This window comes from Mustelus asterias, unplaced genomic scaffold (genome assembly GCF_964213995.1).
Source record: "Mustelus asterias unplaced genomic scaffold, sMusAst1.hap1.1 HAP1_SCAFFOLD_548, whole genome shotgun sequence".
Taxonomy (NCBI): Eukaryota; Metazoa; Chordata; class Chondrichthyes; order Carcharhiniformes; family Triakidae; genus Mustelus; species Mustelus asterias.
The window spans coordinates 31,248-95,344 of NW_027590498.1; the positions used below are offsets into that span (position 1 = coordinate 31,248).

Here is a 64,097-nt window from a genome sequence, read left to right on the forward strand (position 1 = left end):
ATCTGTTCCAGGTGTGACAATTCTTACACATTGTCTGGTTGACATCAAACGGAAAACGCTGGAATTATTCATGAATGAAAGCAAATTGCTGCTTTTGTCAAAGGGGTCACCTGGACTCGAAACCTCAGCTCTTTTTGTCTCCTTACAGATGCTGCCAGACCTGCTGAGATTTTCCAGCGTTTTCTCTTTTGGCTGGAAATACTCAACAAGTCAGGCAGCCTCTGTGGAGCGAGAAACAGACTGAATGTGACCTGTCATCGGAACTGGGAAATATAATATTATTTCTCGCAACTGAAAGAGACACTTTACAGCCTTCAGAACAAAACTGAGCTCAACAATTTTACACCACAATCTCTGCCCCCATTGTGTTCTGTGTTTCGTTGCTGCTTTTTTCACCTCATTTCCCTCTTGTTTACTTTACATTCAGACTATCGCTCACCGGCTATTCACACCTCATCCAGAACATCTTTTGTGTCTTTACTTGTCCCATTACCACTCGCTTTGGTCTTGGGCCGTGAATCATTTTGTCAGTTTGCGGATCTTACATTTTGTTCTTCTCCACCTCCCTCTCTCAATTCTTCAGAGGTCAGTCTTTGACAAAGGGTCATCTGGACTCGAAACGTCAGCACTTTTCTCTCCTGACAGATGCTGCCAGACCTGCTGAGATTTTCCAGCATTTTCTCTTTTGGTTTCAGATTCCAGCATTCACTGTAATTTGCTTTTATCCTGATTTTCCCTGTGTGGCTCTGGGGAGCGCTTGAGACGTTAGGGACAGAGAGAACGAGATTTTTCTCTCTCTCTCAGGGGGTCTTTGGTCTGTGGAATTCTCTTCGCCAGAGAGCAGTGTAGACAGAGTCATTGAATATTTTTAAGACTGAATAAATGGATTCCTGATTGACAAGAGAGTCAGAGGATTTGGGGGTGGGGGGAGGGGAGAGGGGACGGGGGGGAGGGGGGGGGCGGAGACAGAAAAATGGAGTTCTGGCCACAATCAGATCAGTTGGGATCTTGTCAAATGCTGCAGCAGAGGGGCCCAATGGTCCACTGCTGCTCCTCATTCATATGGATGTTTGGCTGTATGTTTCACTCTGTTTCTGCCTTCATAGAAGCTGCTGGGCCTGTTGACTATTTGTGGCATTGACTGTTTTATTTCAGATTTTAAGACTCTGTAACGTATCACTGCGTAATCCAACAATTAATCCAGTTCTCCTGGATTTCTACTCTGTAACATATCACTGTGTAATCCAACAATTAATCCAGTTCTCCTGGATTTCTACTCTGTAACATATCACTGTGTAATCCAACAATTAATCCAGTTCCCCTGGATTTCTGCTCTGTGGCATAGTGGTTAGCACTGCTGCCTCACAGCGCCAGGGACCCGGGTTCGATTCAAGTTTTGGGTCACTGTCTGTGTTGAGTTTGCACATTCTCCCCGTGTCTGCATGTGTTTCCTCCGGGTGCTCCAGTTTCCTCCCACAGTCCAAAGATGGGCGGGTTATGTGGATTGGCCATACTAAATTGCCCCTTAGTTTCAGGGGGAATTAGCTAGGGTAAATGCATGGCATTAAGGGGGTGGGGCCTGGATAGGATTGTGGTCGGTGCAGACTCAATGGGCCGAATGGCCTCCTTCTGCACTGTTGGATTCTATGATTCTAGTTAGAAGTCTCACAACACCAGGTTAAAATCCAACAGGTTTATTTGGTATCACGGGCTTTCGGGACGCACGCGCATGCGCGCACGCACGCACCCGCACACACGGGTTGATGTCAGTCTCAGTCTAATCCAACTGCTGGGCACCAAAATAATAACAGAAGCCAATCTGAAACTCAGTGTGTGTGTTTTATTGTGAAATGAGATAATGTATAAATATATCCCCATCGCTCCGGGTGGGAGTGGAATTGATGATTTCTTGACTGTCTGTCTGCACTGCTGCCTCATAGTGCCAGGGACCTGATTTAATTCCCGGCTTGGGTCACTGTCTGTGCAGAGTCTGCATGTTCTCCCCGTGTCTGTGTGGGTTCCCTCCAGGTGCTCTGGTTTCCTCCCATGGTCTGAAAAATGCACTGTTTAGGTGCATTGACCCGAACAGTTGCCAGACTGTGGTGACAAGGGGAATTTCACAGTGTTAATTGCAGTGTTAATGTAAGCCTTACTTGTGACTAATAAATAAACTTTAACTTTTAACTTGAATTTTGTGATCTCATAGAAACGTAGAATCTTACAGTGCAGAAGAAGGACATTCAGCCCATCGAGTCTGCACCAACCACAATCCCACCCAGGCCCTATCCCCGTAACTCCACATATTTAACCTGCTAATCCTCCTGACACTAAGGTCAATTTTGCATGGCCAGTCAACCTAAGCAGCACATCTTTGGACTGTGGAAGGAAACCGGAGCACCCGGAGGAAACCCACACAGACACGGGGAGAATGTGCAGACTCTGCACAGACAGTGACCCAAGCCGGGAATTGAACTCAGGTCCCTGGCGCTGTGAGGCAGTAGTGCTAACCACTGTGCCACCATGCCGCCCTCATCTTCCAGAACAAATAGTAAATTGTTGAGATTATAAAGTTTGAATTGTAATATCTAATGGTGTAAAGTATCTGGGAGCAGAGTGGATGTGATAAAGGCTGGAATACAGACTGTGGGAATGAGGCTGAAACTGCTGTGCTCAGTGAATGGTTCTTATTGGAGGGAGGGATGGGAGGAGGGAGAGAGGGATGGATGGTGAGAGGGAGGGATGGAGAAAGGGAGGGAGTGTGAGGTGGATGGAGGGAGAGAGGGATGAATGGGGGAGAATGTGAAAAGCTGAAGTTTACATTTGAGGAGGTTCCCAGTCTCTCTGATCTCCAGTCTCCAGCTGAACTGGGGAAGCTTTTGCACAGACTGTGCTGCTGCTGTTTCGCCTCCTGTCCACCAGGGGTCGCTATATGCCTCCCAGCTGCTGCTCCTCCCAGTGTCACCACTTGCCCACTCCAGCCCCTCCAGTACACCTCACTGGAGCCCCAGGCCATTCTTGCCATCCTGCCAGGTCTCGGGTACTGAGGCCAATAGTAAAGTTTATTTATGTGTCACAACTAGGTTTACATTCACACTGTAATGAAGTCACTGTGAAAATCACTTTGTTGCCACACTCCGGCACCTGTTCGGGTACACTGAGGGAGAATTCAGCATGGCCAATGCACCTAACCAGCCTGTCTTTTGAACTGTGGGAGGAAACTGGAGCAAATCCACACAGACACGTGGAAAATGTGCAAACTCCACACAGTGACCCAGCCGGGAATCGAATCCAAACCCCTGGTGCTGTGAGGCAGCAGTGCTAACCACTGGGCCACTGTACCACCCAGTGCTCTAAGGTTAAGTTTCTTCTTCAAATCAAAGAAGATTCAGTGTCACATCAGGACGGGGAAAAAGGAGTCCATTGGCTTCAGATGGATAATGGTAAAAGTGAATATCCCAATTTATTCACTTTATTCCTTCAAGCTGAGGTTTACAAAGTGAAAATTCCGCTGTTTATAGCAGTGACTAAATAAGCAATGACCCACCACATAGCTAGTAATGCAGAATTTATCCCATAGGCAGCTCCTTGGCTCATTGTCTGCTGATGTGTCATCCAGAGCTGTTTTGCTGGCAGTTTGTGTCTGTAGCAGGCTGCCGTTACCATCCACTCTTGGGCAGGGTGAGGAGACAGCTCCGACACCGACCTCAGCTGGAATGGGGATTGAACCAGACATTAGTCCGCAGGCCAGCAACGCTGCAAGAATTGCAAAGGGGCTCCACAGAGGCCCAGAATTAGAAGAGGGGGTTGTGAAGATGGAGGAAGTGTCTGCAAGACATGGGGACATTTTGGATTATCTCAAAATTACAGAATATGGGAGACCAGTCAGAAATGTGTTGAAATTGTCAAGTCTGACGGTAATGTGTGGATGTGGGCTTCAGCAGCAGATGAAGGGCTGCACGGTGGAACAGTGGTTAACACTGCTGCCTAACAGCACTGGGTTTGAATCCAGCCTTGGGTTTCTGTGTGGAGTTTGCACCTTCTCCCTGTGTCTGAGTTTCCTCTGGGTACTTCAGTTTCCTCCTACAGTCCAAAGATGTGCAGGTTAGGTGGATTGGCCATGTTAAATTATCTGTTTGCGTCCAAAGATGTGTAGGTTAGGGGGGTTAGCAGGGTAAATGCACAAGGGTACAGGGCCCATCGAGTCTGCACAGACTCTCCAACAGAGCATCTTACCCAGGCCCTATCCCCGTAGCCCCACATATTTATCCCGCTATTCCACTGTGTTACTTATTCATTACAATAGGGACCAGAGTCTGAGGTTATAAATGGGTGAGTTTACTCCAATAGTAATTCTTTCGACATCTGACAAGTTTACAGCTATTAACATCGTGCCTATCAAATAGCTCCAGTCTACATATGAGAGGGCCAACATTCAGAGCTTTCAAATCCTTATCCTGAAGTTACAAAACAGACTTTAGTCATCGGCCTGCTGATACATCGGCACATTCACACAGGGGTGGATTGGACTGTCATCTGTTTATTATTCATCTTTAGTTCAATACAGTTTCTGAGTGATTTAAATTTAAAACAAGGTCTGCAGGCGTGAAGATTTATTGACACATGAATGAGAGATGCTGTGGGGTATTCTACAAGTCCAACAGGGCTGATTTACATCAGATAAACTCCAACTATCAGTATAAACATTATTTAGTTGGGATGTAATTAACAGCAGCAATAACAGCAGAATCACACCCCTGTGATCACTGGTGAACTCGCTGGTGTCTCACCAGGTTGTATGACTGGGTGAATCTCTTTCCACACATTGAACAAGGGAACGGCTTCTCCTCACTGTGAACTTGTTGGTGTCTCAGCAGAATAGATGACCGGGTGAATCCTTTCCCACACTCAGTGCAGGTGAACGGTTTGTCCTCAGAGTGATTTCGCTGGTGTGCGAGCAGAAGTTTTCTGCTTTTAAAGCTCTTCTCACAGTCAGAACATTTGAACGGTCTCTCATTTGTGTGAACAAGTTGGTGTGAAGTGAGAGAGGATAAACAAGTGAATCCCTTCCCACACACAGGGCAGGTGAACGGCCTCTCCCCAGTGTGAATTCGCTGGTGTACAGAGAGGTCGCCTGATCGCCTGAAGCCAGTCCCGCAGTGAGAACACGTGAATGGTCTCTCGTCAGAGTGAACACGTTGATGGTGACGTAGTTCCTCAGAACTTTTATAGCCCTTCCCGCAGTCTGGACATTTAAACGGTCTCTCTTCACTGTGAACTCGTTGGTGTTTCTGCAGGTTGGATGATCGGTTAAATCCCTTCCCACATTCAGAGCAGGTGAATGGCCTCTCTCCAGTGTGAATGCGCTCATGTGCCACAAGGTGGAATGATGTCCTGAACCCCTTCTGGCAGTGGGAGCAGCTGAACGGTGTGGAACCGGTGTGAATGTACTGGTGCTCCCGGAGTGTGCGTGGAGTTTTAAAACTCTTTCCACACTCAGTGCATTTAAACTCTCTCCTGTCGGTGTGAACCCGCTGGTGTCTCTGCAGGGCAGAGAAATCTGTGAATCCCTTCCCGCACTCAGAGCAGGTGAAAGGCCTCTCCCCTGTGTGAATGTGCCAATGTATCAGCAGGGCCGATGACTGAGTAAATCCTTTTCCACATTCGGAGCAGGTGAACTGCCTCTCCCTGCTGTGAATGCGCTGGTGAATCAACAGGCCAGCTGTCTGAGTGAATCCCTTCCCACACACAGAGCAGGTAAAAGGTCTCTCTCCAGTGTGAGTGCGTTGGTGATTTTGCAGGTCAACTGGATAATTGAATCCTTTCCCACAGTCTCCACATTTATACGGTCTCTCCCTGGTGTGACTGCGCTTGTGTCTCGACAGGCCAGATGATCGATTGAAGCCTTGTCCACATACAGAACACTTGTACAGTGTCTCCTCTCTGTGAATGGTGCTTTTTTCTTCCATGTTCAAAGGCCGATGATGTTTAGATCCTGATGAATCAAAGCTCCCTGTCTGATCGTGATGTGATCCTTGATTTACAATTTTCTGTAATTCCTCACCTTCTAATCCGCTGAAAAATGAATTGAAAACAGAAAGAGAGACAAGCCATAAATATACAAAGACAAAATGTGAAATTGAGTTGAACTAATCTGGTAAATTGTGGGATTCGGACGAGGACATAGTGGATATGAAAGCTGCTGGATTGTGACAAAGCCTCAAACTGTTCACCAATGCACTGAGGGAAAGGAGCCCTCCACCTCTTCAGAGCCAACAACAAGAATCCAGCCTTTATGCGTGAAGAGGGAGAGGTCGGGAGGAGGGTGACGGAGAGAGACTTTATACATCAGCAACTCAACCAGGATTTTGGCAGAATCTCCTCAACCCACAATCTTCCCCACCTGGAAGTACCAGAGCAGCTGGGACATGGGCAAACCAAACAACTTCCTGACTTGGACAAATATCACTGTCCCTTCAACGTGACTGGGTTAAAATTCTAATACTCTTGCATTGTGGGAGCACCTTTACTATATGGACTGCAGAGGTTCAAGAAGAAGAAGGCCAACTATCACCATCACAAAGGACAATTGGTGATTGGTAACGTATCGCTGTCTGTGATAGTAATTCAGGACAAATACCTGGGCCTTTTTTGTTCTTTTGCAAATCTGTATGAAACCTGCAATTTCATAAGATATAGGAGCAGAATTAGACCATTCGGCCCCTCGAGTCCGCTCCGCCATTCAATCATGGCTGATATGCTTCTCATCCCCATTTTCCTGCCTTCTCCCCATAACCTTTCAACCCATAACCAATTAAAAATCTGTCTAACTCCTCCTTAAATTACTCACTGCCCAGCATCCACCGCACTTTGGGGTAGCAAATTCCACAGATGAAAGGAAAACAAGGAAACAAAACCAATGACCGCTACAATCCAGGAGGACAAGGACAGTGGACAGGTGGGGAAAACCACTACCTGGAAGTCCCCCCCCAAGCCACTCAGCATCTTGACTTGGAAATATGTCACTGTTCCTTCAATGTCATTGGATCAAAATCCTGGAATTCCCTCCCTAACAACACTGTGGATGTACCTACACCACATAGACTGCAGCGATTCAAGAAGGCAGCTCACCACCACCTTTTCAAAGGCAATTAAGGATGGCCAATAAATGCTAGTCTAGCCAACGACTAGAATCAATTGAACAATTTAAAAAATGACTTGGAATATCCATCAGAAAACAATCCTGACAGTTACTCAAATAAATACTTCACTCAGTCACACCAGCTTCTGAGTTTATATTTGACTGAAATAGTTGGATTTTGCTGCTGTTTGTGGAAAACTTTGGGGCATTTTCCCAGTCCATTACGCAAACTAGCCTCCCATCCATTGACTCCATCTACACTTCCCGCTGCCTCGGAAAAGCAGCCAACATAATCGAGAATGTCACACACCCCGGACTTACTCTCTTCAACCTTCTTCTGACAAGAAAAAGGTACAAAAGTCTGAGATCATGTGCCAACCGATTCAAGAACACCTTCTTCCCTGCTACCATCAGACTTCTGAATAACCTAATTCTCATTAATTTGATCTTCCTCTACAGCCTAACTGTGACTGTAATACTACATTCTGCACTCTCTCCTTTCCTTCCCTATGTACAGTATGCTTTGTCTGTATAGTGCACAAGGAATAATGCTTTTCACTGTACACTAATACATGTGACAATAATAAATCAAATCAAAAAAGAACCCCACACACTCCGGACACACTCTCTTCCACCTTCTTCCATCGGGAAAAAGGATAAAAAAGTCTGAGATCAGGTACCAACTGACTCAAAAACAGCTTAATGCCTGCTGCCATCAGACTTTTGAATGGAGCTGACTTATATTAAGTTGATCTTTTGCTACACCCTGGATATGACTGTAACACTACATTCTGCACCCTTTTCTTTCCTTCTCTCCTATCTGCTCTATGAATGGAATGCTTTGTCTGTACAGTGCGCAAGAAATAATAATTTTCACTGTAAACCATAACGTGACAATAATAAATCAAAATTATCCACCAGTTCCCACTTCTGTTCTTTCTGATGAATGAAGGATCTGTGCACAGCTTTTTCGACCCTCCTCCCAATCTCCACATCACAGCAAAAAAATCACCAGTCAATAATAACGACTTTCAATGACGGAGGGTTTACCCAGCATTCGCCGCGGTGGTGAATGTCCCCTATTTACACCAGAGGAAGGTACTGCGCAGCCGCAGTATCGCTCAGTATTGGAGCATGCGCACTGTCAGTCATGGCGATGGGGTGAGTCTCTCTTTTTGTCTCTTTGCCACGGGGAAGGAAACGGAAACTCTGAGGGAGCGATGGAGCCGGCTCTGGAGAAGAAGAGTTTCTAAACACCTGGCGGGTGCCTCAAACCCCGATTGAGATTCGTGTTTGCAGCTCCGGATCTTTTTTCCCCCCGAAACCCAAGTCCAGTCCAACGGCCACCATCTTGGATCAGCGAGAGGCGCATGCGCCAGGGTCTTCATGACGCAACAGTGAGGGCGGGGCTTAGGTTTTACAGTTCCTCCCGGGTCCCAGTTTCCAGCACATCAGCGTGAATATTATTGATTAGTGTCAGAAGGAGGCTTACATTGACACTACAATGAAGTTACTGTGAAAATCCCCCAGTCGCCACACTCCGACACCTGTTCAGGTACACAGAGAGAATTTAGCACGGCCAGTGCACCTAACCAGCACATCTTTCGGACTGTGGGAGGAAACCTGAGCACCTGAAGGAAACCCACACAGACACAGGGATAATGTGCAAACTCTACACAGACAGTGACCCAATCCGGGAACTGAAGCCAGGTCTAACCACTGTGTCACCGTGCCTCCCAGCAAACTGGGCAACAGGTGTCTAAACAGTTTCACCCGCTCCCAGCCTGCAGCTGATGTTTGCAGAAGTCCATGAACCATGTACATATTCAGTGTGAGAGGTTGCAGTCCCTGAAGGAGCTGCTTCTCCACTTTTAGTTCCACTTCTATTCTGCCCCACGCTCCTAATCATTGGCTGCCCATGTGGAGGAGGCTTGGGAGGTCAGAGGATCTTTTCCTGGATCTGCTCTTGGGGCTGGTTAAAACAGTGATTTGTAGATCTGCATGGGGTAACTTGGCTGTCGGCCTCTCTCCCACGGTCTTGTCCATGCTCGTGTGGTCCTGGAGAAGAACCGTGCAGTGTCGACTGGAACACTCGATACCTCCCACAACTCAGGGTACAGAGTGTCTCATAGACACTGGAAACAAAGTTCTGGTTTAGTTGAGATGGAAGTTTGATTGGACCACAAGATTGGGGAAACAAAAGATAAAAGAATATTCCATGGAAACTAGAATTGTCTGTTCTGACTTTCTATCCTGTGCTGACAGCGATACTGACTCTGTCAATATCTTTTACAAGGTCCACGAGGGCGATGAATTGCTGATGGGAAACTGAAACCAAACATCACATCAAGAGCTGACAGAGTCCCTCAATTCATCAGAACCTGAATATCATCGACCTTTAAATGTGGAAGGAGAAATGTTTTTCTATTTTGGCGGTGAGGAAAGATTTCAAACATCAGTGTGACTGGAAAAGCACCAAGACATACACACACACCTGGGTGAGAGTGTTCCAGTAAACTGACTGAGGAAAGAGCTTTAACCAGTTACACAGCCTGATTTTTTTTAAAAACTCACTATTCACAGCAGAGAGCCAAAGGATGAGAAGATCTTGGAGCAGAATTAGGCCATTGGGCCCATTCAGTCTGCTCACTATTCACTGATCTGATATAATCCTGAATTCCACTTTCCTGCCTTATCCCCATGACCCTTGATTCCTTTACTGAGAAATAATACACACGTTCTTTGTGTGGACAAGGCTTGAACAGATTGTTTAACCTCGACGGACACAAGGACACCCAAGGAAACCACGGAAATGTGGGGACTGTGGGAAGGGATTCAGTTACCCTTCGCTGCTGGAAATACATCGCCGCAGTCACACTGGGGAGAAACCATTCACTTGCTCTGTGTGCAGGAAGGGATTCATTCAGTCATCCCACCTGCTGACCCACCAGCAAGTTCACATTGAAGATGGAAGACAATGTGGAGAAGTGTGAGGTTATGCACTTTGGAAGGAGGAATGGAGGCGTAGACTATTTTCTAAATGGGAAAATGCTTAGGAAATCAGAAACACAAAAGGACTTGGGAGTCCGTGTTCAAGATTCTCTTAAGGTTAACCTGCAGGTTCAGTTGGCAGTTAGGAAGGAAAATGCAATGTTAGCATTCATGTCGAGAGGGCTAGAATACAAGAGCAGGGATGTACTTCTGAAGCTGTCTAAGGCTCTGGTCAGGCTCCATTTGGACTATTATGAGCAGTTTTGGGCCTCGTATCTAAGGAAGGATGTGCTGGCCTTGGAAAGGGTCCAGAGGAGGTTCACAAGAATGATCCCTGGAATGAAGAGCTTGTCGTATGAGGAACGGTTGAGGACTCTGGGTCTGTACTGGTTGGAGTTTAGAAGGATGAGGGGGGATCTTATTGAAACTTACAGGATACTGCGAGGCCTGGATAGTGTGGATGTGGAGAGGATGTTTCCACTAGTAGGAAAAACTAGAACCAGAGGGAACACAACCTCAGGCTAAAGGGATGATCCTTTAAAACAGAGATGAGGAATTTCTTCAGCCAGAGAGTGGTGAATCTGTGGAAGTCTTTGCCGCAGGAGGCTGTTGAGGCCAGGTCATTGAGTGTCTTTAAGACAGAGGTCGATAGGTTCTTGATTAATAAGGGGATCAGCGGTTATTGGGAAAAGGTAGGAGAATGGGGATGAGAAAAATATCAGCCATGATTGAATGGTGGAGCAGACGCAATGGGCCAAGTGGCCTAATTCTGCTCCTATGTCTTATGGTCTTATTGGGAAGAGTGTGGGGTTGGGAGTTATTTAAGACAAAGATTGATATCGGATACAAAGGGAATTTAGCATTATGGGGAGGGTGAAGATCAGGCATGATCTTATTGAGTAGCAGAGCAGGCCTGAAGGGCTGAATGGCCTCTTCCTGCTTCTATTTCTTATGTTTAATCAGCAACTTCCTCATTAGTGTAGAGGTTAGTATCCCCGCCTGTCAGGGGACGCGGTGGTATAGTGGTATCGTCACTGGACTAGCAATCCAGAGACCCAGGGTGATCCTCTGGGAACCCAGGTTCAAATTCCAGCGCGGCAGATGGTGAAATTTGAATTCAATAAAAATATGGAATTAAATGTCTGATGATGACCATGAAACCATTGTCAATTGTTGTAAAAACCCATCTGGTTCACCATCTGATCCTTTAGGGAAGGAAATCTGCCATCCTTACCCGGTCTGGCCTACAATGTGACTCCAGATCCTCAGCAATGTGGTCGACTCTTAAATGCCCTCAGAGATGGGCAACAAATGCTGGCCCAGCCAGTGACCCTCACATCCCATGGACGAATAAAAAAAGATTAACCCTCAGTCTGGTTCCCCTCAAACTGCTGAGTGAGTGAAGTTAATCTTCTTTCACAAATTACCAAGACATCAGACTATACGTCAGGACATGAACATTATTTGTTGGTTACAAATTGCAGTTAAATTTGGCACACAGACCCTTTCTAGACATGTCTAAATGTAATCAGAGTTATCCTGCAGTTCAAAACTAATGGGGAGAACTAGTTCACAAAACAAGTAACCAAGGTCCTACAGGATAGTCAGTGATTCACTGTAAGTCAGCCCTAATGGATGCTGAGTATTCATTACAGCAGGGACCAGAGTCTGAGGATATAAACTGTTAAATTTACTTTCAGAATAATTCCTTCAATATCTGACAAGTTAATAACTTTGAACAACCTGTCAAACAGCTCAAAACAACATGTGATTACCAACATTCAGAGCTAACACAGTCTCATCCTAGAGCTGCAAGATTGGACTGTGATCTGTTTATTGTTCATCTTTATTTCAACACGGTTTCTAAATGATATAAATTTAAAATGAGGTTTGCAGACATGACGATCTATTGTTTGAGAGATGCGGTGGGGTACATGCTCAGTCTAACATGGGTAACTGACATTAGAGATCAGCTTCAACTGTCAGAATGAACATGTTTCAGTCCTGGATGGGATTAACAGCACCAATACCTGCAAAATATAACTTCTGTAATCACTGTGAACTCGCTGCTGTGTCACCAGATGGGGTAAGTGAGAGAATCCACTTCCACACTGGGAACAGGTGAATGGTCTCTCCCCAGTGTGAATTTATTGATGGGTCAGCAGGTTGGAGGATCGAGTGAATCTCTTCCCCCACTCGGAGCAGCTGAACGGTCTCTCCCGAGTGTGAACTCGCTGGTGTCCAGTGAGATGAGATGATCGCTTGAATCCAGTCTTACTGTGAGAGCACCTGAATGGTCTCTCCTCAGTGTGAACACGTTGATGTTACTGCAGTTCCCCAGAACTTTTAAAGCACTTCCCACACTCTGGACGTTTAAAAGGTCTCTCGTCAGTGTGAACACGCTGGTGTTTTTTAAAATTCATTTATTAGTCACAAGTAAGGCTTACATTAACACTGCAATGAAGTTACTGTGTAATTCCCCTAGTCGCAACAGTCCAGCGCCTGTTCGGGTCAATGCACCTAAACAGCGCATCTTTCAGAATGTGGGAGGAAACTGGAGCACCCAGAGGAAACTCACGCAGACACGGGGAGAACATGCAAACTCCACACAGACAATGACCCAAGCCGGGAATCGAACCTGGGTCCCTGGCGTTGTGAGGCAGCAGTGTTAACCTACTGTGCCACTGTGCCATCCCCGTGTCTGAAGGTGGGGTTATGTCCTGAAACTCTTCCCACACTGTGAGCAGCTGAACGGTGATCTGCTGCTTCCGGCTTCTTCCCACAATCTCCAACAAAGAAAGCAGCTCCCTCCGCCAGCCACCCACACAACCCGCCCAGATAGATAAAAGCAAAATACTGCGGATGCTGGAATTTCAAACAAAAACAGAAAATGCTGGAAAATCTCAGCAGGTCTGACAGCATCTGTGGCAAGCCAACGTTTTGAGTCTAGATGACCCTTCCTCAGAGCCGATTGACTGCAGGTTCAGAGATGTGGATTCAGGGTTAGGGAAACTGGGAACTTGATCCAGTGGTCTAGCGGAAGGGAGGGAAACAGCAGAGGAATCTGATCAGATTGTCTCAATCTTAGTAACGAAGAAGCTCCATGAGCTCCTCACACTTGTTGGAGGTGAGGATGGAGGAGACAGGGGAGAGGGAGAGCCCTTCAAAAAAAACTAACTTGTTTCAGAGATATTGAAGAGTTGGCATTGTATTTAATACATAGTTGATTTATTTGACATTTATTTTCAATTTCCTAAACCTAGTCTGAGAAGTCTCTCATTGGTCAGAATACGTTGCTTGTAGATCATTTCAAAGGTTTCTCCAGTGGGAACTCAGTGTCCTTTCTGCTGAAATGACACTAAGTGAATCCCATCTGTCATTCGGGGCAGCTGAATGGTCTCTCCCCAGTGAGAAGCTGCTGTTTTGTCGGGGTGGCACGATAGCACAGTGGTTAGCACTGCTGCCTCAAAACGCCAGGGACCTGGGTTCAATTCCTGGTTTGGGTCACTGTCTGTGTGGCGTTTGCACGTTCTCCCCGTGTCTGCGTGGGTTTCCTCCGGGTGCTCTGGTTTCCTCCCACATTCTGAAAGACGTGCTGGTTAGGTGCATTGACCCGAGCAGGCACCGGAGTGTGGCAACTAGGGGATTTTCACAATAACTTCATTGCAGTGTTAATGTAAGCTAACTTGTGATGAATAAACTTTACTTTTTTCTACTTTAGGAGGGTGGCTGTTGAGTGAATCCGTTCCCAAACATGGACAAAGTGAATGGTCTCTCCCCAGTGTGAGCTCGTTGGTGTCTCAACAGGTTGGATGACTGAGTGAATCTCTTCCCACACTTGGAGCAGGTGAACGGCCTTTCCCCAGTGTGACTGCGCTGGTGTGTAATGAGGTCAGATGATCGCCTGAACCCAGTCCCGCAGTGAGAGCATCTGAACGGTCTCTCGTCAGTGTGAGTACGGCGATGGGACCCCAGGTCCCAGGAACTTTTAAAGCACTGCCCACAGTCTGAGCATTTAAAAGGTCTCTCATCAGTGTGAACTTGCTGGTGTCTCTGTAGGTGGGAGGACCGAGTGAATCCCTTCCCGCACATGGAGCAGGTAAAAGGCCTCTCCCCAGTGTGAATTTGCTGGTGTGTTAGCAGGTCGGATGACCGAGTGAATCCCTTCCCACACACAGAGCAAGTGAAGAACCGCTCCCCAGTGTGAACTTGCCGATGTGTCAACAGATTGGTAGAATTAATGAATGCTTTTCCACACTCTGAGCAGGTGAACGGTCTCTCCCCAGTGTGAACTCGCTCGTGTGTCCGCAGCGTTGATGACTGAGTGAATCCCTTCCCACACTGAGGGCAGGTGAATGGCGTCTCCCGAGTGTGAATGCATCGATGAGTCTCCAGCTTAGATTGGTAATTGAATCCCTTCCCACAGTCCCCACATTTCCATGATTTTTCCTTGTTATGACTGCATTTATGTTCTAACAGGTCAGATGATTGGTTGAAGCCTCGTCCACACACAGAACATATGCAGATTCTCCCCACTGTGAATGGTGCTTTTTCCTTCCATTTTCAAAATCCAATGATATTCTGGTTAAAATGAGCGACTGTCAGATCTTGATGTAATGCTCACAGTGAGCTTCGTGACTGCAAATCCTCCTGTTCTAATCCCCTGTGAAATTGATTTAAAATAGAAAAAAGGGAATGAGAGAGAATCCACAAAAACACAAACACAGGTCATGAAATTGAGGCCAGCACTAGGAAAAAGTGACCATTAAAACTGGTGCGTTGTCATAACCCAACTGATTCACTCATGTCCTTCACGGAAGGAAACCCGCCACTTGGTCTAAAGTTTTAAAGTTTATTCATTTATGTCACAAGTAGGCTTACATTAACACTGCAATGAAGTTACTGTGAAAATCCTCTAGTTGCCACACCCGGCGCCTGTTCAGGTACACTGAAGGAAAATTTAGCATGGCCAATGCACCTAACCAGCACGTCTTTCGGACTGTGGGAGGAAACCAGAGAACCCAGAGGAAACCCACGCAGACACGGGGAGAATGTGCAGACTCCATGCAGAAAGTGACCAAAGCCAGGATTCAAACCCGGGTCCCTAGCGCTGTGAGGCAGCAGTGCTAACCACTGTGCCACCCGACCTAGAATGTAGCCTCAATGGGAGGAGGAGAGTTGGGGTGGGGGAGAGGGCCTAGGTAAGACACTCTGTCACAAAGCCGGTGCAGACTTGATGGGCTGAATAGCCTCCTTCTGCACTGTAGGGATTCTATGAATGGACTCAAGGCTGGGTGAAGCATATTTTTAACCCACACGGGAGCCAAGGGTTACCAGTGGTGTGGGTATGCAGGGCAGGGTCAGGAAAGTTGTGTGCACACAAGCCATGATCCTGCTGAATTGAAAGTATTATTGATGGACCGAATGGCCTCTTCCTGAACCTAATTCTGATGTTCCTCTGATGGAGGGACACGTGGCCATGAGCAGATGGTGACCCTGAGCCCGGGCCCGTCGCCACGTCCTGAGCCCGGGCCCGTCACCACACCCTGAACCCGGGCTCGTCACGTGCCCTGAACCCGGGCTCGTCGCCGTGCCCTGAGCCCGGGCCTGTCACCGTGCCCTGAACCCGGGCCCGTCACCGTGCCCTGAACCCGGGCCTGTCACCGCGCCCTGAACCCGGGCCCATCACCGTGCCCCGAACCCGGGCCCTGAACCCGGGCCTGTCGCCGCGCCCTGAACCTGGGCCTGTCACCGTGCCCTGAACCCGGGCCTGTCACCGCGCCCTGTGCTCAGACTGAGGAGACAATGATTTTCTCTCCTGGTAACTGGGACCCTGAAACCCCGCCCACTATCTATTGCGTCACGGGGATAGCCACGCATGCGCCCTGCTCCCTGCTGAACAAAGATGGCGGCAGCGGCACTGGGCCTGATCCCGGGAAAATCCCCACTGCGAAACACCCGGGACCCGCAGGCTCTTATTCCAGTCTTGCGGCCTACAGTGGGTGTTTGTGAAGCCTCCGCTCCCTCCCCACGCCGACTCCCGGCTCCATTCCTCCCTCCGCCCCACCGACTCTCACCACCTGAAAAAACGCGTCTCATGCACTCGGAGCAAAGTGACACCGCGCATGCGTCCCAAAAGAGCACCACGCCTGCGCACTGGACTCCTGTGGAGTGAATAGCGCACCTTCACATCCGCAACGAATGTTGGGTAATAGCAGCGCCATTGAATAATGAACCTGAGGATCAAAATAACGTCACCCAATTAAGAAAAATTACTTTAAAAAAAAATCTCACATTTTTGTGAATCGGTACTCTGTTATGTTCCATTCCTGAAAATTATTTAAACACCTGCTCTCCTCTGCGAATAAGCAGAAGTTTTTTGAACTGAAAGTTTTAAAGTTTATTTATCATACACAAGTAAGGCTTACGTTAACGTTGCAGTGAAGTTACTGTGAAACTTCCCTAGTCGCCACAGTCCGGCACCTGTTTGGTTCAATGAACCTAACCAGGACGTCTTTCAGAATATGGGAGGAAACCCTCGCAGACACGGGAGGAACATGCAAACTCCACAGTGACCCAAGCCAGAAATCGAACCTGGGGCCCTGACGCTGTGAGGCAGCAGTCCTCATCACTGTGCTACTACAGTGCTGTCCTGGCTTTCCAAACTGTTGTCCTATCTCTCCCCCCCCGCCCCCATCGTAGTGGGTCACATCTCAAACAATGACGAGACAGAGTACAGGAATGAGATAGAGAATCTGGTGAACTGGTGCAATGACAATAATCTCCCCCTCAATGTCAAGTAAACAAAGGAGATTGTCATCGACTTCAGGAAGCATAGTGGAGAACATGCCCCTGTCTACATCAACGGGGACGAAGTAGAAAGGGTCGAGATCCTCAAGTTTTTAGGTGTCCAGATCACCAACAACCTGTCCTGGTCCCCCCATGCAGACACTATAGTTAAGAAAGCCCATCAAGGCCTCTACTTTCTCAGAAGACTAAGGAGATTTGGCATGTCAGCTATGACTCTCACCAACTTTTACAGATGCACCATAGAAAGCATTCTTTCTGGTTGTATCACAGCTTGGTATGGCTCCTGCTCTGCCCAAGGATCTACAAAAGGTCGTGAATGTAGCCCAATCCATCATGCAAACTAGCCTCCCAACTATAGACTCTGTCTATACTTCCTGCTGCCTCGGCAAAGCAGCCAGCATAATTAAGGACCCAACGCACCCCGGAACAATCTCTCTTCCACTTTCTTCCGTCAGGAAAAGATACAAAAGTCTGAGGTCACGTACCATCCGACTCAAGAACAGCTTCTTCCCTGCTGCTGTCAGACTTTTGCATGGACCTACCTCGCATTAAGTTGATCTTTCTCTACACCCAAGCTATGACTGTAACACTACATTCTGCACTCTCTCCTTTCCTTCTCTATGAATGGTATGCTTTGTCTGTATAGCCGCACAAGAAACAATTCTTTTCACTGTATCCCAATAGAACATAGAACACTACAGCACAGAACAGGCCCTTCGGCCCATGATGTTGTGCCGAGCTTTATCTGAAACCAAGATCAAGCTATCCCACTCCCTATCATCCTGGTGTGCTCCATGTGCCTATCCAAAGCCGCTTAAATGTTCCTAAAGTGTCTGACTCCACTATCACTGCAGGCAGTCCATTCCACACCCCAACCACTCGCTGCGTAAAGAATCTACCTCTGATATCCTTCCTATATCTCCCACCATGAACCCTATAGTTATGCCCCCTTGTAATAGCTCCATCCACCAGAGGAAATAGTCTTTGAACGTTCACTCTATCTATCCCCTTCATCATTTCATAAACCTCTATTAAGTCTCCCCTCAGCCTCCTCCGCTCCAGAGAGAACAGCCCCAGCTCCCTGAACCTTTCCTCATAAGACCTACCCTCCAAACCAAGCAGCATCCTGGTAAATCTCCTCTGCACTCTTTCCAGCGCTTCCACATCCTTCTTATACATGAGACAAATCAAATCAAATCACCCACTGCTTCCTCACGGCAGAAAGGAAACCACTCGTTCACTAATTCAAACTCTAAGTGATTATAGATATTGCTGGTAAGAGCCCAGGATAAATTGTTATTTGTAAAGTGAAAACAGGAGTTAGTGAGGAGGGTGATGGTAATAACCAGGAAAGGTGTTTCAGAGGGGATTCCTTGGTATCCACCCAAAACACAGTCATTGTCACAGTTAAACCTTATTTAAACACTTGTCAGGACACGGACCCTGGTGTGACTGTGGTCAAAGAGACTGTACACCATAGGAAAGACTTTCCCTCATCGTTCACAGCAAATAAGGACTTACCCATCCTGCCCGATGAGAGTTTCTATCACAAAGATATCTCTAATTTTACTTGGGCCACACCTTAGAAAATAATTAATTTTGTTTATGCATCAAATTGAACAGATTTCTCTTTCCAGTCTTCAATATGTTAGATGATTACTGTTGTAGGTAAAGATACCTCTCAGTCTATTCGTAGGTCAAAATACATTGGTTTATTTTCACAATTGTGGGAGACCGTCCGGTGCCTAACACGGCCGCAGACCTCTCAGCAAATACAGGTTAAGAACATACATTTATACCCTTCCTTGCACGTCCGCAGTTTCCGAGGCCTCACAGGTTCCCAGGCTGTTGCTTGTGAACCTTGCTGCCTTGGGGTTTTCTTCACGGTTATCCCAAGGCCGTGAGTGTTGTTGTTCTCTGTGAGCACAGGTGGGGTATCTTACTAATGTACAAGGTTACAGTCTTCGCACAAACAAGTTAATTGGCATACAACAATTTATACGTAGGTACTTGTATAATGTATATCGGTACAGGCTATGAATATATATGAAGATATCATTATACGTCACAGAAGGCCGACATGTAGGTTTCCACTGTTACACAGCAAATACATAATTAAAGAATACAAAATGGTGGGTTAGCCAAATTCTTAAACAGAAAAACATACAACAGCTGTGCTCTTATCTGTTCTTGGATACATGAGCATGAAAACACCCAAACGTAAACATGAGTTCCACAGTATTTCTCACAATCCCCAAATATCACAGAATTCACTTTGACACTTTGAGTATTAGAGTTCATTAACCCATTCCCGACTTCACTCCCCCCTTTTGGTCGGGTGCCAGGTGGTCCACACATGGCCCCATGACCAATTCAGAACCACATGTTATCGGCGAATCGGCCTAGCTCCAGCTCCTTTGTCGGGGGGCCTGCCCCCTCTGCCTGTACACTTGCGCCTGCTGTTACTGTTTTGCAACAGGCGTTCAATAATGCCATACAAACACAGCAAGTAATTACAATTACAATTAATACAATCAATCCATGCACCCGGTACGCACCCACGACCCGAACCATTGCCCCAGCCATCCCAGAAGGTAATAATTGTGATATTGGTTCCCCTCATCCTGTATTGTTTTCGCCAGGTGTTTATTATGATCTGCTAAGCGAGTTATATTCTCCGAAGCATCGGGAATATACGTACAGCATTCCGAGCCAACTATGTTCCACCTTGGGAGGCTAGCACATAATCGAGTGCCAATCGGTTCTGTAATGCCACAGTCTGAATAGCTACGACCACTGCTGATGTTTCAGAGACGGCCGTGCTCACCTCCTCGAACCCGTCCTTAGTCTCATTCGCAATTCCCTTTAGGGTCGAGGCCATCCATATAAGTTCCTGTGCTGCCTTTGCTGTCCCATAAAGTGGGTAGGCTATCATGAAGAACCGTTCTGTCTCACAAATGGCTCGCTTAGCCCCAAGGGTGTTGGGGCCTCCAGCGGGTGTTTGTGAATCCCCCCCGCCCACCTCCCAGGGTTTCCTTCCTTCCCAGAGATCAGAGTCCTCATTGATTTGAGGCCAAAGTGTAACCTCTTATTTATTGTCCCCCTCCCCCATCCTCTGATGTGAACCATCCTCCAGTGGCTGAGCCAGGATGGGGCCGTTAACCTGGGCCTGTTCCCGGGAGGGAGGGAGAGAGAAGCCCCGCAGCTGCAAACCAGGGAGCTGACAATGATTCTGAAGGGTTTGCGGATCCACAAAGTGTTTCCAAATCCTCCCAGCCACCGCCTAACGCTGACTCCGCTTCTCCGGGACAAACAAGCGCCAAGGCCAGCAATGACACTGCGCATGCTCCACATCACAATGCCCGGGGACTGATTGACGGCAGCTCCGGACCAATAGGAAGAGGGGGCGGGGCTGGAGGACAGAGCGGGAGTGGCTGATCCTCCAACCAATCAGAGTGAATGAGGGGCGGGGCCAGAAGCATGCGCAGTGTGGGTAATGGCGCGGACGGTCGGTTTTAATTTGGAAGCGCGATCAATACGAGGTAGAGGGCGGCGTGCGGGGAATGATAAATGTGGCGGGTGGGTGGAGAGGCTTTGTAAACATGTTGTTCAATCCCAAACCCCGGAAATGAACTTCCCGGTCCCCCCCCTTTGTACCAAATGGAGCGGCAGCTTGTAGTGTTAGACCCGGGCTGACTGCCGCCATTGAGGCTGCATGTGGGAGGCCGGCAGGGATTGTGATCGGAGAGTGAAGCCCTGACGTCACAATGGAATGGGTGGGGGTGTGATGTCACAATGGAATGGGCGATGGTGTGATGTCACAATGGAATGGGCGATGGTGTGACGTCACAATGGAATGGGTGAGGGTGTGATGTCACAATGGAATGGGTGATGGTGTGACGTCACAATGGAATGGGTGAGGGTGGGACGTCACAATGGAATGGGTGAGGGTGGGACGTCACAATGGAATGGGTGAGGGTGGGACGTCACAATGGAATGGGTGAGGGTGGGACGTCACAATGGAATGGGTGAGGGTGGGACGTCACAATGGAAATGCGAGAGGGTGTGACATCACAATGGAATGGGTGATAGTGTGACGTCACAATGGAATGGGTGAGGGTTCCAGATGAGCTGAGACTGGGCTGGAGTCGGGCGATGGCACTGACATGTGGCCCGGTGGCACAGTGGTTAGTGCAGCTGCCTAACAGCGCCAGGGACCCGGGTTCAATTCCAGCCTCGGGTCGCTGTCTGTGCAGAGTTTCTACATTCTCCCCGTGTCTGTGTGGGTTTCCTCCGGGTGTTCCGGTTTCCTTCCACAGTCCAAAGATGTGCCGGTTAGACGGATTGGCCATGATAAATTGCCGCTTGGTATCAGGGGGATTAACAGGTAAATATGTGGATAGGGCCTGGATGGGATTTTTGTCGGTGCAGGCTCGATGGGCTGAATGGCCTCCTTCAACACTGTATTTTATTAATCATTATTGTTAATTAATTACTATCAATGCTTCTATGAATGAAGGTGGTCTTGATGATGATGTGGACATGTGGCTGGAAGCTCATCTTGGGATGAACTATTTCACCCTGGTTGTCAACAGTGTGGTTCAGCCTCAGACAGTTGCCAGGTGGAGAGATAAAGTTGTTGGCGAGGGAGTGGAGTTTGTAGTGGGGACTGAACACAATGGGTTCAGTCTTCCCAGTATTTGTATGAAATAAATTTCTGTTCTTTCAGTACTGGATGTCAGACAAGTCAGGATGGTGTGTGAGTTGGAGAGGAACTTGGAGCTGATCATGTTCACAGGGTTTGGAAATTCTGTCAAAGTTCCTGTTGAGTTGTAGATGTATAAAATCTCTCTCCTCACCTCCGGCCTCTCCTACTTCTCTCTGTTTCCACTCAGGGTGGAGATGCCAGCGTTGGACTGGGGTAAGCACAGTAAGAAGTCTCACAACACCATGTTAAAATCCAACAGGTTAATTTGGTAGAATAAGCCACAGGCTTTCGGAGCACTGCTCCTTCATCAGGTGAGTGAGAGTTCTGTTCACAAACAGGGCACAGAGACACGAACTCAATTTACAAGATAAGATAATGGTTGGAATGTGAGTCTTTACAGGTAATTAAGTCTTAAATGTACTGACAATGTGAGTGGAGAGAGGGTTAAGCACAGGTTAAAGAGATGTGTATTGTCTCCAGCCAGGACAGTTAGTGAGATTTTGCAAGCCCAGGCAAGTCGTGGGGGTTACAGTTAGTGTGAGATGAACTCAAGATCCTGGTTGAGGCCGTCCTCATGTGATTGACAGATCCATGCTCACTGCTTCCTGCCCTGGACGCAGAGAGCTGAAAATTTCCATGCAGGCTGCCAGACAGATAGATGTCCACATTACTGGAGTAAAAATGTGTGGAATATACAGACCAAATTCACTTCATTCCCTACAGTTGCTGCAAGTCCCCAATTTCCCCCAGAATGAGGAAAGAAATGGAAAGGGGGAAACATTGATTTCCTCCCAGATGTTGGACAGAGGAGTAAGTTTCAATCTGAAGCTCATTGGACAACGTCCACAATGCCTGAATCAGCCAATAGGAATCACTCTGCTCCGTGTTCATGTCTCCGGGTTCCAGTGCGCAGGCCCGGGCGCGCGGACCCGGGAGCCCCGCCCCCACCCATTGTTCCCCTCCCCCTGCACCACATCGAGCCAAGATTTCCAGGCAACCGGCTGGCAGCTCCGGCCAGAGCGAGAAGCTGATCAGTGATCTCCCCCTCCCCGGGACTGTAAATGTGCGAGGGAGAGGGGAAGCTGTGCATGTGCAGGGGAGAACCCACCCTCTGATCTTCATGCTGAGGTGTTGACCAATGGGAAGAGTTGGAGGACCGGAAGGACTCTGGTCCTCCAGCCAATCAGAGCGTGGGCTTTGTGTGAATGAAGATTGATCTTCAGACAGACTCAAACCTCCTCCTGTCTCAAACATTGGAGTTTGTTTCTGTAGTGAAGTGGCTTCACGTTCGCCTGAAACGCAGAAGTCCCCGGGTCAGAACCGGGCAGAAACTTGGACTTGTTTCTCTGATACATCTGTGAGTAACACACTTTCTTTTTCCACCACAGTTTGTTCACAGGTTTTTGGCTTCCTGCAGGGAGGAAGGGAAGGGGGAAGGGAAGGGGGAAGGAAGGTGGGAGGTGAACTGTTGCCTGCCTGCCTGCTGCCTGGCCTGCCTGCCTCTGGAGGGTGTGCTCTCCCCGGAGGGAGGGAGGAAGAGAGGACGAGGAGTGACTGGAGAGGAGGGGGGGGCGAAGCCATTTCAGACTGTCTATTTTTTCCATCTGCAGTGGGGGGGTGAAGATAACAGACTTTAACTGTTTGCGCCCGACAGGGCCCCAAGACCCAAGTCCCCCACCCACTGCTGCTGACCCCAACACCGGCACCCCCTCCCCTCCTGACTGGGGCACCGGCCCCCCCTCCGTGCCTTGTCCCTCGTCTCCCTCCTGCTCCTGACCTCCTCTCTCACTCCAGGGAGAGAGCACCTGGACCCCCATCCACCTACCCTCCCTTATTTTTCCCTCCTCTTATACGTCGTGCCGTGCATCTGGGCAGTCTCGGGGTGGGCGTAGCACTCCCTTGATTACTATGGCGGCATCGCCAGTGTCGCCGGTGGCAGAGCCTTCTCAGCCCACTTATGCGGGCGTGACGGCTACCAGAGCCCCCGCCGCTCCCAAGGCCCTGCCGCCATTCTCTCTGATCACCAGACAGCTCGGGGTGAAGTGCTACGCCCACCCCGACATGTCCATCGAGGCCTGTGTCAAGGCAATGGCTGGGGTTGTCGGCCCCTCAGCCATTGTCGCGGCCTCGAAGATGTACGGCCGGGCCGTATTTTTCCTGAAGGCCGAGCGGGCGGTCCACCTCGCCCTGGAGAGGGGGCTCACGGTGGGCGGGACGTTCCTGGCGGTGGACCCATTGGAGGCCACCGCCCATAAGATCATGTTATCGAACGTCCCGCCCTTCCTACTGAGTGAGCTCCTCCTCCCCCACCTCCATCTACTGGGGGAGGTCAGGTCCGGGGTGCAGCCGATCCCGCTCGGCCTCCGGGACCCCTCCCTCCGCCACATATACTCCTTCCGGCGCCAGGTTTTTGTCCGCCTGGCCCGGGAGGAGGAACTGGAGGAAGGGTTCAATGTCCCCCACGAGGGGACCACTTACCGGGTCTTTTGGTCCGCGGACGGTGTGCGGTGCCATGCCTGTAAGGAGGTGGGGCACGTGAGGAAAAACTGCCCCGTCTCCAAGGCCGCCGACCACCAACCCAAGGCGGCCGCAGCTGGCACCGCAGCCCCCTCTCCCCCCAAGCGAGTACCATCTGCCCCCCCGCGAGGGGAGGCCACGCCGGCAGCAGCTGCCACCTCAGCTGCCGGCGGGGGGAGAGTGGAGCCTCCGCGTGGCCAGAAGGCCCAGAAGGGCACGACAAAAAAGAAGGGGGTACCGGAACCCCGGCCCCCAAGAAAGACACCCCAACCACCCCGGCAGCCGGCTCGGGGACTACCTCAGTCTCCACCTGCACCCCCCCCCCCCCATCTGCCGGGCCCATGGGCTCTCCGGGGCCGCAGATGCCCAGGATCATGGGCCCGAGCATGGGGAGGGGGGTTAGCGACCCCGAGCCGTCAAAACTGGCGACGCCGCCACCTCGGGGGGACGTGACGGGGGAGCAGGGGGGGGTGCGGCAAGGCGAAGAGGGGCCTCACTTGCCCGAGAGCAGGTTAACAAAAAGAGGCAGGGCCCCTCGGGCACCGTAGAGTTCGAGGTCTGCGTGCCCCTCCCCCCTTGTGAATCATCTCCTGCCGTGCCCCCACCTGTCTTTGTGCCTTGTCCCCTGAAAAAAGGGGGCAAGGCACCCTATAAATCGAAACGTGTGCTGCCTCAGTCCCCCGACGAGGAGTCTCCGGGGCCGGGTGGCAGCGGGGCCCCCGCGGCTCTGTTCCACCCGGTCGATTACAACCTGGACTTCTTCTTTAGCATGTCAGGGGACTGGGGCAACACCCCAATGTTCGTGTCCCTATCATCAGGTGGTCCACGGGAGGAGGCCAAGTGGGTGACGGCCAGGAAGGGTAAAGCTCGGGTGATTGAGAGCACCCCGGTGGATGTGCCCCCACACAACAAGTACTCCTGCCTGAGTACTGTTGGGAGGGACAGCCCGCCTGGGGGAAGCAGCAGTGACCGTGTCTCCGGGGTGGAGTCCGGCCCTGTAACTCAGAGGGCTAAAGAAAAGAGGGGAAGGCAGTATTAATCGGGGACTCGGCAGTCAGGGGGACGGACAGGCGATTTTGCGGAGGCAGGCGGGAGTCTCGGATGGTGGTCTGCCTCCCTGGGGCCGGGATCCAGGATGTCGCTGGGCGAATCCCAGAAATCCTGAGGTGGGAGGGAGAGGAGCCGGAGGTAGCGGTACATATTGGTACCGCTGATGTGGGAAGGAAGGGGGAAGGGGTCATGAAAAGGGAGTATCGGGAATTAGGGAGACAGCTGAGAAGGAGGAAAGCAAAGGTAGTAATCTCAGGATTGCTGCCTGTGCCACGGGAAGGTGAGGGCAGGAATGGAGTGAGGTGGAGGATGAATGTGTGGCTGAGGGACTGGTGTAGGGGGCAGGGATTCAGGTTCCTGGACCATTGGGACCTCTTTAGGGGCAAGTGTGACCTGTACACAAAAAACGGGTGGCACTTGAATCCCAGGGGGACCAATATCCTGGCAGGAAGGTTGGCGAAGGCGACTGGGGAGAGTTTAAACTCGATAGGTTGGGGGGAGGGGATCAGAGTGAGGAAGGTCGCTCGCAAACAGAGAAGGGTTAAAGAGGGTGGATGGACAGGGAATTAAGGGGAGAGCTCAGACCATAGGATTGAGATGTGTTTACTTTAATGCCAGGAGTATAGTGAATAAAGGGGATGAGCTCAGAGCGTGGATCGATGCCTGGAAGTATGATGTGGTGGCCATTACGGAGACTTGGATGTCTCAGGGACAGGACTGGATACTCCAGGTGCCGGGATTCAGATGTTTCAGGAAGGACAGGGAGGGAGGCAAGAGAGGGGGTGGAGTGGCACTGCTGATCAGGGATAGTGTCACAGCTGTAGAGAAGGTGTATGCTGTGGAGGGATTGTCCACCGAGTCTCTGTGGGTGGAGGTACAGAGTGCAAAGGGGCCGGTCACTTTGCTGGGAGTTTTCTACAGGCCGCCTAATAGTAACAGGGAGGTGGAGGAGCAGATAGGGTAACAGATCCTGGAGAGATGCAGTAATAGCAGAGTTGTTGTGATGGGAGACTTTAATTTCCCAAACATAGATTGGAATATCCCGAGGGTAAGGGGATTGGATGGGAAAGAGTTCATTAGGTGTGTTCAGGAGGGTTTCCTGACACAGCATGTGGACAAGCCTACAAGAGGAGAGGCTGTACTTGATCTGATACTGACCAATGAACCTGGACAGGTGTCAGATCTCTCAGTGGGAGAGCATCTTGGGGATAGCGGTCATAACTATCTCCTTTAGGCTTGCATTAGAAAAAACGAGAGGATCAGGCAAGCCAGGAAAGTGTTTATATGGAGTAAGGGGAAATATGAAGACATTAGACAGCAAATTAGAGGAGTAAATTGGAAGGAGGTATTCTCAGGGAAATGTACTGAAGAGAGGTGGCAGTTTTTCAAGGAATGCCTGTCTAGAGTTCTACAGAACAATGTTCCGAGCAGACGGGGAGGTGTTGGTCAGTTAAAGGAACCGTGGTGCACGAAAGCTGTGCGGGACCTAGTCGAGAAGAAAAGGAAAGCGTACAAAAGACTCAGAGCTTGGCAAAGATAGGGATTTAGAAGAGTATACGACTTGTCGGAAGGGACTAAAGAAGGAAATTAGGAGAGCCAGAATGGGTCACGAGAAGGCCCTGGCAGGTAGGATTAAGGAGAACCCCAAGGCATTCTATAAATATGTGAAGAGTAAAAGGATGAGACGTGATGGAATAGGGCCTATAAAAGGTGAAGGCGGGAAAGTCTGTACGGAACCAGTAGAAATGGCAGAGGTGCTCAATTAGTATTTTGCCTCTGTTTTCACAGAGGAGAAGGACCTGGGTGGATGTACTGCGGGCTTGTGGTGGACTGAAAAGATTGAGTATGTGGACTTTAAGAAAGAGGTTGTGCTGGAATCTTTGAATGGCATCAAGATAGATAAGTCGCCGGGTCCGGATGGGATGTACCCCAGGTTACTCGGCCTGGGGAGGTTTGTTGCTGGCTTTAAAAAGGGATTGCCTTGGAGGTTTCAGCCTCACTGTTCCACAGAGAGAGCTGAGGGTAAGAGAGAGTGTTTTTTAGTGGAGATTTATTTTTTTTTTCAGTTAATTTTGTGCGTAAAATCGGAGGGTTTTTTTTTCAAAACCGGAAGTAGGCCTGGGGAGGTTTGTTGCTGGCTTTAAAAGGCAGGCAGCACTTACGAGCGGGCAGTGGAGCAAGTGAAGCAGAGTGGGAGCTGTCAGGGCTTTGGCTCAGAGGGCTTAGGCGGTAAGGGCGAGGCAGGGCAAGTTATTTTTATCCAAACCTATACAGGAAAAGGGTAACTATGAATGATAGGCCAGTTCTGTGCTTCCGCTGTGGGATGTGGGAGTTCCTGGAAACACCTAGCCTCCCGGAGGACCACATTTGTGCCAGGTGCGTGGAACTGCAGCTCCTGAGGGACCGTGTCACGGAACTGGAGCTGCAGATTGCTGACCTTGGTCTAGTCAGGGAGAATGAGAGAATAATTGACACGAGTTACAGGGAACTAGTTACACCGGGGCATCGGGAGGAAGACATGTGGGTCACAGTTAGGAGGAGTAAAGGTCAGAAGGGTAATGTACCAGAGAGTACTCCAGTGGCTGTCTCTCATAATAGGAAGGGCTCGGCGACAGGTGTGAGAGGGGAGGGGAGTGAGCAATTAGTGGAGGGGTCACCCGTGGTTGTCCCCCTCCAAAACAAGCATATTGTTTTGGATAGTGTGGAGGAGGATGACTCTCCAGGGGTAAGCCACAGTGACCAGGTCACTGGCAGAGTCAGGCTCTGTGGCCCAGAAAGGAAAGAGAGGGGTTAGGAGAGAAATAGTGGTGGGGGATGCGTCGGTTAGAGGCACGGACAGGCGATTCTGTGGGTGCAAACGGGACTCCAGGATGGTAGTCTGCCTACCTGGTGCTGGGGTACTGGATGTCTCCAAGCGGATAGGAGGCATCTTAAAAAGCGGAAGATAAAGAAACGGATGTCATTGTACACATTGGTGCAAATGACGTAGATAGGAAGAGCAGGGGGATCCTACGAGAGCAATTCAGGGAGTTGGGAAATAGACTAAAAAGTAGGGCCTCCAGGGTGGCCATCTCTGGGCTGCTCCCAATGCCTCATGCCAGTGAGGCTAAGAATAGGGAGTTAGTACAATTGAATGCTTGGCTAAAGGACTGGTCCAGGAGGGAGGGCTTCATTTTCCTAGTTCAATGGGAAGTTTTCAGGAGAGGATGGCACCTGTACAAGGAGGACGGGTCACAACTAAGTTGGAAGGGCACGAATATCCTGGCTGGGAGTTTTGCTAGTGCAGTTCGGGGGGGTTTAAACTAGTATGGCAGGGGGGTGGGGATCAAAATATTAGGTCTACAAGTGTAGAGGCTGGGGACGAGATTGGGGCTGGGACAAGGCTGGCAAAGAAGAAGTGCACTCTGGGGGAGGATGACCTCACTGGGCCTGGAGGTCTGGAGTGCTTATACTTCAATGCAAGGAGCGTAGCAGGTAAGACAGACGAACTGAGGGCCTTAATGCTCACGAGGAATTTGGATGTGGTTGCGGTGACAGAGACTTGGTTGAAAGAGGGACAGGACTGGCAGCTGAACATTCCGGGCTACAAGTGTTTTAGGTGAGACAGAGGAGGGGCCAAAAGAGGTGGGGGAGTAGCAGTATTAGTTGGAGAGCATATTACAGCGGTGCAGAGGGAGGACAATTCAGAGGGGTTGTGTAACAAGTCACTCTGGGTGGAGCTTAGAAACAGGAAGGGTGCAGTCACTATGTTGGGAGTATACTACAGGCCCCCCAACAGCCCAAGGGAAGTGGGAGTTCGGATATGTCAGGAGATACTGGATAGGTGCAGGAAAAATAGGGTTGTTGTAGTGACTTCAATTTCCCTGGTATAGACTGGAAATCGCTGAGAGCAGGGACTCTGAATGGGGAGGAATTTGTGAAATGCGTACAGGAGAGTTCTTTGGAACAATATGGCAGGGGGGTGGGGATCGACCTCTTTGTTTGACTGGGGGAGAGAGTCTTAGCAGGAGTGCTGAGAGTAAGCAAAGAAGTGATTTAATTATTCATTTAAGGGTATTCCTAGTATATTTCGCGGGCTTTTTTCAGGGTTTTGAATTGAGGAAGTGAGGTCAGCTGAAGGGGATTCTGGGAGGTTGAGTCTTAGTATAAAAGGCAGTTACCTGGGGGGTTCGCAGGGAGCATAAAAAGCCGGCTGCACTATACAGTGGGCAGCGTCGGGAGCGGGCAGTGGAGTGAGTGGGTAGCAGAGTGTGCACTATAAGGGCTTTGGCTCACAGGGCTTAGGCTGAAAGGGCGAGGCAAGGCTAGTTATTTTTTTACCCAACCCTATAAAGAATAAGGGCAGGTATGAGTGATCGGCCAGTTCAGTGCTTCCGATGTGGGATGTGGGAGTTCCTGCAAACACCTAGCTTCCCAGAGGTTCACATATGTGCCAGGTGCGTGGAACTGCAGCTCTTGAGGGACCGTGTCATGGAACTGGAGCTGCAGATCGCTGACCTTAGTCTAGTCAGGGAAAATGGGAGAAAAATTGACAGGAGTTATAGGCAACTAGTTACACCGGGGCATCGGGAGGAAGACACGTGGGTCACAGTTAGGAGGAGTAAAGGGCAGAAGGGTAAAGTACAAGGGAGGACTCCAGTGGTGGTCTCTCAAAATAGGAAGGGCTTGGTGACAGGTGTGAGAGGGGAGGGGAGTGAACAGTTAGAAGAGGTGTCACCTGTGGTTGTCCCACTCCAAAACAGGTACATTGTTTTATAGTGTGGAGGAGTGTGCCTCTCCAGGGGTAAGACACAGTGACCAGGTCACTGGCACACAGTCAGGCTCTGTGGCCCGGAAAGGGAAGAGAGGGGTTAGGAGAGCGATAGTGGTGGGGGATGCATCAGTTAGAGGCACAGACAGGCGATTCTGTGGGGGTGAACAGGACTCCAGGATGGTAGTCTGCCTACCTGGTGCTGGGGTCACGGATGTCTCCAAGCAGATAGGAGGCATATTAAAAGGGGAAGATAATGAAACGGATGTCATTATACACATTGGTGGAAATGACGTAGATAGGAAGAGTAGGGGGATCCTAAGAGAGCAATTCAGGGAGTTGGGAAATAGGTTAAAAAGTAGGGTCACTAGGGTGGCCATCTCTGGGCTGCTCCCAATGCCTCGTGCCAGTGAGGCTAAGAATAGGGAGTTGGTACAAATGAATGCCTGGCTAAAGGACTGGTCCAGGAGGGAGGGCTTCATTTTCATAGATCAATGGGAGGTTTTCAGGAGAGGATGGCACCTGTACAAGAGGGAGGGGTCACAACTAAGTTGGAAGGGCACAAATATCCTGGCTGGGAGCTTTGCTAGTGCAGTTCGGGGGGGTTTAAACTAGTATGGCAGGGGGGTGGGGATCAAACTATTAGGTCTATAAGTGTGGAGGCTGGGGACGAGCTTGGGGCTGGGACAAGGCTGGCAAAGAAGAAGAGCACTCTGGGGGAGGATGACCTCACTGGGCCTGGAGGTCTGGAGTGCTTATACTTCAATGCAAGGAGCGTAGCAGGTAAGACAGACGAACTTGGGGCCTTAATGCGCACGAGGAATTTGGATGTGGTTGCAGTGACAGAGACTTGGTTGAAAGAGGGACAGGACTGGCAGCTGAATATTCCAGGGTACAAGTGTTTTAGGCGAGACAGAGGAGGGGCCAAAAGAGGTGGGGAGTAGCGGTATTAGTTGGAGAGCATATTACAGCGGTGCAGAGGGAGGACAATTCAGAGGGGTCGTGTAACGAGTCACTCTGGGTGGAGCTTAGAAACAGGAAAGGCGCAGTCACTATGTTGGGGGTGTACTACAGGCCCCCCAACAGCCCAAGGGAAGTGGAAGAATGGATATGTCAGGAGATACTGGATAGGTGCAGGAAAAATAGGGTTGTTGTAGTGGGAGACTTCAATTTCCCTGGTATAGACTGGAAATCGCTGAGGACAGGTACTCTGGATGGGGAGGAATTTGTAAAATGTGTACTGGAGGGTTCGTTGGAACAATATGTAAACAGCCCGACTAGAGAGGGGGCTATACTGGACCTGGTACTGGGGAATGAGCCCGGTCAGGTCTTCAAAGTTTTGGTAGGGGAACATGTGGCAAATAGTGACCACAATTCTGTTAGCTTTAGGATAGTGATGGAAAAGGATGAGTGGTGTCCCAAGGGTAAGGTGTTGGATTGGGGGAAGGCTAACTTTAGTGGGATTATGCAGAAATTGGCAGCTGTTGATTGGGAGAGGCTGTTTGAGGATAAATCCACATCTGGCATGTGGGAGTCTTTTAAGGAACAGTTGTTAGGGCCACAGGACAGGCATGTGCCTGTAAAAAAGGATAGGATTCGAGAACTGTGGATAACCAGGGAAATTGAGGGACTGGTCAAAAAGAAAAGAGGCGCATGTTAGGTCCAGGCAGCTAAAAACGGAGGGAGCTCTGGAGGAGTACAAAGAAAGTAGGAAAGAACTCAAACGGGGAATTAGAAGAGCAAAAAGGGGTCACGAAATGTCCTTGGCAGACAGGATTAAGGAGAATCCAAAGGCATTTTATTCATACGTTAGGAACAAAAGGGTTGTCAGGGGAAAAAAAAAAATCAGACCTCAGGGACAAAAGTGGGGAATTATGCTTGGAGCCCAAAGAAGTAGGGGAGATCCTAAATGAATACTTTGCGTCGGTATTCACAATGGAGGGGGATGTGTTGACTGGGAGTGTCTCAGAGGGGAGTGTTGAACCGTTGGAGAAAATCTCCATTACAAGGGAGGAAGTGTTAGGTTTGTTAGAGAATATAAAGACTGACAAATCCCCAGGGCCTGATGGAATCTATCCAAGGCTGCTCAGGGAGACGAGAGATGAAATTGCTGGGCCTCTGACGCAAATCTTTGTCTCGTCACTGGGCACAGGCGAGGTCCCAGAGGATTGGAGGATAGCTAATGTGGTCCCGTTAGTTAACCCGGGTAATTATAGGCCGGTGAGCTTGACGTCCGTGGTGGGGAAGTTGTTGGAGAAGATTCTTAGAGATAGGATGTATGCGCATTTAGAAAGGAATAAACTCATTAACGATAGTCAGCATGGTTTTGAGAGAAGGAGGTCATGCCTCACTAACCTGGTGGAGTTTTTTGAAGAAGTGACCAGAATGGTTGACGAGGGAAGGGCCGTGGATGCCATCTATATGGACTTTAGTAAAGCATTTGACAAAGTCCCTCATGGTAGGTTGGTGAAAAAGGTTGGATCTCATGGGATAAAGGGGGAGGTGGTTGGATGGGTGGAGAACTGGCTTGGTCACAGAAGACAGAGGGTGGTAGTGGAAGGGTCTTTTTCCGGCTGGAGGCCTGTGACTAGTGGTGTTCCGCAGGGCTCTGTATTGGGACCTCTGCTGTTTGTGATTTATATAAACGATCTGGAAGAAGGTGTAACTAGGGTGATCAGTAAGTTTGTGGACGACACAAAATTGGCAGGACTTGCAGATAGTGAGGAGCATTGTCAGAGGCTACAGAAGGATATAGATAGGCTGGAAATTTGGGCAAAGAAATGGCAGATGGAGTTCAATCCTGATGAATGCGAAGTGATGCATTTTGGTAGAAATAATGTAAGGAGGAGCTATACGATAAATGGCAGAACCATAAAGGGTGTAGATATGCAGAGGGACCTGGGTGTGCAAGTCCACAGATAAGACCATAAGACCATAAGACATAGGAGCGGAAGTAAGGCCATTCGGCCCATCGAGTCCACTCCACCATTCAATCATGGTTGATTTCAACTCCATTTACCCGCTCCATTTACCAGTGACGTCACTGGTGGAGAAGGTGGTGAAGAAGGCATATGGCAAGTTGGGGTCTGATGTTGCAGATGTATAGAACGTTGGTTCGGCTGCATTTTGAATAATGTGTCCAGTTCTGGTCGCCACACTACCAGAAGGACATGGAGGCTTTGGAGAGAGTACAGAGGAGGTTTACCAGGATGTTGCTTGGTATGGAGGGGCTTAGTTATGAGGAGAGATTGGGTAAACTGGGGTTGTTCTCCCTGGAAAGATGGAGGATGAGGGGAGACTTAATAGAGGTGTATAACATTATGAAAAGGCATAGATAGGGTAAACGCTGGGAAGCTTTTCCCCAGGTCGGTGGTGACGTTCACGAGGGGTCATAGGTTCAAGGTGAAGGGGGGGGGCGGTTTAACACAGATATCAGAAGGACATATTTTACAGAGGGTGGTGGGGGCCTGGAATGCACTGCTAGGCAAGGTGGTGGAGGCAGACACACTGGTAACGTTTAAGACTTATCTAGATAGCCACATGAACGGAGTGGGAATGGAGGGATACAAAAGAATGGTCTAGTTTGGACCAGGGAGCGGCACGGGCTTGGGGGGCCGAAGGGCCTGTTCTTGTGCTGTATTGTTCTTTGTTCTGTGGGAGACGAGGGAAGAGATTGCAGAGCCTCTGGCGATGATCTTTGCGTCGTCGATGGAGACGGGAGAGGTGCCGGGAGAGGTGCCGGAGGATTGCAGATGTGGTTCCTATTTTCAAGGGGAATAGGGATAGCCCAGCTAATTACCGACCGGTGAGTCTAACCTGGCTGTTCACTGGAAAACTCATTCGGTTGTGTGTGTGTCTGTGCTTTTCCGCGGGGCTGGCCATCCGGCACACGGCCAAAGCCGTCCCAGACCTTAGGACGGTTGTGCTCGGCCCCGAAACTGCACGCAAACTCGAGGCGGCGCAGGCGTGCGGTGGGATCCCGCCCGAGCGTTGGCCAGCCTTGTTGCCGCCAGGTGGCGGAGGTCCCCGCTGGAGGTCCCTCTACGGAGGGATCTCCCCCAATTACGTCGGGGACCTGGGGTGGAGGGTGATGCATGCAGCAGTTCCGCACAACCGTAGGATTCACTGGTTCACGGGCTCCGAAGACTGCCCTTTCTGTGGCCTTGTGGACTCCGTGGACCATGTCTATGTTGTGTGTCTTAGGCTGCACTCCCTTTATGTTTTCCTGAAGAACCTTTTATTGATGTTCTGTTTGCACTTCAGTCCCACGCTCCTGATCTACAGACACCTGGTGCGGGGAGGGGAGGGTCGGGTAGGCGACCTCCTCGTGAACCTGCTCCTGGGCCTGGCGAAACGCGCCATTTACCGGTCCAGGCAGCGGGCGATCGAGGGGGCCGTCCATCCTGACTGTCTTCCCCTCTACCGCGGCTACGTTCGCAGCCAGGTGTCCCTGGAGAGGGAGCATGCGGTGTCCACGGGCGAGGTTGACACCTTCCGCGCCCGTTGGGCACCGCAGGGGTTGGGGTGCGTTATTGACCCTAATAATCACATTTTAATTTGATGTTTAAGTTTCCTTTGTATTTTGATTTCTGTTCGGGCTGTTCCCCCTCCTTCTGGGGAGCTGCCCCTTTTACTTTGTCCTGATTTAACCCGAGTTTGTTTATTTGGTTTGACCTAAAAAGAGGCCAACATCTGTGAGTAACACACTTTAGAGCTTGCTTGCTGGAGACGCCCGTTTTCTATCGTTTCTGCCGATTTGTTGGCTTCCTGCAAGAAGGAGGGAGGAAGGGGGAGGAAGGTGAGCTATCGCCTGCCTGCCATCTGCTGGAGGGTGCTCTCTCCCTGGAGGGAGAGGGGGAAAGAGGACACGGAGACACTTTCTTTCTTTACTTTTTTCCACCGACGGGAGGGAAGACTGCACAGCCTCCTCATATCAACATCAGGGGACTGAGTGGGGCTGATGCCCTCATCAGAAGGTCAGTGCCTGAAAGGGAGGTTTGCGGGGGGGAGAAAATTTAGACTGTTTTCCATCTGCAGTGGGTGGGTGGGGAGGGGGTGAAGACACCCTGGACTTAGTTTGCGCCCAAGAGAGTTGGAAGAGTAAAGTCCCCCCACCCACTGCTGCTGCCCCCAACACCGACACCCACCCCCCCTCCCCCCTCCTTCCTCCTGACTGGGGCACCGGCCTTCCTCAGTGCCCTGTCCCTCCTCAGTGCCCTGTCCCTCGGGTGCGATCTACACCTGCGTCCTTGCAGATTGCCACTTTACTGAAACCCGGGAATGGCGGTGATCCGCTTTGCTCCCAAAACAGGTGCAATGGCGATTTAAATTGAATTAATGAACTGCCCGCCCAACTTTCAGCATTTCCCCCTTTACCACCGCGTTTGCCAATCCGGAACCGCGCCGTAATGGACCTGCTCAATAAAAGTCTGAATCGGGGCTCCAGCTTCTGAAGAGTGCGTTCAGTGTTTCCAACGGCTCTCTGACTCAGATCAGTGGTGTGGGGGGGGGGGGGGGGGGGGGGCGGGGGAGAGGAGGGTCAGATCATTCTCTGGTTGGGGGGGGGGGGGGTGGAGGAGGAGGACGATCGGTCTGGGTAACGGGGTGGTGGGGGGGGGGGGGGGGGGAGGGTGTTTGATTCTTTACTCAGGAGAGTGGTTGGGGTGTGGAATGGACTACCTGCTGTGCTAGTGGAGTCGGACACTTTAGGAACTTTCAAGCGGTTATTGGATAGGCTCATGGAGCACACCAGGATGACAGAGTGAGATAGCTTGATTTTGGTTTTGGACAAAGCTCAGCACAACATCGAGGGCCGAAGGGCCTGTACTGTACTATGTTCTATATAATCCAAGGTTGTCCTCCTCGCTATTTACCACACCACCAATGACAATTTGTTCAATTATATCACACACCCGTCCCTGCTTTCTGTACCTACATTGTCCTTCCACACAGTGAACACAGATGCAAAATACTAATTTAGTACCTCAAATACATCTTCGATTTTTTCTTTAGTTCTAACCTTCTGTGGCAACGCACTGCCTCAATCAGACATTGGGACTCAGAGTTGATGCAGTTTGATGGACAAGTTGTCTTCATTCTGAACAATGGGGAACAAGCTCCTCCCATTCACTGACAATTTGCCCCTTACAAAGATGGTGATCGCCCATCCACACATCACCATCTTTATTGGGGGCAGTCATTAAGATCTCAGGGATCTTTGACCTGCTTGATGCAAATGAGGGAACTGGTGAATTTTCTTTCTGCACTGTGAAGAAGCTGTGATGTGAGTTCCTGACTGATGGGGAATGATCACAGACAGCAGTTCTTAAAGGGAAATGGCAACCCTGAAAACACAATCAGCTCTAGATCCAGAATATTAAACTCCAGCCCAGTTACAGGGGTTGTTAACATCAGCAGAAACAAACCTCAGATGTCAGAATGAATGTGGCTCACTCCTGGATGTGATTAACAGCAGCAGCTACAGCAGAATCCACTCCCTGCACTCACTCGTGAAGTCGCTGGTGTGTCACCAGGTGGGAGGAGGTAGTGAATCCCTTCCCACACTCTGAGCAGGTGAATGGTCTCTCCCCAGTGTGAGGTCGCTGATGTGCTTTGAGGCTGGATCAATGTCTGAAGCTCTTTCCACAGTTAATGCAGCTGAACGGCCTCTCCTCAGTGTGAACTCTCTGGTGTGTCACTCGGTTGGATGAATTAATGAATCGCTTCCCACACACTGAGCAGGTGAATGGCCACTCCCCGGTATGAACTCTCCGGTGTAGTTGTAGGTTACACATCTGGACGAATCCCTTCCCACACACAGCAGGTGTACGGTCTCTCAGTGTGAACTCGCTGGTGTAATGTTCGGCAGGATGATGGAGTACATTCCTTCCAACACAGGGCAGTTGAAGGGTCTCTCCCCAGTGTGGGTGCGTCGATGAGTTTCCAGTTTGGATGGGCAAGTGAATGCTTTCCCACAGTCCCCACATATCCACAGTTTCTCTATGGTGTCAGTATCATCATGTCTCTCCATATTGAGTGATTAGTTGAAGCCTCGTCCACACACACAACACATGCACAGATTCACATTGCTGTGAATGGTGTGATCTTTTTACAGGCTGTTGACTGGAAAACTAATTTGGTTGTGTGCGCGTCTCGGTGCTTTTCCAGTCACGCTGAGTCCAGTCATCTTTTCCCACACTCCACATTCAAAGGCTGATGGTGTTCAGGTGCTGCTGAATTGAGCGACTGTTAAATCTTGGTGTGAAACTTGATTCCATTTTGCTGACTGTAAATCTTCCCCTTCAAATATCCTGCAAAAGGAGTTTACAAGTCCCAGAGGATTGGAAAATCGCTGTTGTAACCCCACTGTTCAAGAAGGGAACAAGAAAAAAGATGGAAAATTATAGGCCAATTAGCCTAACCTCAGTTGTTGGCAAAATTCTAGAATCCATCGTTAAGGATGAGATTTCTAAATTCTTGGAAGTGCAGGGTCGGATTAAGACAAGTCAGCATGGATTTAGTAAGGGGAGGTCGTGCCTGACAAACCTGTTAGAGTTCTTTGAAGAGATAACAAATAGGTTAGACCAAGGAGAGCCAATGGATGTTATCTATCTTGACTTCCAAAAGGCCTTTGACAAGGTGCCTCACGGGAGACTGCTGAGTAAAATAAGGGCCCATGGTATTCGAGGCAAGGTACTAACATGGATTGACGATTGGCTGTCAGACAGAAGGCAGAGAGTTGGGATAAAAGGTTCTTTCTCAGAATGGCAACCGGTGACAAGTGGTGTCCCGCAGGGTTCAGTGTTGGGGCCACAGCTGTTCTCTTTATATATTAACGATCTAGATGACGGGACTGGGAGCATTCTGGCCAAGTTTGCCGATGATACAAAGATAGGTGGAGGGGCAGGTAGTATTGAGGAGGTGGGGAGGCTGCAGAAAGATTTAGACAGTTTAGGAGAGTGGTCCAAGAAGTGGCTGATGAAATTCAACGTGGGCAAGTGCGAGGTCGTACACTTTGGAAAAAAGAATAGAGGCATGGACTATTTTCTAAACGGTGACAAAATTCATAATGCTAAAGTGCAAAGGGACTTGGGAGTCCTAGTCCAGGATTCTCTAAAGGTAAACTTGCAGGTTGAGTCCGTAATTAAGAAAGCAAATGTAATGTTGTCATTTATCTCAAGAGGCTTGGAATACAAAAGCAGGGATGTACTTCTGAGGCTTTATAAAGCACTGGTTAGGCCCCATTTGGAGTACTGTGAGCAATTTTGGGCCCCACACCTCAGGAAGGACATACTGGCACTGGAGCGGGTCCAGCGGAGATTCACACGGATGATCCCAGGAATGGTAGGCCTGACATACGATGAACGTCTGAGGATCGTGGGATTATATTCATTGGAGTTTAGGAGGTTGAGGGGAGATCTGATAGAAACTTACAAGATAATGAACGGCTTAGATAGGATGGACGTAGGGAAGTTGTTTCCATTAACAGGGGAGACTAGGACGCGGGGGCACAGCCTTAGAATAAAAGGGAGTCACTTTAGAACAGAGATGAGGAGAAATTTCTTCAGCCAGAGAGTGGTGGGTCTGTGGAATTCATTGCCACAGAGGGCTGTGGAGGCCGAGACGTTGAGCGTCTTCAAGACAGAAATTGATAAATTCTTGATTTCTCGAGGAATTAAGGGCTATGGGGAGAGAGCGGGTAAATGGAGTTGAAATCAACCATGATTGAATGGTGGAGTGGACTCGATGGGCCGAATGGCCTTACTTCCGCTCCTATGTCTTATGGTCTTACTGTCAGTCCAGGATTGAAATTCTGATCAGACAAGTCTAATTTCAAAAAGGAACAACTTTTCTGTTCCTGTTGCCCAAAACAGTAAATCTATGTCCCACTCACTCTCCCTCCTCCGAGTTGAGGGCAGCACGGTGGCAGTGGTTAGCACTGCTGCCTCACAGCACCACAGACCCAAGTTTGATTCCCAGCTTGGGTCACTGTCTGTTTGCACAGTCTCCCCGTGTCTGCATGGGTTTTCTCCAAGTGCTCTGGTTTCCTCCCACTGTCCAAACAGGTGCAGGTTAGGTGGATTGGCTATGCTAAATTACCCTTGGTGTCAGGGGGACTAGCTAGGGTAAATGCATGGGGTAATGGGGATAGGGCGTGGACGGGATTGTGGTCAGTGCAGACTCGATGGGCTGAATGGCCCCCTTCTGCACTGTCAGATTCTATGAGATCTAAATGAAATGTTGCATATTTTTCATGCATCCCAACTACTAATTTTTCCAAATCACTCCAAGGCCTGTTCTTCCCCATCTCTGGAATCGCCTCTAGCATTGCTCCAATTCTGGCTTCCTGCACATTCCCTATTTTAATCACTCCACCATTAGTGACTAGACCTTCAGTGCACAGGGATGACTTCTCAAAGAATTCCTACAGTGCAGAAGGAAAGCATTTGGCCCATCAAGTCTGCACCAACTCTGAATATTTTACCCCTGATCTACACTTGTAACCCACATTTTTAACCCCACTAATCCACCTTACCTGTACATCTTTGTACACGAAGGGGCAAAATAGCATGGCCAATCCCCCCAAGCATCACATCTTTGGACAGTGGGAGGCAACTGGAGCATCCAGAGGAAACCCACAGTCACAGGGATAACGTGCAAACTCCACACAGACAGTGACCCAGGGCTGGAATCGAACCTGGGACCCTGGAGCTGTGAGGCAGCAGTGTTAACCACCCTGATATTAATGGTGTTTTATCAATAGAAGTTGTTGTTGGCTGTAACCCTAAATTCCAGTTTTACACACAGTTTGTTATTAAATCAATCTGATTTTTTTTGTCCCCTGTGGGTTATTCATTTGGTTTCACCCCCAAGAAATACAGTGGCTGTGCATGCGTTGTTCCAAATTACCCTCAATAAAGATGGCGGATGCGCATGCGCTTTGCAGTACGTGGATTCCTATAAAGATGGCGGATATTAACAAGGTCCTGAAGCCTTCGGAAGGCCCAAGGAATTTGCTTTGCTAATTGAGGCCAACACCGGGTGTTTATAAAGCCTCACCACCCACCCACCAACTCCATTTATGTTTCCAGTTTTATTTCGGGCTCTGCATCCGCACTCAGTCTTTGTAAACACATTCCTCTTAGAGTGAAGGGCAAGGCTGGCAGAAGTCAGGAACCCTGGATGACTCGGGTTATTGAGGCCCTGGTCAAGAAGAAGAAAGAGGCACATGACATGCATAGGGAGCTGGGATCAAGTGAATCCCTTGGCGTATAGGGGATGTAGGAGTAGAGTTAAGCGATAAATCAGGAGGGCAAAAAGGGGACACAAGATTGTTTTGGCAGATAAGGCAAAGGAGAATCCAAAGAGCTTCTACAAATACATAAAGGGCAAAAGAGTAACAAGGGAGAGAGTAGGGCCTCTTCAGGATCAACAAGGTCACCTATGTGAGGATCCACAAGAGATGGGTGAGATCCTATATGAATATTTCTCATCAGTATTTACTGTTGAGAAAAGCATGGAACTTGGGGAAATAGTGATGTCTTGAGGAGTGTACATATTACAGAGAAGGAGGTGTTCGAAGTCTTAAAGTGCATCAAGGTAGATAAATCCCCAGGACCTGAAGAAGAGTATCCCAGAACATTGTGCAAGGCTAGGGAGGAAATTGCAGTTCCCCTTGCTGAGATATTTGAATCATCGATAGTCACGGGTGAGGTGCCTGAAGATTGGAGTGTGGCAAATGTTGTGCCTTTGTTTAAAAAGGGCTGCAGGGAAAAGCCTGGGAACTACAGGCCAGTGAGCCTCACATCTGTGGTGGGTAAATTGTTGGAAGGTATTTTGATCCACAGGCATTTAGAGACGCAAGGACTGATTAGGGACAGTTCCGCATAGCTTTGAGTGGAAAATCATGTCTCACAAACTTGACTGAGTTTTTTTGAAGGGGTAACCAAGAAGGTAGATGAGGGGAGTGCAGTTGATGTTATCGACAAAGACTTTAAGCAAGGCCTTTGACAAGGTACCACATGGTAGGTTGTTACACAAGGTTAAATCTCACGGGATCCAGGGTGAGGTGTCTAAATGGATACAAAATTGGCTTCTTGACAGAATAAGAAGTCTCACAACACCAGGTTAAAGTCCAACAGGTTTATTTGGTAGCCAATACCATAAGCTTTCGGAGCACTGCTCCTTCGTGGAGCAGTGCTCCGAAAGCTTATGGTATTTGCTACCAAATAAACCTGTTGGACTTTAACCTGGTGTTGTGAGACTTCTTATTGTGTTCACCCCAGTCCAACGCCAGCATCTCCACATCATGACTTCTTGACAGAAGCCAGAGGATGGGTTGTAGTGAATTGTTTTTCAAACGGGAGGACTGTGACCAGCGGTGTGCCTCAGGGATCAGTGCTGGGTCCACTGTTATTTGTCATTTATATTCATGATTTGGATGAGAATATGGGCGGCGTGGTTAGTAAGTTTGCAGATGACACTAAGATTAGTGGCATAATGGACAGTGAAGAGAGTTATCTTGATCAATTGGACCAGTGGGCTGACGAATGGCAGATGGAGTTTAATTTGGATAAATGCGAGGTGATGCATCTTGGTAGATCGAACCAGGGCAGGACTTACTCAGTTCAGGAGAGTTATAGAACAAAGATCATGGGGTACAGGTTCATAGCTCCTCGAAAGTGGAGTCACAGATGGACAGAGTGGTGAAGAAGGCATTTGGCATGCTTGGTTTCATCGGTCAGAACATTGAATGCAGAAGTTGGCACAATTTGTTGAAGTTGTACAAGACATTGGTAAGACCACATTTGGAATACTGTGTACAGTTCTGGTCACCCTATTATAGGAAGGATAATATTAAACTAGAAAGTGTGCAGAGAAGTTTTACGAGGATGCTACCAGGACTTGGTGTGAATGACAAGGAGGCACTGGATAGAGGGAGGGGAGGGTAGGGAAGGCAGGCCCCAGCTCCCCCACTCTCAGGGCACTGAGCTGCGCCTGCCTCCCCACAGGCAGCACTAACTCCAGGCCCAAGTGGGCAGGAGGTGGTGAAGCGGATCCTTACCTGGGAGGCACTGACACATTTCCCCCAGGGCTGTGCAGGGCAGGATATCTCAGTGCAGGGGGCCCCACTCTCTCTGAGCCACAGCCCAAGGCACTGACCAGTCCTTCCACACCAACCTAACCTGCTGGCACCAGAGGACCTGCAATTTTCTCCCGAGCCTCCCACTCCATCAAGTCCTGGGGATTTATCTACCTTGATGTACTTTAAGACTTCCAGCACCTCCTTCTCTGCAGCACTATTTTAACCTCAATGAATATAAAATAACATTGTTAGCTATTGAGATAAATTAATTTTTAAAAAAAACACAAATTGCAAATTGATGATCTGCTATGTTAAATTCTCCTGTGGGACTAGAGATTTAGAAACTTTTACTTTATCTCCTCTCTCTCTCCCCTTGACTCTGGCTGGATTCAATCACAGTCACTGGTTCCTCTCGTTCTGTCTCTTCCTGATTCTGAATATTCATTGTTTTACAGAATGATACAGCACAGATGGGAACCATTCAGCTCAGCATGCCTGGAAGATCTATCCAATAAATTCAATAGCCCTGTTGGCAAAGTCAGAACAATAAGGCCACACTTGGAATACTGTGTGCAGTTCTGGTCACCCTATTATAGAAAGGGTATTATTAAACTAGAAAGAGTGCAGAAGAGATTGACTGGGATGCTACCGGACTTGATGGTTTGCGTTATAAGGAGAGGCTGGGACTTTTTTCCTCTGGAGTGCAGGAGGCTGAGGGGTGACCTTATAGAGGTCTATAAAATAATGAGGGGCACAGATCAGCGAGATAGTCAATATCTTTTCCCAAAGGTAGGGGAGTCTAAAACTAGAGGGCAGAGGTTTAAGGTGAGAGGGGAGAGATACAGAAGTGTCCAGAGGGGCAGTTTGTTCACACAGAGGGTGGAGAGTGTCTGGAACAAGCTGCCAGAGGCAGTAGTCGAGGCGGGTACAATTTTGTCTTTTAAAAAGCATTGAGACAGTGACATGGGTACAATGGGTATAGAGGGATATGGGCCAAACACGGGCAAATGGGACTAGCTTAGGGGTTTTAAAAAGTGCAGCATGGACAAGTTGGGCCGAAGGGCCTGTTTCCAGGCTGTAAACCTCTGACTCTATAAAAATCCCCATTTAAAACCCGCTCGCTCGAGCTCCTTACCGTCTGCCGCAGGCACTGCGCATGCTCCAGCTCCCAAACCAGGGTGGGGCCGTTAACCTGGGCCTGTTCCCGGGAGGGAGGGAGGGAGAAGCCCCGCAGCTGCAAACCAGGGAGCTGACAATGATTCTGAAGGGTTTGCGGATCCTCCCCAATCTCCAACCGCCGGCTCCGCTGCTGCGATGTTGACTCCGCCCCAACCAGGTTTTATCTGAGTGTTGGTCCTCCAGCCCCGCCCCTCATTCACTCTGATTGGTTGGAGGACCAGCCGCTCCCGAACGGTCCTCCAGCCCCGCCCCCTCTTCCTATTGGTCCGGAGCTGCCGTCAATCATTCCCCGGGCATTGTGATGTGGAGCATGCGCACTGTCATTGCTGTCCTTGGCGCTTGTTTGTCCCGGAGAAGCGGAGTCAGCGTTAGGCGGTGGCTGGGAGGATTTGGAAACACTTTGTGGATCCGCAAACCCTTCAGAATCATTGTCAGCTCCCTGGTTTGCAGCTGCGGGGCTTCTCCCTCCCGGAACAGGCCCAGGTTAACGGCCCCATCCTGGCTCAGCCACTGGAGGATGGTTCACATCAGAGGATGGGGGAGGGGGACAATAAATAAGAGGTTACACTTTGGCCTCAATTCAATGAGGACTCTGATCTCTGGGAAGGAAGGAAACCCTGGGAGGTGGGCGGGGAGGATTCACAAACACCCGCTGGAGGCCCCAACACCCCCAATAAGACCCATTGGTTTTATTGTCAGTCTGCAGACAGGAGCTGGAGAACTGAACCCAGACAGAGGAGAGGGAGGGAGAAAACTGGGAGTGGAGGAAAGACATGGTGAGATGGGTTTGGATTTCAGCCCAGGGAGGAGGGAAGAGTGTGTGGGACGGGGATTTACAGATTTGGGGGAACAAGAGAGGAAAAATTGTTCCAGAGAAACTAGAATTGTGTGTTTCGATTTTTTTTCCAATACTGACAGTGGTTTTGTAAACTTCTTTTGCAGAATATTTGAAGTGGAAGTTTTACAGACAGGAAACTCAAATCAAAATTCTTACTAATATTTCACAGTTGGTCAATTTATCAGCACACGAACACTGTCAACCTTAGAATGTGGATGGAGAAATGTTTCTCTGTTCTGTCTGTGGGAAAAGATTTCAAACATCAGTGTGACTGGAAAAGCACCGAGACACATGCACACACCGGAGTGAGAGCGTTCCATTGAACTGACTGTGGAAAGAGATTTAACCAGTTACACAGCTTGAAAAAATATCACACCACTCAAAGTGAGGTGAAACTGCAGATGAATCTTGAACTGATTGTCCAACCCGGAGAGATACAAGGATACTGGCACCATGGAGAAAATATGGAAATGTGGGGACTGTGGGAAGGGATTCCGTTGCCCGTCTGACCTGGAAACTCATCAACGGGTTCACACTGGGGAGAGACCATTCACCTGTTCCACGTGTGGGCAGGGATTTAGCAAGTCATCCACACTGCAGTCACACCTGCGTGTTCACACTGGAGAGAGGCCATTCATCTGCTCTGTGTGTGGGAAAGGATTCACTCAGTCAACCAACTTGCTGACACACCATCGAGTTCACACCAGGGAGAGACCATTTACTTGCTCTGAGTGTGGGAAGGGATTCACTCAGTCATCCAACCTGCTAATACACCAGCGAGTTCACACTGGAGAGAAGTCATTCACCTGCTTTGAGTGTGGGAAGAGATTCACACAGTCATCCAACCAGCGAATTCACACTGGAGAGAGACCGTTCACCTGCTCTGCATGCGGGAAGGGATTCAGCAGATTATCTATCCTGCAGGAGCACCAGCGCGTTCACACCAGGGAGAGGCCATTCACCTGCTCTGTTTGTGGGCAGAGATTTACTTGTTCCTCCCTCCTGCTGAGACACAGGCGAGTTCCCAAGTGATTGCATGAGTTGGATTCTGTTGTTATTGCTGCTGCTAACCGTATCCAGGACTGAAACATGTTTATTCATACAGGATGTTGATGGGAGGTGTGTCTGTCCCATTGTTTGGAGTGAATTGAAATTATGAGTTGAACCATCGAATCCCTACGGTGCAGAAGGAGGCCTTTCGGCCCATCAAATCTGCACTGACTCTTTGGTAAAGGAATCTGTTATTGTTCGTGTTGTTTCCAAGTTACCCATTAGTCATGTAGATTTTATCCTGGGAAATGACATAGTTCACAGTATAGTGTTTAGAAACATAGAAAATAGAAACAGGAGTAGGCCATTCGGCCCTTCAAGCCTGCTCCACTATTCATTTTGATCATAGCTGATCATCAATTTCAATATCCTGATCCCGCCTTCCCCCCCATATCCCTTGCTCCCTTTAGCCCCAAGAGCTATATCTAATTTCTTCTTGAAATCACGCAATGTTTTGGCCTCAACCACTTTCTATGGTAATGAATTCCACAGATTCACCACCCTCTGGGTGAAGATGTTTCTCTTCACCTTAGTCCAGTTCTGGACTCCCCCACCATCGGGAACATTCTTTCTGAGTCTACCCTGTCTAATCCTGTTAGAATTTTATACGTTTCTATGAGATCCGCTCTCACTTTTCTAAACCCCAATGAATATCATCCTAACCGACTTAATCTCTCCTCATATGACAGACCTGCCATCCCAGGAATCAGCCTGATAAACCACAACCAGGAACAGTGTACCATTGTTCAGAAGTTATCCATGAGTAAAAACTCCTCAACCATTTGTATTCCAGTTAAAGAATTGATTCAAATAAAAATGCTGATGTATCCACCCCAGTAATAGACAAAGGACTTAAGGCCTCATAGTGACTTTGAAGGGTTGTTAACACTAAACATTGAATTAAATGTGCTTGTCAGTGCTGAGATAATATAGGATATAACAGCAGGAGTTCAATCAAATCAACTGTTCACAGTTGATCATTTAAAACCTCAAAATGAAGTGGTTTGTAAATTGTGCAGAAGATTCAATGTATTCATAAAATAAAGATCCAAAATGAGGAAGTTGTTGATATCCCTCTAAAAGAGTTAATAAAATTCATTCTGAATGGCATGAGGAAAAACTGAAGGATTACAGAATGTTGGAATTGTGGGAAGGGATTCAAAGCCCCATCTCAACTGGAAATTCACCGACACATCCACACTGGGAAAAGACCTTTTACCTGCTTTGAGTGTGGGAAGAGATTCACTCAGTCATCACACCTGCAGACACACAAGCGAGTTCATAGTGGGGTGAGGCCATTCACCTGCGCTGAGTGTGAGGAGGGGTTCAAGGATTCATCTACCCTGTGGACACACCAGTGAGTTCACACCAGGGAGAGACCATTCACCTGCGCTGAATGTGAGAAAGGATTCATTCAGTTATCCAAGATTTCCACGGTTTCTCCATGGTGTTGCTGTCCTTGTGAATCTACAAGATTGATGATCAACTGAAGCCTCGTCCACACACACACAACACGTGTCCGGTTTCTCCTCACTGCGAATGGTGTGATGTTTTTTCAGGCTGTGTAACTGGTTAAAGCTCTTTCCGCAGTCAGGTCACTGGAACACTCTCAATCGGATATGTGTGTCTCGGTGCTTTTCCAGTCACACTGCTGTTTAGAACCTTCTGAAGCAGACAGAACACCATTTCTTCATACACACTTTCTTCATACACACTCATATAATGATTCAATCAACCTCCTCCATCTGTACATACTTCAGTTCAATTCTAGATTGAAAGACCGATGATATTCAGGTCCCTTTGAATAGAGTAAATGTGTCAGGTCTTGACGTGACATTAGGTTTTGAGATTTTTGTCTGCAAATCTTCTCCTTCTCAAAACCTGTAAAAGGAATTTACAAAAGTCATCCCTGTCAATACAGGAGTGAAATTCAGAATTCACAATTCCACTTTCAGTTAAATATTGTTTCCTCTGCACAACATCGTGGGCCGAAGGGCCTGTTCTGTGCTGTACTGTACTGTTCTTTGTTCTCTCTTGTTTACCAAAAGCTGCAAATCTCAATCACATACATTCCCCCGACTCTCACTCTGCCGTACCTGATATATACCCTCCCAATTCTCCTGAAGATGCTGATTCATGCTGACTGACAGACCCATGCTCACTGCTTCCTGATCTGGAGACCTGAAAACCTTGTTGCAGACTGCCAGACTAAATACAAACACAGAGGTACAGATTCTGGAGGAAAACATATGTTTAATAAACACTGCTGCATTACTTGATCAGAGATTGTCAGAGAGGACTTGATCAGAGAGGTCGGGAATGTAGTCCAATCCATCACGCAACCCAGTCTCCCATCCATTAACTCTGTCTACACTTCCCGCCACCTCAGCAAAGCAGTCAGCATAATTAAGGACCTCACTCATCCCGGACATTCTCTCTTCCACCTTCTTCCATCAGGAACAAGATACAAAAGTCTGAGGTCACGTACCAAATGATTCAAGAACAGCTTCTTCCCTGCTGTCATCAGACTTTTGAATGGACCAACCTTGCATTAAGTTGATCTTTCTCTAAACCCTAGCTATGACTGTAACACTACACTCTGCACTCTCTCCTTTCCTTCTCTATGAACGGTATGCTTTGTATAGCGCGCAAGAAGCAATACTTCTCACTGTATACTCAGACATGTGACAATAATAAATCAAATCAAATCAAAAAAGATTCATGACCATGTCAGTAAGAACTTCATTGAGGTGCTGAGTGTTCACAAACACAAACTCGCTGCTTATGAGAATGGTGGAATTAAAGATGATCCAAGATTTCAAACTGAACTGGCTGGACAATTGGAGGAAATAATCTTGTGAGATACAGGGTACAGAGGGAGAATGGGACTGACTGGATTGCTCTACAGAGAGTCAGCACAGACTCGAATGGACATATTCTGTGCTGTAATGGATCAATGACTGGAAAGGTATGTCACCACAGTGCTATATTACAAACTTGAAATAACAATAAATGAAATTTATCACAGAACCATAAATAATATATCTAATATGCATCCAATAGCAAAACTAGACATAACTCGGTCCTATATAAAATTACTGTCCCACAAAGAATCATGAATTTACACCAAATTACACCAAAAATACCCATACCTGCCATACCTTACTATATTGTCCACTTAAATGTCAACCATCTCCTGGGGAAACCAGCCTTTAATTGTGAACATTGGGAAACAGGTCACCGTTTTAGCCAGACAAATAAATGTGTCAACCTGAGGGAGTTAAAGAATGTCAATATCTTTAAGAGAGAGAGAGAGACCTGGGGCAACCTTGCCAGAGTCTGCAGCCTCCCTGGATTCCCTTCAGTTGCTGCAAGTCCCCAATTTCCCCCAGAATGAGAAAGGAATGGAAAGAGGGAGAAAAGAAAGTGTTTTACTCACAGATGTTGGCCTCTTTTAAGGTCAAACCGAATAAACAAACTCAAGTTAAATCAGGACAAAGTAAAAGGGGCAGCTCCCCAAAAGGAGGGGGAACAGCCCGAACAAAAATCAAACTACAAAAGAAACTTAAAAACATCAAATCATAATGTGATTATTAGGGTTGATAACGCATCCCAACCCCTGCGGTGCCCAACGGGCGCGGAAGGCGTCAACTGCGCCCGTGGACAGCACATGCTCCCTCTCCAGGGACACCTGGCCGCGAACATAGCTGCGATTGTGGCGACAGATGGAAGTTTCAGTCTGTCTGAAACTCAATCTTCATTGTCACAAAGCGCGCGCTCTGGTTGGCTGGATGACCAGCGGTCTGTCGGTCCTCCAAGCCCTTCCATTGGTCAACACCTCAGCAGGGTTCAGAAACATTTCTGCATGTGCGCAGATTGATCCCTTGGACATGCGCAGATTTGAGCCGCCCGGTCGATAGAGCGACTTCCCCAACGCGGGGCATTGTGGGCGATGCAGCCGCCATTACTGTACCAGACCACAGTCTCCAAACTCCTGAGATTGGGATAAAAGGTGGCGGTGGCAGTGACTGCACCCTGACACAAGGCACAAGTGGGTAGTCACGAGCTTATATATTGACGCCCACTTAGCAAAACAGTTCACCTTCAGGCAGATAGATTGACATTTTTGGGTAACAAACTAGGGAGGGCAAGAGGTAGGCTGAAATTTAAACTGAGAATTAGCACATAAGGTGGAGAAGAATTGATTTGATTTATTATTGTCACGTATTAGGATAGTGAAAAGTATTGTTTCTTGCGCGCTATACTGACAAAAAACACCATTCAGAGTACATAGGGGAGAAGGAAAGGAGAGGGTGCAGAATGTAATGTTACAGCCATTGCTGGGGTTTTGAGAAAGATCAATTTAATGTCTGGTAGGTCCATTCAAAAATCTGATGGCAGCAGGGAAGGGAATTGAAAAAAAAAGCAGGAGGAATAGAAAAGGATGAATTAGTGGAAGGATCAACAGAGAGGAAGGTGTGTGTGAGGGGACAGAGATTTATAGTTTGAGTGAGAGAAACATGCCTAATGATAACCAGAATTGTCAGTTCTGAATTTTTATCCTGTACTGACAGTGATGACTTGATAACTTCAACCCTGTTGCATCCATTCATAATCTCTATCAGGTCAGCACTCAGCCTTGGCTTTTCCAGAGAATAGGGCAGCATGGTGGCACAGTGGCTAGCATGACTGCCTCACAGCACCAGGAACCCAGGCCTTGGGTGACTGTCTGTGGGATATGCACGTTTGTCTCTTGTCTGTGTGGGTTTCCTCCAGGTCTCCAATTTTTTTCCACAGTCCAAAGATGTGTAGGTTAGTTGAATTGGCCATAGTGAATTGCCCCTTAGTGTCCAAAGATGTGTAGATTAGGGGATTAGCAGGGTGAATACATGGGGTTACGGGGATAGGGCATGAGGTAGATGCATCATCGGAGAGTCGGTGCAGACTCAATGGGACTCCTTCTGCACTGTTGGTATCGATGATTCTATGAAAACATCCCCAACCTGTTTAATCTCTCCATTAACTTGAAAACACTCTCAGTTCTGGTATAATTCTTGTGAACTTTCTTGCATCATCTCGAGATTCTCTGTCAAGTTTAAAGGGCAGAGAATTAAAACTTAGATTCAGTTTAACTTGGTTGCATGAGCCTAATTACTCAGTTCCAGATTGACTCTAAAACGCTTCAGTTCAAAAGGGAGTTTACCATCAGGCAAGACAGGACTCTGAACTGGCAAATAATAACATTGTTTATTTAAAAGAAAAAGATTTACCTGTGAAATACACGAGGAAGTTTCACCACCTCAATTGGGGGATCACCCCAGGTAAAAGTGTGAATGTTCCTGAGGTTCCTGAACTAACAGCAACTTCCCAAAATCCTGCCCCAGGGGAACTCAGTATCTCCACGAATAGAGCTCAACTTGTAAACACAAGATGGTTCTTGGATCAGACCTTTAACTCTTTAAGCAGCATTCCCTCATCTCCAATACATTCATAGAATCATAGAATGCAGAAGAGGCCCTTCCGCCCATCGAGTCTGCACCAATACACGAGAAACACCTGAACTGCCACCGAATCGCATCTATCAGCACTTGGCCCATAGCCAGCGATTCATATTAAAATCTCTGCTACTTAGAGCTGCTTTCACTATGAAGTCACCAATTAATCCCGTCTTGTTGTATAATACCTGCGTTGGTGTAGCCTGCTCTCTGGTTGGCTCCAAAACATGCTCTTCCTAGAAACTATCCCCAAAACATTCTATGAACTCCTCATCTACATGACCTTTGTCCATCTGACTTTCCCAGTTTATCAGTAGATTAAAATCCCTCTTGATTATTACTGTAGCTTTACCACAAGCTCCCATTACCTTTTCCTTTGTACTCTGTCCTACCGTGTCATTACAATTAGAAAGCTTGTCCATCACCCCCACAAGTGAATTTTGCCTTTACCATTTCCCCATCTCAAACCAAACCACTCCAAACATCCTGGTTTCCTGAACTTAGGTCATCCCTCTCTATTGTGCTAATACTGCCAATAATCAACAGAGACACCCTTCCACCTTTTCCCAGACTCCTGTCCCTCCTAAATGTCATGATGTGGAGATGCCGGCGTTGGACTGGGGTAAGCACAGTAAGAAGTCTCAATGGAACAGCCATGGGGACAAAATTCGCACCTCAATATGCCAACATCTTCATGCACAGGTTCGAACAAGACTTCTTCACCGCACAGGACCTTCAACCGATGCTATACACTAGATACATCGATGACATTTTCTTCCTTTGGAGTCATGGTGAACAATCACTGAAACAACTCTATGATGACATCAACAGGTTACATCCCACCATCAGACTCACCATGGACTACTCTCCGGAATCGGTTGCATTCTTGGACACACACACATCTCCATTAAGGACGGTCACCTCAGCACCTCACTGTACCGCAAGCCCACGGATAACCTCATGATGCTCCACTTCTCCAGCTTCCACCCTAAACACGTTAAAGAAGCCATCCCCTACGGACAAGCCCTCCGAATACACAAGATCTGCTCGGATGAGAGAGAACCCAGAGAGAATAGAACTCAGAAAAAAGCAACAATAAAAAAACCCACACAGGAGGCAGGAACCGAGTTCTGCATCCAACACGCAGCCTGATTCAAACCGACTCCTAACTGCTTCTAAACTCGAACCTCTAAAACAATAAAACAGAAACAAAACTCTGTAGAGACTGCATCTGAGACAAAGAAAATAAATACTGGAGATATTCATCAGGCCAGGCAGCCTCTGAGAGTCACAAACAGAATTGAGGGCTCAGGTTGCTGACCTGCCCTCAGTCTGCAATTGAACATTTAGAGTCAGTCATTGACTAATGGCGGTCACAATTCCCACAATGCTTTGCGCCTCAGAAACCCCTCTATTCAAAAGTTGTTCACCGTAATTCACTAATCATAGAATCCTCACAGTGCAGAAAGAGGCCATTCAACCCATCAAGTCTCTACTGACTCTCTGACAGGGTATCTTTCTCAGGCACACACTCTATCTCGGTGACCCCACGCATTTACCCTGCTAATCCCCCTACTGACCTTTCTCTTCACACACTGCAACTGCAACATTATGTTTTGCACCCTACTCTTTTCCTTTCCCTCTTTGCACTTTATCAAGTTATGTTTTTTTTCTGTATAGCACGGAAGAAATAATAAATTTCACTGTATCCCAGAATGTGCGACAATAATAAATCAAATCAGACCCTCCACACCTTGGGACACTCAGGGACAGGTTTAACATGGTCAATCCAGCTAACATCCTTGGGCTGTGCGAGTAAACCAGAGCATCCAGAGGGAGATTGTGCAAACTCCATACATGAGGTGGAGATGCCGGTGTTGGACTCGGGTTGGCACAGGAAGAAGTCTCACAACACCAGGTTAAAGTCCAACAGGTTTATTTGGAACCACGAGCTTTCTGAGTGCTGAAGGAGTAGCTTTGAAAAAGGGTCATCTGGACTCGAAACGTCAGCCCTTTTCTCTCCTTACAGATGTACCAGACCTGCTGAAAATTTCCAGCTTTTTCTCTTTTGATTTCAGATTCCAGCGTCCGCAGTAATTTGCTTTGATTCCAAATAAACTTATTGGACTTCAACCTGGTGTTGTGAGACTTCTTACTGTGCAAACTCCACACAGTCAACTATTCAGGGCTGGAATCGAACCCTGGCGCTATGAGGCAGCAGTGCTAATCACTGTGTCACAGTGAAGGTAGTCTGCTGCCACTTTCAGGCGATAACAATGGGCTGGATGTTGCTCAGGGTGCGGAGCACTGCAGCAAAGTACAGAGAGACAGAGACAGAGCCGTCAACTGGACTGAGAACTAGAGTCTGCAGACTGGAACTGGCAGCATGAGGAGAGGTTATTTAGTCAAACACTGACAGAAATCTACAACCCACCCCCATTACCGAGACAGAGAGACAGAAATTATAAACACTCACCAACACAGCTCCACTGAAACGTCCCAGGAAAAAGAGGGAATCTGTGGCGGTTCCTGTCCTGAAATAGCCCCAGGACTGTCACTCAAACCCCCAACCCGGCCCAGTTCACAGCTCAGCCTCTCAGCTTGCAGCTTCCTGCACCTTGAGCCAACCCTGCCCAGGTGTGGGAGGGTCTGTGAAACCACAGAGTGGGGGGAGGGGTGACCTCCTGCTGTGTCCCAAATAGTTTCTCCTTCCCCTCCCCCTTGGCGCTCTCAATGTGGATGTGTTGAGGTACATTGCAGAGCCTCACTGAGCTGTGGCTGTACCTTATCCTGGGTCACCCCCTCCTCCTGGGTTCAGTGTGTGTGAACTCGCTGCTTCTTTCCCTGCTGAACCTTCAGTTAAACACAAACAGAAAGTGCTGGAAAACCTCAGCGGGTCTGACAGCATCTGTGATCATCCAGACTGGAAGCATTAACTCCATTCTCTCTCCACAGATGCTGTGAGCCCTGTTGAGATTTCCAGCATTTTCTGTTTCTGTTTCAGATTCCAGCACCCGCAGTATTTTTGCTTTTATCTTCATTTAAAAGCATTCTTTGATGGCCTTTAACCCCATTGCTCCTTTCCAGAGCTTCCCACCTTCTGCTATTGTCCCTGACTCCCACATTAACTCTGTCATTCCTCCCCTTTACCCCGCTCACCCTGTCTAAAGTCAGGCTCAGAGTTTTCCCGCCATCTCCCCCTCCCCCAGCCTCCACATCCCAACACCCGGAATCTCTAACCCAGCGGTTCCAGTTTGTCTGGTTTGAGTTCAGATTTGCCGCAGCACCGACAGGATTTCACTTCAAACCAGCCGGAACTGACTGCTCACAAATCCCTAAATGTTTCTCCAGCATCCCGGGCTTGTTAATGTTGTTTAAAGTCAGCGCCCAAATGCAGTTACTCTCCTCAGTTTAAAAAACTTCTCCGTTTAATCTAAGGTATTATTCGCGCCAGACACAAATCTACAACAGTGAACTTTATCCCCCCACCCTGACCCGAGCTGGAGTGTCCCGAGGAAGAGACATCTGTTCCCGGTGTGACAATTCTTACACATTCTCTGTGACATAAAACAGAAAACGCTGGAAATACTCATGAATGAAAGCAAATTGTTGCTTTTGTCAAGAGAGTCACCTGGACTCGAAACGGCAGCTCTTTTCTCTATTTACCGATGCTGCCAGACCTGCTGAGATTTTCCAGCATTTTCTCTTTTGGCTGGAAACACTCAACAAGTCAGGCAACCTCTGTGGAGAGAGAAACAGACTGACTGTGACCTGTCATCGAACTGGGAAATATATTTCCCGCAACTGAAAGAGGTATCTTACAACCTTCGGAACAAAACTGAGTTCAACAATTTTACACCACAATCTCTGCCCCCTTCGCGTTCTGTGTTTCGTTGTTGCTTTCTTCACCTTTTGTTTTATTTACTTCGTATTCAGACTGCTGCTATTCACACCTCATCCAGAACATCTTTTGTGACTTTACTTGTCCCATTACCACTCGCTTTGGTATTGAGCCGTGAATCATTTTGTCAGTTTGCAGACCTTCCATTTTGTTCTTCCCCATCTCCCTCTCTCCCTCCTTCACAGGCCTGGCTTTCTCTGTGTGGCACTGGAGAGCGAGCTAGACTTGAGATGTTTGAGACAGAGAGATTGAAATGTTTTTTTCTCTCAGAGGGTCTTTGGTTTCTCTTCCCCAGAGAGCAGTGAAGACAGAGTCATTGAATGTTTTCAAGACTGATTAAATGGATAAAAGCAAATTACTGCGGATGCTGGAATCTGAAACCAAAAGAGAAAATGCGGAAAATCTCAGCAGGTCTGGCAGCATCTGTAACGAGAGAAAAGAGCGGACGTTTCGAGTCCAGACGACCCTTTGTCAAAGCTAAAAGGCATAGAAAGTGGGAGATATTTACACTGCAGGGTGAGGGAATGAAAAATGAGTCACAGCTACAGAAACTCGGGTAAAGAGCTGCTAATGGCTGTCCATCGAGAGAATAAAGGGTGTGAATGGCCAACGGCAGGGAAACTAAAATCAACTGTGACAGATGAAGATGTGGGGGGAGGGGGAGAGGGAATGGGTGGGAGAGAGGTAAAATGGGAAAAGGGGAAAGGGAAATAAAAGGGGGAGAAAAGCTATGGAAAGGATGGATGGATTCTTGGTTGACAAGAGAGTCTAAGGGCTTTTTTGGGGGGGCGGGTGTTGGGGGTAGACAGGAAAGTGGAGTTGTGGTCACAATCAGATCAGCCAGGATCTTATCAAATGCTGGAGCAGAGGGGCCACTGCTGCTCCGGATTCATGTGGGTGTTTGACTGTATGTTTCACTCTGTTTCTGCCTCCACAGAAGCTGCCGGGCCTGTTGACTATTTGGGGCTTTGACTATTTTTATTTCAGATTTGAAGCATCTGCAGGATATTCTGTCCATGCAAACCCAACACATCTTTCATTGTTTAATGTGGAGCAGTGCGTGTGCACGGTGCTCCCTGTCAACAGGAGAGAATGTTGTGAATTCCTATCCTGGATTGACAGGGATGGATTGTGTAAATTAATTTTATCTGGGTTAGAAGGGAAGGATTTACACACACAAAGTTCAAAACCCTGTTTCTTATTTCAATATTGGATACATGTGTCGCTGGTAAGGTTGCTGCATTTCAAACAGAGCTTCAGAGTGTTTTGAAGTGTTTTCTTTAAAAGTCCCCTTCACTCCTGTGCTGCTCAGGAGAAGATTTCACATTCACATTCTCCAGGATAGAGGGGCAAGAGAACGGGCGGCACAGTGGCACAGTGTTCAGCACCACTGCCTCACAGCATCAGGGAAATCATAGAAGCCCTACAGTACAGAAAGAGGCCATTTGGCCCATCGAGTCTGCGCCAACCACAATCCCACCCCACCCCTACCCCCTTATCCCTACATATTTACCCGCTAATCCCTCTAACCTACGCATCTCAGGACACTAAGGGGCAATTTTAGCATGGCCAATCAACCTAACCCGCACATTTTTGGACTGAGGGAGGAAACCGGAACACCCGGAGGAAACCCACACAGACACGAGGAGAATGTGCAAACTCCACACACACGGGTCCCAGGTTCAATTCTGGCCTCGGGTCACTGTCTGTGTGGAGTTTGCACATTCTCCCCGTGTCTGCGTGGGTTTCCTCCAGGTGCCCTGGTTTCCTCCCACAGTCCAAAGATGTGTGGGCTAGGCTGATTGGCTATGCTAAATTGCCCTTTAGTGTCAGGGGGATTAGCAGGGTAAATATGTGGGGTTATGGGAATAGGGCCTGGGTGGGATTGTGGTCGGTACACATCGATGGGTCAAATGGCCTCCTTCTGCACTGTAGGGATTCTATGATTCAGACCAATTGCAGGTGTAGCTTTCTTCCCACCTCACTCTCACAGACTCCAGTGAAGACAGTGTGGAAAGGCTTTGGGACAAGATCAGATCTGTGATGCAGTGAACACCCACTCAGCTCATCGGGTTTGAATTGCTCAGGCCGTCACACTGGCTCAACAAGAATGACAAAGAAGTGAGCAAAATCAGAAAGTGTCTCTGGATTGAATGGAGTAGTATTCCTCCTATTGAACCATTCACACTGATGTCTCACTGGCTGCACCTGTACCAGCTCTCTACCCTGACACATAGTCATATTAAATGGATAAGTGGGCACAGCCTTTAGGTGTTGGTCTGTTAACTACAAGGGAACCATTTTCTTTAATTGATTCATGGACATGGGCAGTGCTGGCTGGCCAGCAGTTATCGCCCATCCTCAGCTGCCCTTGAGAAGGTGGTGGTGAGCTGCCTTCTTGAAACCCTGCAGTCCACGTGCTGTGGGTTCACCCACAATGCCGTTAGGGAGGGGATTCCAGGATTATGACCCGGTGACTGTGAAGGAATGGTGATACATTTCCAATTCAGGATGGTGAATGGCTTGGAGGGAACTTGCAGGTGGTGGTATTCCCATGTATCTTCTGCCCTTCCGATGAAGGGTCATCTGGACTCAAAGCATTGGGTCTATTCTCTCCCCCCAGATGCTGTCCGACCTGCTGAGATTTTCCACCATATTCTGTTTTTGTTTCACATTCCTGAATCGACAGTATTTTGCTTTTATCTTCTGTCCTTGTCCTTTTAGATGGAAGTGGTCGTGGCTTTGGAAGGTGCTGCCTAAGGAGCCTTGGTGAATTGCTGCAGTGCATCTTCCTTTAGCAATATACTATATAATCTCTCTGGCTTGTTCCACCAACCAAGATCCATACATTATACATTCAGTAGATTCACTTAATACAATTTTACTTTCTTTAATAATTTGATTGATCATTTGTACGTGAGACTTTCGGGCCTGACCATATGTTGTAAATGTATGGTTAAGATCCGATCTTCAGAGTGGCTAAATTAATGGTATTAACAACCCTGGTGTTAAAAGCTGTTGCAGCATCATTCATTATACTCCGTTACCTGTCTGACATTTTGGATATTATTCCCCTTCCTAATGTGGTTTTGGATAACATCCAGATGAAGATGCTGAGGGGGATTGAGCTTCCATCTTAACGTCCTCCTGATACAATAGCCATGGTACAGGTGCACTTTTCACTTCTTTTTCATCATTGTCCCAGGTCCGCAGCATATTCTTCACCATGTACGTAACAGTCCTGATCCTTCTCAGCTTCTTCCGTTATCTGGGACTGTGAGTTTCACCGAGTTATGAGAAAACCATTTGACTTTTTAGTAAAAACGTTTATTATTTTATTTGTGCCACAAATAGGCTCATATTAACACTGCAATGAAGTTGCTGTGAAAATCCCCTAGTTGCCACACTCCGTGCCTGTTCAGGTACACTGGGGGAGAATTTAGCATGGCCAATTCATCTAACCAGCACGTCTTTCGGACTGTGGGAGGAAACTGGAGCACCCGGAGGAAATCCACGCAGACACGCGGTGAACGTGCAAACTCCGCATAGATAGTACCCAAGCCAGGAATTGAACCCGGGTCCCTGGCGCTGTGAGGCAGCAATGCTAACCACTGTGCCCCACCATGCCACCCGTTTGCATATTCAATACAACTGACCTTATCCATTGTAGTGTATGGTCCCTTATACAGGGGTCCAAACACATCTCCCTTTGCACAATTTCTTACCCTCACTTGGTCTCCAATATGACACTCCCGTGGTTCGATGGGGCTAATAGAGACCTACTCCTGATACTCATGAGAACCAGTGGAAGTTCTTCATTCCACTTTGGCAGCACGGTAGCACAGTGGTTAGCACTGCTGCTTCACAGCTCCAGGGTCCCAGGTTCGATTCCCGGCTCGGGTCACTGTCTGTGTGGAGTTTGCACATTCTCCTCGTGTCTGCGTGGGTTTCCTCCGGGTGCTCCGGTTTCCTCCCACAGTCCAAAGATGTGCGGGTTAGGTTGATTGGCCAGGTTAAAAATTGCCCCTTAGAATTCTGAGATGCGTAGGTTAGAGGGATTAGCGGGTAAATATGTGGGGGTAGGGCCTGGTTGGGATTGTGGTCGGTGCAGACTCGATGGGCCGAATGGCCTCCTTCTGCACTGTAGGGTTTCTATGTTTCTATGTTTCTTTGTGCTGTTCCATCCAGTTATTTTCTGAGAATGAGCTTCATGTGCGGTTCATTCTTTCGACAATTCCCAGCAATTGGTGTGAGCGACTTGCCATCTCCCTCCTTTCAATTTTCCAATTAAACAAAAGCACGGAGGAACAAACTGTTCTCTGGGGCATTCCACATTGCAATGACTCCGCCAAAGTCAACTTCCCAACCCATCAGCAACCTCTTTACGTACAGAATAAATTGTTGTTCCCTTTGAAATTTGCTATTCTTGTATCTGTCATGTTAAGTGAAAAAGCTTCTGCAGCATGGCTCATTTTACAGCAATCCTCTGCACTTACAAAGCGACTATTTAAGAAGCATCGTAAAGAAGGAGAAAGAGGGAGAGAGGCTTATGGAGGGATTTCCAGAGCTTACAGGTGATGACGCTGAAAGCACTGCCACCATCGGTGGAGCAAATGAAATATGGTCACTACAAGAGGCCAGAATTGGAAATGATCTGATGTTTGAGAGTTGTGGGGCTGGAGAAGATTACAAAGATAGGGACGGGCGAGGCCATACAGTGATTGAAAATAAGGATCAAAACTTTAAAACAAGGTGCTGCTTAACCAGGGGCTGATGCAGGAGTGATGTGGTTGTTATTTTGGGGGGAGTGGGGGGAGATGACAACAGATTTAAAGGAAAGAGGGACAATACCTGAAGAAAGAAGCGAACCATTAACAATGTAAGCTCACATGGGGATGTTGTGTAGTCAGCAGTTCAGCGAGAATAGGATAGAAGGAACAGGAAGTGGGTCTTGAGGGCAGAGGTCATGAGGGGAGGTGGGAGAATCGAGAGAAAGATACAGATGCAGGACTCAGATGAGGGGTATTTTAGCTCGGTGGGCTAGTGCATGGGATGGACACGGCAGAAGCAACTGTCACTAAGATTGAGATCTTCCAATCAAAGAAGATCCATGAGTTCCTCTCACTTGGAGGTGAGGATGGAGCAGATAGAAAGACGGAGAATCCTTCAGAAGGAATTAACTTGTGTCAGATATTCAGGCAACTCACATTGTTTAACACAAAGCCAGTTTATTTGACTTTTAGCCAGGAGATTAGCACTTGTATAACTGGACTGGAGGTTAGTAACATCAGCAAAAACAGACCACAAATGAACACAGTTCAATCCTGGATGTGATTAATAATATCCAATCATTGCAATTACTTGTGACCTCGCTGGTGTTTCAACATATGGAATGAATGAGCAAATTTCTTCTTACAGACAGTGCAAGTGAATGGTTTCTCCCCAGAGTGAACCCGTTCGTGTAACCGAAGATGGGGTGACTGAGTGAATTTCTTCCCACACTGGGAGCAGGTGTACGGCCTCTCCCCAGTGTGAGTGCGCTGGTGGAGAGAGGGTTGATACGAACGCTTGAACCCAGCCTCACAGTGAGAGCACCTGAACGGTCTTTCATCAGAGTGAATGAGCTGATGGCTCATCAGTTCCCTCGAACTTTTAAAGCATTTCCCGCATTCTGCGCATTTGAAAGGTCTTTCGTCCGTATGAACCTGCTTGTGTCTCAGCAGGATAGATGAACTAGTAAATCCCTTCTCACACACTGAGCAAGTGAATGGTCTCTCCCTCGTGTGAACGCGCTGGTGTTGGTGCAGATGCGCATTGCGATTAAATCCCTTCCCACACTCGGAGCAGCTAAACAGCTTTTCCCTGGTGTGACAGAGTCTATGCATTTCCAGATCAGATGGGAAATTAAATTCCTTCCCACAGTCCCCACATTTACACAACTTCTTTCCAGTGTGACTGCGTTTGTGTTTCGACAGGCCAGATGATCGACTGTAGCCTTGTCCACACACAGCACACATAAACGGTTTCTCTCCACTGTGAATGGTGCTTTTTTCATCCATGTTCAAAGTAAAATGATAGTCGGGTTACGATAAATTGGGTAATTCTGTCAGATTCTGCTGTGGGTTTGAATGTCCCGGCTGCATATCCTTCTCTTCAAATATTCTGAGAGATTTAAAACAGAAAAAAAGAGAGAGTGAGAAAACCCACAAGATCACAAAGGCAGTTTGTAAAATTGAACGGAATGGATCTGCTGGTTTATGGAACCAACATGAGGGCAGGAAACTTGCCACAGCAATGGGATGAGAGAGAAAGAGGTGAGAGAGGCAGAGCGAAGTAGAGATTTTTTATAGATGTACAACTTGACAGGAACTGTGACAGAATCTCCCAAACCCTCAATCTCCGCAGTCTAGAATGACTAGGGGAAGCAGCCATATGTGAACATCACCTCCAAGCTGCCCTTCACATCAGCCTGATGTTTAATTTGTCTGACACCAGTCCTCCAATAATAAACTGGGAAATCTGAAGACATTGTCCAATTCCTGGCTGCTGACTTTTCCTCACAACTGTGGCAGAACCAATCTGTATCATTGTGTTTTGTTTTAATTAATGGGATGTGAGCATTGCTGGCTGGGCCGATGTTAATTGTCCATCCCTAACCATATTGCCAAATAAGGATGGCAGATTTCCTTTCCTAAAGGATTTTAGTGAACCAAGATGGGTTTCTACAATTGTCATTAGCCTTTTAAAATTTTATTTTCATTGAATTCAAATGGCTCCCAGATCTTGACCTGGGTCTCCTGGCTCCTCGTCCAGCGACAATGCCATTACGGGGAGTTGATGGCCAAGTGGTCTTGTCACTGGACTATTTAATCCAGAAACTCAGCCAATGTTCTGGGGACCCAGGTTCGAATCCCACCACAGCAAGTTGCTCTCACTGCCCTCTCTCCCTCTCTCCCACCATGGCAAGTGGGGGAATTTGAATTCAATAAACAAAGAATTAGCTGGAATTAAGAATCTACCGATGACCATGTAACCATTGTTGTAAAAGCCTATTTGGAAATCTGCCATCCTTACTCCGTCTGGCCTACCCATGACTCCAGAGCTACAGCTATGTGCTTGACTCTCAACTGCCCTCAGGCAATTAGGGATGGGCAATAAATGCTGGTCAGCCAGCAGTGACCACGTCCCATGAATGAATAATAACACCACCACCTTCCCTCAGACTGGACCCCAAGATGAGTTTCTGACCACATTTCCATGTCATCATTAGAATCCTATTTTGGTCAGAGTATCATCAAACTTCACCTTTGCCTCATCTCATTGTCCACTGAAACCCTCATCTTACCCTCACAAGCTTCTGGTTAAGACACCACCTTAATGTTTGAAATGATTTTTCAAATCTCTTCATGGCCTTGACTCTCATGATCTCTATAATCTCCTCCAGATGCACAATGCTGACATATCGCCACTCCTCTAATTCTGGTCTCCTCGCTCTCGACAGCTGTCCACCTCCCTTTCCTCTTTAAAATCTACTTCTTTGACCAAGCTTTTAGATATCTGCCCAAATATTTCCTAACGTGACTGATTGTTAATTGCTGGAAATACTCAACAGGCCGAGTACTAACTGTGGCGAGAAAAAGAGACAGAATGAACAATTCAGGAAGGTACTGCAGAATGAAATTTGAAGAATAAAAATGGTGCAGGATTTGATGGTCAATAAACTCAGAAGTGGAAGAGAAATTGACTAGAGTACAGGAAAAAGAAATGCCCTGATGCTGAAAGATGCACGGTGGCACAGTGGTTAGCACTGCTGCCTCACAGCACCAGGGACCCGGGTTGAATTCCAGCCTTGGGTGACTGTCAGTGTGGTGTTTGCACATTCTCCCTGTGCTGGCATGGGTTTCCTCCCACTCCAGAAATGTGCAGGTTAGGTGGATTGGTCAAGCTAAATTGCCCATTACTGTCAGAGGGGTTAACAGGGTAAATATGTGAGGTTACGGGGATAGGGCCAGGGTGGGATTATTGCAGGTGCAAACCTGATGGACTGAATGACCTCCTTCTGCACTGTAGGTATTCCATGATTCTATGCTGTGGGAAGATAAAGCTAGTAATTTTTTTAAAAAGTCATTCACAGGAGAAGGACTGGCCCATCCCTAATTGCCCTTGGACTGAGTAGCTTGCTGAGCCATTTCAGAAGGCAGATAAGAGTCAGCCACATTGCTGAAAGTCTGGAGTCACATGTAGGCCAGGCCAGGTAAGGACAGCAGATTTTCTTCCCTAAAGGGTATTAGTGAACCAGATAGGCTTTTAACAACAATCGACAATGGTTTCATGGTCATCAGTAAACACTAAATTCCAGATTTTTTGACTGCATTTAAATTTCACCATCAATACACAGTCTGGGGAGAGACAGCAGTTGAAACTTCATTTAGACAATGTAACGGTAAAATATTAAACACAGTTAAAACACACCCAGCATTAGAGACAGAGGGAAGTTAGACAATGACAGAAAGGTGATCAGGGAGGGCAGAGGTAAAACTGAGCAATGGATGGACATGGATTCAGATCCACAGTAAAGAAGTCAGACCAGCCACACGTGGAACCTCTCTCAGATAACAGAACACACCACTAAAAACTTTGAATTTCAGAGGAATGGTCACAAGCACTCGCCTCTGAAACAATGCCGCTGTTTTAAAGATAAATCTGCTTCTGGGAGCTGCAGCTGGAAAGATCAGAAACCAGAGAGAGAGATTTCAAAACTCCCGCCACTGTGGGAACCCCGGAAGTGGGCGTGATGACACCACAATGGTGAGTGCGTGATGGCGTCACCGCATAGTTGCGACTGCGCGATTAGCTCAGAATCTGCACGTGCGCAAACACGTTGACAGGCCGTTCCAAGGGAAACTGCGCTTGCGCTGGCAGTGCAGATGCACAGTCTTGCAGTTGGATGTTGGGACATGTTGTGTCTGAACAAAGGAGAGTGAATCACCCAACAAACCCTCAACATGATCAGAACCACTTCACTCAGGTTCATTCACTGCAGTCCAGCTTGTATTTTCATATCACCTGATGAAGCAGCAGCGCTCGAAAGCTCATGGTTCCAGATAAACCTGTTGGACTCTAACCTGGTGTTGTGAGACTTCTTACTATTTTTATATCATAAGTGCCTGTTCCCCACATCCCTCCACCAGGGGCAGCACGGTGGTTAGTACTGGTGCCTCACAGCACCAGGGACCCAGGTTCAATTTCCGGCTTGGGTTACTTTCTATGCAGAGTCTGCATCTTCTCCCCGGGTCTGTGTAGGTTTTCTCCAGGTGCTCCGGTTTCTTCCCACTGTCCAAAAGACATGCTGGTTAGGTGCATTGGCCATGCTAAATTCTCCCTCAGTGTACCCGAACAGGTGCCGGAGTGTGGTGACTAGGGGATTTTAACAGTAATTTCATTGCAGTGTTAAAGTAAGCCCACTTGTGACTAATAAAAAAAATACTTTTACTTTACCTTCGAATATTCAATCTTTCAAAGTTTATCTTATCCTCTGTGTCTTCAATTCTTCCGGGTTAATCATTGTAACAATTCTCTGTTTTG

The 64,097-nt window shown here is 48.1% G+C and overlaps 1 protein-coding gene across 1 annotated transcript; it reads right to left on the reverse strand.

Annotated features, from left to right (window-relative positions):
• Window positions 1-13,336: 13,336 nt before the first annotated feature.
• LOC144486983 (uncharacterized) lies at window positions 13,337-60,148 on the reverse strand. Its single transcript, XM_078205024.1, has 4 exons — window positions 59,874-60,148; window positions 18,461-18,520; window positions 16,314-16,365; window positions 13,337-14,653 (listed from the first exon to the last, which is right to left on the reverse strand). The coding sequence occupies exons 1-4, from the start codon at window positions 60,146-60,148 to the stop codon at window positions 13,847-13,849; spliced, it is 1,194 nt and encodes a 397-aa protein (XP_078061150.1). The 3' UTR covers window positions 13,337-13,846.
• Window positions 60,149-64,097: the final 3,949 nt, after the last annotated feature.

What these genes read in the sequence shown, in the direction of transcription:
- LOC144486983 (XM_078205024.1), bottom strand. Translation starts at nt 60,148, where the DNA reads ATGAGCCATCAGCTCATTCACTCTGATGAAAGACCGTTCAGGTGCTCT. An exon ending in ACTCTCATCGGGCAGGATGG is followed by an intron (nt 16,366 to 18,460) that starts GTAAGTCCTTAT and finishes TTTGATCCTCAG; the next exon opens with GTTCATTATTCAATGGCGCT. An exon ending in CATTCGTTGCGGATGTGAAG is followed by an intron (nt 14,654 to 16,313) that starts GTGCGCTATTCA and finishes GTGGGGAGAATC; the next exon opens with TGCATATGTTCTGTGTGTGG.